Raw genomic sequence first — 50,896 nt, forward strand, 5'->3', positions numbered from 1 at the left:
GCAAAGTACTGGGGCTACTCTATTACCATTTGGTGAATAGATTCTGGACCATGCAGTAGCTTCTGGTGGGGCCTCTTGATTCCATACTAGTGGGTAATTGTTACGGCTTTACATTATCATGTGCTACAAAAAAACATTCCTGTCTTTTTCTCTCTTACTTTCACTCTCTGTCCTGCTCTAACCAAGTATGTCAACCTGTTCCACAAATCCCAAAACTTCAACATGAAATATCTCAAGAAAAAAAAAAACACGAATAAACCTAGAACCCCATCCTCCAACATAGATTCCTACTACCATATCTCCTTATCCAACATCAAGGGTCTACATTCCAACCTTCCAGAAGTTGAAACCCAATTACAGATGAAACCGGACATATTCTTCCTAAGCAAAACTGGCATAGGGCCGACCACTTCCCTAGACGAGTTCATAATTAAAGGATACTCTAACTTAACATCTAAATCTGACCCTCAAGATCACCATGGGCATGGTATATGTGCCTACATTAAAGATGGCTTTCCGTGTGGTAGGGATATCTCCAGAGAAGACCCAAATTTACCTTATAGGTGCTTCCGGGTTGCACTTGCTTATACCATCGCATTTATAGTTGCCTTCTATCGCCCCCACAACAGCGGAGTTACTATCTTTAAGAGTATATCTGAGAAAATTGACTACATCCTGTCTGCTCATCCTTCGGTTAACATCCACATTTGTGGTGACTTCAATGTCCACAATGTGGAATGGCTGACCCACTCAAACAAGTGATGATGAGGGGAGGTTCTGTCATGATTTCGCCATTGCCTATCACCTCACCCAGATTGTTCACGAACCCACCCGTGTGCCCGATACTTCCGGTCAGTACACAAGCCTTCTAGACCTTTTTCTCACAACTTCCCCTGAGCTGTGTTCATGTTCCATTCTGTCTCTTCTGGGATCTTCCAACCACTCAGTTGAATCAGTTAAGACAAAAATGAAATGTAATAAGTCTTCAGACGTACCTCTCCACGATACTGTATATCGATACTCTACGGTTGACTGGGATAGCTTCCATACATTTATATCTGATCTACCCCTGCATTCCATGTTTAAAAAGGATGTGTCCTCTATAGTATCAGATCCGACCGAATGGTTAATTGTAGGCATAGACCGATTCATACCATCCAAAAAATTCCAACAAAAACCTAACAGCCAGCCATGGTTCTCCCCAGAATGTGCTGCTGCCATCGCGCACAGAAATCACTTTTTCCATAGCTACCAACGTAATAGATGCCTTGAAACTAAAGCTGCTTTCCTGACTGCCAGCAACCACTGTAAAAGAGTAATAAAAAATGCAAGAGAGCTATATGCTCAGTCCATTAAATCCAAAGTAGCTGAGTAGCGGCTTGATTCCCACCAGTTTTGGCAAATAGCAAACAGGATCCTGAACAGGAGCGTGTTCTCTATCCCAACCATCATCAATGTACCTGAGGTCATATCGTCAGCATCAGACAAGGCCAAACTATTTGCCAAGAACTTTGCAGCTAATTCTACCCTATGCGACGAAGGCCATCAACTCCCTGTATTTCCTCCTATAACAGACAACACGCTATGCAACATACAAATATCTGTGCATGAGGTCGCCAAGCTAATCAAGAACCTTGATTCCAGTAAAGCAACTGGCCCTGATGGTATTCCAATTATAGTGTTGAAAAAGCTCCAACCAGAACTTGCCCCCATATTTACAAAACTGTTTAAGGAGAAGTGCTTCCCAACACCCTGGAAAACCTCATCAGCATGCCCTGTATTTAAGAATTCAGGTGATAAGTCATCTCCCTCTCAGTACAGACCAATAAGTCTCCTGTGTGTCATGAGTAAGTTGCTGGAATCCATATTAAATAGAGAAGTAGTCAACCACCTCAACAGAAATAACCTTCTTAGTGACATGCAATATGGTTTCCGTTCTGCTAAATCTACAGCAGATGTGCTAATGGTTATATCTCATAGGATTAGTGAATCTCTTGAAAAAGGCTTCCTTTCTAGGACAATTGCTGTTGACATATCGAAGTCCTTCAATAAGGTATGGCATAAGGGCCTACTTCATAAGATTTCCAGCTACGGTATAACTGGAAATGTTTTCTCAATCATTAAATCATTTCTCTCCGATAGGTTCATAAGAGTAGTGGTTGAGGGGCAGAAATCAGAAGCCCACAGTATTAATGCTGGAGTCCCTCAGAGGTCCATCCTGGGCCCAACTCTCTCCTGATCTACATCAATGATCTCCCAAAACACATACTTAAATCATTCGTTGACATTTATGCTGATGACACGATTATCTATGGCAAGTTCTCTCTGATTCTCTCTTCTCTGATCTTGAGTGCACGGTACAGGGGAGGGGGGGAAGAGGTGGCTGGTTACCTTTAATGCATCTAAGACCAAGCTCCTATCTTTACATTATTAATGCTCTGATCCCCATCTGGCATCAATTGAAATTGATGGCTCTTGTCTAGGGAAGGCTCCATGTTTTGATAAGCTTCTGGAGTTGACCTTTACTCCTGACCTGAAATGGAACACATACATCAAGTGAGTTTCCAAGGTTGCTGGAAAAATGGTAGGATCCTTCTACCACTCCAGAAGATATCTCACTGCTCATGCAATTCTCTATCTATATAAAAGCCAAGTACGTTCAAGGATGGAGTACTGCTACCACATATGGGCAGGAGCTGCTAAAAACAGCCTATCCTGCCTTCACAGAGTACAAAATAGACTTCGTGTCTTATTGGGGGGGGGCCTTTTCTCTTCCCTGCAACCTTTCTCCCACAGAAGAGACGTTGCGAGCCTGTCTTTGTTTTATCATTACTTCCATGGCAAGTGCTCGTCTGAACTCCAATCTCTGTCCCCCCTCGCCAATCTTTCACGATAAACACCCGTCTAGCTGAAACCACTGTCAAAAATTGTTCCCACCCTTTATCTGTGCCAAAACCAAAACGCAGATTCCATGAACATACTTGCCTTCACTTATGAATTAAATTCAAACAATAGTATTCCATTTCTTGACGTTCTCATAGACTCCAACAAAGATGAATTCATTACTTCTTCGTATAAAAAGACTATTGCAACCAATTCGTATATCTTAAACTTCAAAAGTGAATGTCCCTACCGATACAAGATCGCAATTATAAAAAAAATCTTATTAATCGAGGCAAATTGATCTCATCAAATAAAAAAATATTCTACAGCGAATTAAAGAATATCAAAAAGGTTTTGATTAATTACAAATTTCCCAACTAATAATTAGAAACTCAGACCAAACTAATAATAACCATCAATTAGCAATCCCCAACCATCAATATATTCTATCACAACCAACTACACCACAACTTTAAATCAGATGAAAAGATACTAAGGAATATAATACAGCGATATATATCCCCAGTCAATCATAATAAGATCCAATTTAACATCTACTAAAAGAAATTAACAACTGCCAACCTTATAATTAAAAACAACACTTCCCGGACAACAATATAGTCTATCAATTCAATGAAACCAATGTAGTCTATCAATTCAAATGCTCCTTGGGAGAATGCATCTCCAATACCAATAGTTACATTGGACACACGACTAATTCATTGTCCAGACGATTGATCCAACATCCGACACAAGCTCAATTTCCTACCACCTAAAACAACATGGCTGCCCACATTCTCAGTTTAGAAAGATTCGAGTGGAAAATACAAAAATCCTCCATATGGATTCAAGCGTTAACGATTAAAGATACTAGAAGCACTATATATAAAAAATAAAAATAAACTATATAAATTTTTAAAATACTAGAAACGTCTTGGTACGTAACTATCCAATATATATATATATATATATATATATATATATATATATATATATATATATATATATGTACACATGTAGTTACATATATATATATATATATGTATATATATATATATATATATACATGTAACTATATGTATGTATATATGTGTGTGTGTGTGTGTATCGTAATGTAAAGTTATAATTTAAAAACGTCTTATAAACCATTGTGGAGAATACAAACGTCCTCCATATGGATTCAAACATTAAAGATTAAAGATACTAGAAGCATTATTTATAAAAACTAAAAAGAAACTATGTAAATTTTTAAAATAGTAGTAACATTTTGAAGTTCTTTGGTACGTAACCAGCCAATATATATATATATATATATATATATATATATGTATATGTATATATGTGTATATGTATACACACATATAGTTCACGTATATCTATATATATGTATTGTAAAATTATAAATAATTAAAAAAATGTAAATTTTATACCATCTTGTAAATCACATTTTTAAAACCATTGTACATTTATTTTAGCCACGTTCTTAACACGTTAAAAACGTGTGCATATCTATCTATATATATATATATATATATATATATATATATATATATATATATATATATATATATATATGTAAGTGAAAGTGTCTGTGTATCTGTGTGTCTATGCATCTGTGTGTCTGTGTGTGTACATTTCCCTACGCAATAACTCTGTCAATTTTTAGTCTACAGGCTCGAAATTTGATATACAGGGTACTGAGATTTGGAAAAATCGATGTGACCGGTTTTCGGCCAGAAATTTGGCGATTAAGGAGTCAAAGTTCAACGATTTGACCTTTGAGAACTCTACCAAACTCCTCCGACAATTTTGGGTCTACGCACTTGAAATTTTAGATACAGGTTACTTGGACATGGATCTAACTTAATAACTTTATTTGAGCCCAAAACAATAAATTTTAAGGGGTCATAATAGGGGTCAAATTTTTAAAAAATTGACCTCTGCGGTCTCTTCCAAATAACTCAGACAATTTCTGGTCTAAATATTTGAAATTTTACATAAAGGGTATTCAGAGATAGGGCAAGCTTTTTCATTAGTTTGGGTCGAAAATTTTTAGTTACCAATATGTAAATGTATGTATGTATGTCTGTTTGCATATCTGCCTTAAACTTTCAATAGAGGTGACGGATTTTACCAAGATCAGTATCGTTTTAAAGTTCGACCTTTTATACGACAAATATCGAACAATTGGCCAAAAACATTAATATCTTACATTAATATATTACAGGAGGGGGGGGGTCACTTTTTTTCGCCGATATTTTTTTAAGTTATCCTCTGCTTTAGATTGTCTAGCCTTATTTTTAAAAATGTCGCTACCGGTTTGGCAGTGGTCGTAACAGCATAAATGTTAGGTTTTACCCCATTCTTTTCCTCCTTTGCGGTACGGGTTCGAGCCTGCCTTCCTACTACCACTTTTTTTTTTTTTGCTCAACATACACATCCAAACACCCGGGCAACGCCGGGCTGAAATGCTAGTATATCTATAATATAAAGCTGAACGTCTGTGTGTCTGGTCACGAATGGGTTCCTATATGGTTGACTATTATAGAAAACTGATTACATATAATGATAGATGATGTATCGAGAGACAGGAATGGGTATGTTTGATCTGGCATAATAATGATTCATTAAAATTGCGGGGTCTGTGTACGCGCCTGGTCCACAAATAAAAAATTTAAAAATTAAAAAAAAACGTTTACAAGTGTTTTTGGTATAGATATACATAATAATATTTGATAAGTATGTTTTAACTTAAGTTGTAGGGTCTTCGTTCGCGCCTGGCCTCCATAGAATGGAAATAGGCACAAACTTTAATAAAGACTTTTTATATCTATCTGTGTAAGTATACTTTGATAATTATGTTTCATTTTGAAGAAATATGGTATAATAAAATTATGGGGTGCTCATTCGTGCCTGACCTCCATAGAATGGAAATATGTCACAAAGTTTAACAAGGTTTTTTAATATAGATCCACAGAATATTGTGATAAGTGTTTCAGTGTGAACAGGTATGGTATGATAAATTATGGGGTTTATCTATTTTATTTTTACTTTCATCATATTTTGTTTTGGTTTTGATACCCCCAAATTCGAAGCTATCTCTTTACAACCCTTCCTTTTCATAATCTATCATACTTTCATAAATCAGAGTCCATTTTCTGTAGGCTGTTTTTGAACCCAGTCAATTTATACACGAGACGTTTCGCTAGTTCAAGAAATTTAAATATAATTTTAACTGAAGCATATACAAGCATCCAGATTTTAAATGAACAATAATCAAAACTGCTTGAAGACGACTGTTGAAAACTCAGTCAAGAGTACTTGCAAAGATCAACCAAAAAACAAATGGCCCAAGACAACTATGGAACTTTCTTACAAAGATTCAACTGAGAAATAAGAAAGACAATTAGAAAAATTAAAAAACTACAAAGAAGCGTCATTAAGCAAAATTTCTCCCTGCTATTTAACAATACTTGTCTGAATAAAAGCATGGTGCCTAAATACACAATATGTATATATAATTATTTTAATAATAAATAGTTAAATATTATCTACATATGTATACATTTCATATAGTTTTTATTATACGAGGGGCGTGCAATAAGTAATGCCCCTGACCCTCTTCCAGTTGTCTGATCTAGCTGAAATTTTGCATATGCAATGATTTATATCTCTACGGGTTATGTGGCAAATTACAGCTCTGAACTAATTGTGGTTTCTGTTTTAAAGGTTTTGTAACTGAGTCAGGTGTGAAATGGAGCCTGTTGAATGTCGAGCAGTGATCTGGTTTTTGTATTTGAAAGGACGCACACCACAGGAGACTTTTGATGAAATGAAAGAAACTTATGGTGATAATGCCCCATCATATGACCTTGTAAAATGCTGGCATCGTGAATTCAAACATGGCCAGAAGTCTGTGAAAACAGCTCCCAGACCTGGTTTCCCCCTTCTGTTATTGATGCAGCATCTGTCCGTCAAGTTGAGGCTGTCATTTTGGAAGATCGGTGCATTACTATTCGCCAAATAGCTCAAGATGTCAAGATTAGTACAGGGTCTGTGAAAACTATCATTCATGGCCATTAGCATATGCATAAAGTGTCTGCAGATGGATTCCCAGGTTGCTCACACCATTCCAGAAGCGAGAACGCATCGAGTGCTCGAGGATGAATTTGGAGATGTGCCAAGAAGATAAGTCAAAGTTTTTCAAAAGACTGATTACACAGGATGAAACCTGGATCCAACACTATGATCCAGTGGAAGCATTTGGACTCACCACCTCCAAAGAAGGCAAAAGTGCAGCCCTCCGCTGGCAAGGTCATGCTCACAGTCTTCTGGGACCAGGACGGAGTAGTGATGACAGATTTCCTAGCAAAGGGTACCACAATTACAGGAGTCTATTATGCTTCACTTTTGAGGAAATTAAGGGAAGCTATCAAAATCAAGAGGTGGGGCAAGATCAGCAAAGGTACCCTCCTTCTACAGGACAACGCTCTGGTCCACAACTCGCATGTTGCCAGATCAGAAGCACGGGCGTGTGGTTATGAAATCACCCCCATTCTCCCTACTCTCCTGACCTTGCACCGTCTGACTTTCACCTCTTCCCAGCCATGAAGTTGTTTTTGAAAGGAAAGTGTTTCCCAGATGATGCAGCCTTGATTTCTTAAGTCACATCGTGGTTGGAAGACCAACCCTTGGGTGTTCTACAAAAACGGTCTCCAGAGTTGCATCAAACGATGGGAGAAATGCATAACTCTGGATGGTTCCTATGTAGAGAAAGACTAATAACTGTGCCAAGTTTCGTTGCTCTACTGCTATGGGAAGTGGGTCAGGGGCATTTCTTATTGCATGCCCCTCGTACTCCTCCTATATCACAGAGATCAATTTAGTTCCCCCAAACTACCTCAATATTTTATTTCGCTCCTAATGTAACTATAGGCGTTGCATCCCTATTATGTTATCTAGCATCTTCTCTCCTCTTCTGATGAGAAGCATTAGGCTTCAAAGTACCATGGTATAAAGAGTTCTCACTTACCCGACACCCCATTTGATGTATCACCCTTATTGGATAAATGAATAAATCTATATATATTACTATATAGTTTTATATCATCATTTTCTTTCTTTATCAATATATGCATATATATATATATATATATATATATATATATATATATACACACACACACACACACACACACACACACACGTATACGAGGGACCCTCAATAAGTTTCTTGTTAATACAACACACAAAAGTCTTTTTTCCTTTCTTTCCTCAACTTGCAATAAATCCTCGTGTATTCGATATTATCTTCCACCGTTCATTCTCATTCCAAGCTGTCCAAGAAATAACTCAACTCAACCTTCATGCTTTTAACAGTTACCAATTGTGTACATATGCAAATTAATGGCATACGTTCACCAATGAGCGACCTACAAAATTATGCTTGTCTTTTCTTTTCTACACTTTCTGTTGGCATTTTACAAGCTAAACAAACACAAGGTCGTTTGTGCAAATGATGATTTCTATTACACCCCCTCCTGATAAAACTATTACATAAATAGCAGACGTGTACTTCTACCTCAAATTGGAGGTGTCACTTCCTTGTTCCCATCTTCCTCATCCCTACCATCATCGCCACTGGCACGTTCTACAATTCCTTCTTCTAGTTCCATAGGCAGCATTTCTGAGCTCATCTGAAGGGGCAGTAGAGGATCAGGATCATTCCTGAATTGTATGTTTTATTACTCATCGTCCTCCGAGGTAGAAGAAACATAACAGGGGCGGACATCTTTCACATGATGTGGGACACCATCGACCAACATAATCTGAGGACTTATTATTTTTTCTATTCGTCCACTGCCAAACCTTGTAGTACACCAAGCATTTGGTGGGTTTATTCAAACATGATCTCTCATTTGATACGGTGTGTCACCAACTGTAACCACTGATGGTGTGACATCTATCTCTTTTATATGCTGTTCATACCAGTAAATCCCATTTGCTGGCGCAGTTGATGGTGTTGCATCATTTTGGGGTGTCACATTATACCAGTACATAGCTTCTGTAATTGAACACTGCGTCCTGGCTGCAATTCTTTTGACAGTGCGGTGACACCACTCCGCTATGCCGTTAGCTTCAGGAAAATATGTACATCAATAACGCATTTGAACCCTCCATTCAGTTGTGAATTTCTGAAATTCTTGACATCAAAATGTAGAGGCATTATCAGTCAAGATTTCAAGCAGGGGACTACGTTAAAAAAAGATGGATCTTAATTGTCGCACAATGCTTGGTGTATCCTGTCATGTCAACAGACGCCATATCATGAAATGCGTCGGCCACAGTCTGTTAAGGTCAAGAAATGTTTGTCATCATAATGAGTTATATCCATACCTATCCAACACTAGTTTTCTTCCACCTCAAGCTTCCCTTTTTGCCATCAGGATGGTGCTGAATCGATTCACTGACACTCTTCACACGAATGTATTGCTGCCTTAGTCGATGCCTTCGTAGTTGCAGGGCACACTCTTTGGACAAAATATGTGGTTTGACGAATTCCAGGATGTCCACTCCTCTGATGTATTTCACGGATCTGATCAGGTGTTAATTGATCTATTAAGCCTGTGTATGTCAGTTGTGGAGGATTAGATGCTGCCTCATTATATCAATCCATCTCTTTGGCACTCAAGTCAGCTTATTAGCCAAATTCTGCTCCGATAGAACTAAGGTAATGTCATTTTATTATTGCTAGTCTCCTTCATATCAACATTTCACTTGTGCCTTTAGTCCTAACTCGTGCCTTTTCAGTTAAGATGTCAATCAACCGGTGGCAAACACACAATGAATTAGTGTGGAGGTGTACGACCTGAGTCTGCCACTTTTAGCGTGGCATTTTTCCACCAAATTGATATACAGGACATTATTTTTTGGACAAAGCCAGCTCACATCTTCTACAACATTACCCAATCGTTTCAACACTACACCTGTAGCCAAGAACTCGCATCAACTCATACATTCAGTTCATGTTCAGATACATGCCACTCTCCCCAGGCAGGGTCATTTCTACATACTTTAGTCAACGTTTCAGCCATTATTTACTGGAGAGAATCATCATTGTCTGTAATCGCATCCTTTTGTAACTTTTTAGTACTCCTGTTGCCTCATGGACTCATATCTGTAGGTAGGCTCCCTTCAAATCTAGCAGTGCTACATTACTCCCTTTTTGACGTCACTCTCATAGTTTAGCAGCACACACATCTGCATTCCCGGTAAAGACACATGGACATGAAACTAACTTACCACAAACAGAAAATATGATGTGCCATGTTAACACACTAGGTAACTCTAGAATCATGCTTACTTTTTTCTATCGTAAAGTATTACATTCCTCCTGGATCTCAAGGCCTAACACGAGCACCCCATCCTTTAAGTGCTTACGGTCCTTGCTTATTAAACTGAAAGATTCCAGTTTTATTTTAACCATATCTGCAAACATTATGTCTTTATTAACGTAGATGTCATCAATGTAAGCTGATTTTTTTTAATGTAAGACTAATTTTTTAAAACCTTTACCATAACATTTACTTTTTAATTAAAAAAAAAAGTAGTCATAACATATGTAAAAAACAGTTGACACAGCCTTTTTTTTTTTTTAAATGTTTTCATCTAATAAAAATATCATTGGTTTTAGCGTCGTAAATTATAATATGAAAACAGAAACGATTCTCTTAATAGTCGCGTAATGACTACATTTTGTATTATTAATGTTAACTTACATTAAAAAAAAATTGTCAGTTTTCTTTTTAATGTTTTGATTTAATAAATAAATATCGTCACATCGAGCGTCCTAAATTATATGAAAAACTGAACAAATCTCTTAATAAACGAGAGTTGTCTTCCTCTGCACAATGACAAATTGTAAAACATTGCCAGAAATTGTCCGTCATCAGTTTGCTCAAATGATGTGCCTAGAGAAACAGCAGGAGCAGTTGTCATATATAAGTTGCGCCTAAATTAGTTGTACATAAATAGTAACACTTAATTTGAGAGTGGAACCCAAAAAATCTATTCTGTTGTCAGTAAATTTATAGTTTTTAATTCTTTTTGAGTCACAGCTGGTGTTGCCTTGCAAATCATGAGGACCCTTATACCCTGTGATGTCTAATGGTGGTATTTGTGAGGTATAGGACGAATGTTTTAAAAAAAAAAAATAGATAAATAAAATATATATAATGTATACATGTATATGGTTGTATAAACCGACTATTAACATTCATTTTCCATTTTAAGTAAAGAAAAGAATTACTTCTTAGTCCAAAAAACTTCTAACTTTGAAAGAGGTCTGTAACATGTGTTAACCAATACTGTCTCTTTCAACAATGTGCCAAGGGGCATAACTCTACCATCAAAATCTCTTTAAGGCAAACGAAATCACCAAGTCAGAGAATGTTCTTCCCTTTTAATATGATCTCAAGATGAAAATCTGTTTCATCTAACACCTTGAACCTTTTTTACTAATATTTCTATTACAGATTTTCAAAAATTTCTATTTAGTTTCTATAATTTTTAATGTTCAACAAATTAAAATAAAGCGTATTTCCTTTTTATGGATGTCAAGCACGAACGCAGACCCCACACAATGTTTTGACAAAATATACTTATCCAAGTGCTCTGTAGCTTCAGAATATGTGTTTTGGGTATGAGGAACAATCTCGAAAATTCAGGAGGAAAACAGAGAGAACAACTTTATACAACTTTCACAAAATTTCATGTCATCTTTGTAATTTACCCGGGTGTTTGGAGGTGTGTGTTGAGCAAAAGAAAAGGCAGGTAGGCTCGAACCTGTATCGCGAAGGAGGAAAAGAATATGAAAAAAAACAAAAAACGTGGCGTCTTTGCCGTTGCATCCATCGCCAAACCGAAGTGCTGAAGGTTTAAATGAAGGCTAATCAATCGAAAAGAGGGGATGACTTTCGAAAATATCAGTGAAAAAAGCGACCCCTCTTTGTAGAAAAGTGTCCAGTTGAGGGTGAAGGAATTAATGTTTTTAGCTAATTTTTCGATATTTGTCATCTGAAGGCTCAAACTTCAAAATGATACTGATTTCGTGAAAATCAGTCGCCTCTGTCAAAAGTTTTAGGCAGATGTACAAACATACATACATATATTTAAATGGACAGGTGAGATTTATATTATAGATGATAAAGTCATTTAAAAAAAAATTTAATCTTTTTTTTCTCTCTAATAAGATAAATACTTTGTATTAAAATATCAATTTATAAATAATGAAAATTGAGATCAGAATTCTGATTTTTGGTAGATTTTTTTTTTTTTTTTGGTAATTGACAGCATTGTCTGCTCATTTTGAGTTCTGCTTACTGCAGAGCAGATCGTTGATGAGAATCAAAATAATGTCCTTTCTGATGTATATTTCTTTAATGTTTTCATTTTTTTTTTTATAAATAAAAAAAGTAAGGTTTTATTTTGTTTGTTTTTTAAGAAAATACTCAAACAAATTTGTTCTTTTAGAATTGTCTTATTGTTTTTAATAAAATATGTCATAATAATATAGTCTTTATTTTATAAATGAAAGGAAAATTTGGGAAAAAAAAACATTCAGCTGATTACAATTTATTGAGTATTTGTAAATTAGTTTTATATCATATCTATGGATAATATAGACGCATGGAAGCTTATTATTTAGTTATCAAATTTACATGTGTTTGTGGAGTGTATAGACACATATGTAAATTAGATGATAACGCCTTTGCATGAAAAAATGACACTCCTCTCTAAATGCTCACAGACATTAAGAAATATTATAGTGGTTGAATTAACATAGAGTGAGAGGTGTCAAGAGAATTACATAGCGAGTGAATAAACAATATTTTAAAACATTTTTTTTCATCTACACATATTTTTACATTTTTGTTTTGTTCCTTTTTCGGATAATGTTATGAATGCATTTGAAATTCGAAAAGAAATTAAAGCAGTGTGTGTGTGTGTGTGTGTGTGTGTGTGTGTGTGTGTGTGTGTGTGTGAAAGGAAGATTACCAACGAAGTTATCTCCTCTTCCATAAATCACCGTATTTATTATCTCCCTTTATTATGTTGAAATTTATATCAAATCTAATCTAAATTATAAAATATGTTCTTCACTAGTATGCAAACCCGGCGTTACTTCTAGTCTTCAATCCTATTTAACCACTTTTTTTTTATTTTTCAATTCTATAGAAAATAAATGCAATAAAACGTTGTTGTCATTGAAAATGAAACAAATTAAAAATAAGAATAAAAACGGTAATATGGAGCAGGACTATGCAGAAGTCGTCATTTGTTTCTTTGCAATGCCAGGATGCCAGCTAATATTATTATATATTACTAGATTTTTTAGTCTATTAAAAATGGGCAAAAGTTATAGACCGTTGACTTAGAACGAGTGCTTTGTGCCAAATGGTGTTAATATGGTTAAACCTGTGCTTATTTTTGCATTAAATATTAATCACTATTAATCTATATATTAATACGATAGCATATGTTATTTTCTGTATCACGTTTATATCCGGGTCGTTTAATTGTTATGTACTTACATTTCTTGTCATAAATAATTTTACCAAGAATTCTTTATAAGTTTTGGTTTCGATTTCGATTATAGCTGATAGCACTTAAAATTATTTATAAAAAAAATAGATGACTTATCAAGAATTCTTCATAAGTTTTGGTTTCGATTATGGCTGAAGGAACTCAAGTTATATATATATATATATTCATGTTTTTCTTTCGGTTTCGATTCAAGCTAATGCACCCAAGTCATATGGATATATTTTTTTATTTTTGAAATCAGTTTATAATATATAAAAATCAATAGAACATTAACTCTATAATAATATTTACGAAATTTGCAAGGATTAAAATATCATATTTAAGCGTATTTTACGACCGAGCTTTGCCAGACGTTCATGCTAGCTTAGATAAATACTTTTGCAGTTTTAACAAAAAAGCTACAATAATATCAGAGCGTCTCCATTTCCACTGAACATCTACCGAATACCAAGATCAATATATTACATATGAATGAGTCCCACTAGTCCTTATTAATTCCTAACTGTGCATCAAACAGATACCCTAATACTTGGTTTGCGATATCTTATCATAACAAAGGTCAATATAAATTTAAACCAGATCAGACCAATAGTTTCACAGAAGATTTCTAGAGTATATGTGGTATTGTGGTGACTAATCCCAATTAATTCCCAATTGTGCATCAAACGGATACTTTAATATTTACGTTGCTGCATCTAACCATAAACGTCCTTACCAAATTTTACTGAGATTGGTTCAGTATTTTCTGAGAAAAGGTGGAACAAACAGACAGACAAACAGGCAGGGAAACTAAGAGAAATCTAGATTATATTATATTAAAGCTTGGTTAATATTTTCCTAAGAATATTTTATATATATATATATATATATATATATATATATATATATATATATATATATATAGAGAGAGAGAGAGAGAGAGAGAGAGAGAGAGAGAGAGAAAATAAAAAAGGAACAAACCGTATTATGTGTTCACCAACGTTTCGTCTTTATTTCGAGACTTCCTCTGGGTGAATGAGATTAAGAAACCAAAAAAATATACCAGTACAAAATATTTGAAAAAGTTTCACGTGCACAGTGTGACGCAGTTCTATTTAAGAGAAACGGAAAAATTGATGTTGGAAATTCAAAAAGGAAGGGGGGGCTGGCGCTGTTAAAGAGAAGGAAATTTTAGTGACGTCAATTAGTCGTTAATTTAATTTTAAAACTATGAACGCAAGTTTATATTCTCATTGGGAAAAAGATATATCTGTTGAAATTTAAATATAAGTTTGTAACAGGAATGAAATGAGTGTTTTTTATGTAATTTATTGATTGAGATTATGTGTTAATTATTACAGGGGGTGTTTGAATGGTGTGAGAAAGTTAACCTGTGTCCACAGTTAAATAATGTTCTTTTAATAACAGTTTACTTATTAATGGCGCTATGTTATAGAAACCTCCACGTTGTTTAATAGTGCTTGAAATTGCGATAAGCGCAGATTCAAGGAGTCTCCGGCGCGGTTTATTTGAAATAAATTTAACTACTTTTGCTTGTTTAAAATCAAAGGTGTGGTTATGTTGTTACAAACTTATATTTAAATTTCAACAGATATATCTTTTTCCCAATGAGAATATAAACTTGCGTTCATAGTTTTAAAATTAAATTAACGACTAATTGACGTCACTAAAATTTCCTTCTCTTTAACAGCGCCAGCCCCCCTTCCTTTTTGAATTTCCAACATCAATTTTTCCGTTTCTCTTAAATAGAACTGCGTCACACTGTGCACGTGAAACTTTTTCAAATATTTTGTACTGGTATATTTTTTTGGTTTCTTAATCTCATTCACCCAGAGGAAGTCTCGAAATAAAGACGAAACGTTGACGAACACATAATACGGTTTGTTCCTTTTTTATTTTCTCTATTTTGTCGGAATACTATTTCCATTATTTTCATCATATATATATATACGCACATATACATATATATACACACATATACATATATCTTAATCATATAAAATACATAAAATATTCTTTAGTTTCGGGATTGAGTTATGCTTGAAAAAGATCATTCCATTTAAATTATTCTAATTAGCCGTAATCAACATTTAACTAATGAAGTAACCCTCTCTCACTGTATGCTGTGTGAGCCCTCTCCCATCCTCTCTTATTCTATAGAGTATCTACCATTCTCACCTTTCTCGTATTCATAGTCAAATGTAATAACAAAAAGATTGGAATAGTCCATTATAAACAAAAGGGAATAGCACCATATTTAACATTTAAAGAAAAGAAAAATACTACTTAAGCATGTTCACAGCAAAAACTCGTCCAGCTACAACCACTATACATAATTTTCCTTTCTTTCTCTGTATACCGAAACCCGAATAGTACTTCCATGAACAAAGTTTCCATTTGTAGAATACAATACTTTTCAGCTGACTATGACGTGATCATTTTCAAGTCTAACATGCTAACAAATTCTTGTTGAGTTCTCTTTTAAATAATCAATTATTGCCCATTCCACCAATAATCTCCAATCTTCTCAAGGTGTTGCCTCAGAATCCAACCGACAAGCTCATAAACCTTTATCCTCAAGTGGCCTTTGGGCCATAATAGATGGTGACTCATTAAAGAAAAAGGATATCCAGAAGAAAACTTCTTTTAAATAGAACGAGCTTATATATGGCATAATCACATTGACACACCTGTTCCCGTTAGATGTTTAAAATTAACTGATGTTAAACCTGACCAGTACAAAATGAGTGACCATTTAAAAATATTAGGCAGTGTATGTCATGTGATTTCTAACCCGGAGGAAAATAAGAGGGTTCAACATTTACTGTATATTTGATATCCATTTGTTTTTGATTTTCTAAAGTTATTCGGTTTGATATCTTTTTTTTTTTTTTTTTTTTTTACATAGGCATCACCACATTATCAAGGCCAAGAGGCCACTCAAGGATAAGGGTTAAAGAGTGTACAGTAGAAATTGGACAATATAGTAATCATTAGTAATGAAAATTCGGTAAATTTGATAACTTATATGGAACGGCTCATCAAGAACTTATTTACGTTAAACTTGAAGACAACCATATTGTAGTCAGCCGGAAAGCAGGAAAACGGAAGACAATTCCACAGGCGTGTAGTTCTAAGAAAGAAGCTTTGTTCATGGAATCTACGTTTAGGTTTAGACACAGATAAAGAGTGGGGGGAATTATTGATAGTGTTTACAGCTAGACGAGTGTTTCTTGTGAATGTTTGGCGAGGAGGGACCATAGATTGAAGCTCATTCGAACACTTTCCATGAAAATAACGATACATCAGAGACAAACTCGCAACATCTCTTCTGTGATATAGAAGTTGCAAGGAAGAGAAAAGGACATCTCCTACGAGGCTACGAAGTCTATTTTGAACTCTATCAAGGCAGGACAAGTCCTTTCTAGCAGCTCCTGCCCAGATGTAGCAACAGTATTCCATCCTTGGACGTACCTGGCTCTTATATAGATAGAGAATAGCATCAGCAGTGAGATATCTACCGGATCGATAGAAAGATCCCACCATTTTTCCAGCGGCCTTGGCAACAGATTTGATTTCCATTTAAGATCAGGAGTAATGGTCAAGCCAAGAAGCTTGTCAAAACTTGAGGCCTCCTGAAGACGAGAGCCATTCATTTCAATTGATGCCAGCTGTGGATCTGTCCAAATCATAGATTATATTTTAAAATATTACACAAAAAATTAAAACAAACAATTAAAAAAACAGTTACTCGAATTTCTACTTATAAAAAAAGGCACTTTGTGTGTGTGTGAGAGAGAGAGAGAGAGAGAGAGAGAGAGAGAGAGAGAGAGAGATTGATTCCCTATAGACTCCAAAATGTCTGGGCTGATTTTTTTTTTTAAATTTATTTAAATGTACTTAATGTGTCTGTTAGTGTTCTTAAATAAGTTTTGTATCAGAATGCCTCTGATAAGTATCAAAATTCGGTAATAAAAAAAATCCAATTAAAGAAGGAACAGTCTGATTTTGACTAAAGTTAACACTCTTCTACAGCCTAACATTACAAGTGCATTTGAAAAGTTTTATCACCACATAAGCAGAAAGATCTGGCATATAAAATCAAGAGTAGGTTCCTTGATAAAACAGGGAGCATTCAAAATGTTTCTATTTAGAGCACAATTGAACCATGATACTTGACTTTAGCATTTTCTACTTTAAGCCATTATATAAAAACAATTGTATAAAATCAGCAGTAAGTTCTCTACAATGCAATGTAGACTACAATGTATTGTGGACTAAGTCACTGCCGAGAGACATGGGAAGCTTCAACCCAATGCACCAAGGTGGATCCCCAACTAGAGCAGGCAATCAATCGATTTGATTAAAAAATGGGTAATTTCATTGATTTCGATGACATTAAAAGTATTAGAAGTGTGAAACATTCATTGATTATCATTCAATCCCGGGCAATGTCGAGTCTCCCTGCTAGTATATTATAATGAGCAGTTATTTAACCATTTCAATTAATCACTTTTATTTACTATTATTCACCCCAAACAAAGCATACTGTGATAGGAGCCAGATTTATGGAGGGCGAGTTAAACGTTACTGTATGTTGCTATGTTAGATCACCAAAGTTAAGCAGTGTTAAGCCTAGTCAGTACAAATTGGGGGACCATCTAAAAATGTTGTAATTTCCCCTAACCAAGACAGATATGCTGATACGTAAATTTGCATAAACTTCCATTTTCAGTGAAAGTCCAAATGCCCAATGCACAACAAAAAAATAAAATGAAACTACTGGTTATTTGATTAAAAGTAGTTTGAAATGGAAAGAAAGATAAAAAGAAAAAAACATTCAAAAGTTAATTTTTCTTTTGTTTTAATTTTTCTTATCACATTTTTTTTTTTTTTGCTTTGTTTTCTTTTTTTTTGTTATTATTGTTTGTTATTTGTTTTTGTTTTTTAAATTTTATTCGGGGAGGGGGGTGACTTTATTTTGGCAAATCAATGTCCTTTACTTGTGGCAGTTGTAAATTTGGTGCATCAGTGGAATTTCCATCCTTTTTCACAATTTCCAAACATTTTGATGCAAATTCACAGAATATTGGCTCCTGCATGGCTTTCTCAATGTCTTGACCAATTTGCGTTGAATTGTTCACTTGGACCAACATTTCGCGGAGATGTCTGTTAGCCAAAATGTTCTTCATCTCACTCGAAGATTCTGGAAGGAATGAAAAAAAAATCGGAGAAAGTTTTAGAAACGTTTGAAAACAGAAATAATTATCAAAATGTCTCTAAGCTCAACGCCACTCGATAATTGCAGATATTAAATTTCTTGAGAATAACATTTTTTTTTATTAAAAATAAAAAAAACATTTTACACATATTGGTTTAAAAATAACAAAATGCAATCAAATAAATAATCTACAACATCCTCTGCGTTATTTGGATTATTCAGACTATGGTTCTCATTTTGTGCGTTATTCTCACAATATTTCGGTCGATGTAACCTCTGACCTTCTTCAAGTGTATCTTTTACTTGTGAATCTTTCTGTGGAACTCGGGGAATTTGTATGGAATTTCAAACAGAACCCTTTATTCAATCCATGCTGGTAACATGCACTCATTCCATCAGCCATGACCGAATAGAAGTCTTAATTTACTGTTGTATTCTTAGTATTACCCACACTGAGGATTGAACCTTCAACCTCAAGAACAGCATCACTTGGAACTGAATTTTATCTAGTATTTTATTTGTTGAATCACAGGTCTATTCAAAATTTCATGCAAATTTCAGGATTTGACAGAAAGATTCAAAAGTCTAACAAGATACACCTGAAAAAGGTCAAAGGTTTTTTTTTTATTTTTACTTTTTTTTTATTGCATTTTCACCCCAAACAAGGCACATTGCCACTTTGTTACAGGGGGCTACTATCAGGGACATAAGCATCAGGGGTACTGTGTAGGAAGTTCGACAGCAAGATGTCAGTTCACATTACACAGAAGGGAATTCCAAAGTCTCGCGGTTCTGGGGAAGAAACTACTGGAGTAGAAGACTCTCTTGCATCTAGGGATTTCTTCTGTGAAGGGGTGGGATTTAGTTGCTTGTCGGGTTTGTCGAGGGTATTTACGTCGAGGGGGCACAAGTGCTTCCAGTTCATCAGAGCATTCACTGTTAATGTACTTGTAGAACAGGCAGAGGGATGCAACATTTCGTCGATGTGACAGAGGCTGAAGTTTAGCTGACAGTTCAGGACCTATCAGATCGGCAACTCTCTTTTGAACCTTGTCTAGGAGCGAGAGACTAGTGGCAGATGCACTAGCCCAAATATGGCAACAATACTCCATACATGGGCGAATGGTGGCCTTATAGAGGTATAGGATACTTTCAGGCGTTAATAGCTTTCTAGCACGGTAGAGAGAACCCACCTTCTTCGCAGTGGTCCAGGCAATGTTCTCAATGTAATTGTTCCAACTCATGTTTCCTGTGAACATTAGGCCGAGGAGTTTAAAAGATGTGCTTTCAGATAGATTTTGACCATTGTTATTGGTGGTAGAGAAGGTTTCTTGCAGTTATTGAAGGAAACAAGTTTAGTCTTGGCAGCATTGAAGGTAACCATCCATTTTTGTCCCCATTCCACTACGGATCAGGTCTTCCTCTAGTGTTTCTGCCATTTCTTTAGATATGTGTTCATTTGTTTTCCTGTCGTGTCTGTTATAGAGCGTGGTGTTGTCAGCATACATACCCATCTCACAGACAATTTTGTTAGGGAGGTCATTTATGAATATTAGGAATAACAGAGGTCCAAGGATAGACCCCTGAGGCACTCCCGCACTCATATTGTTTAGATGTGCGATCGTTAAGGACAACCTGGATTTTTCTCTTATCTAAGAAGGATCTAATTATGTTAAGTATTCTTCCAGTGATGCCGCATGATCTGATTTTCTTGAGAAGACCTTCATGCCATATCCTGTCAAAAGCCTTAGATATATCTAGAGCTACTGCTCTACCCTCCCCCGCTTTGTCCAGTGAATGGTATATACATTCTGAGATTACAGTTAGGATGTCTGCTGTGGAGCGGGCTTGCCTAAATCCATATTTTTGGTCAGTCAGAAGTTTAGCATCTGTAAGGTGATGGACTAGAGCTTTGGTCTCAAATATTTTGGCGAAAAGTGGGAGGAGGCTAATGGGGCGATAATTTACTGGGTCAGTTCTTTCGCCAGAATTCTTGAAAACTGGCACTACAGAAGCAGTTTTCCAGCAGGCAGGAAAGCAAGATTCATTAAGGCATTTGTTGTAAAGTTTGGAGAGAACTGGAGCTACTTCAGCAGCACACTTTTTTAATAGCACAGCCGGAATGAGATCAGGTCCACATGCTTTTGCAGTGTCAAGCTTTCTTATGATAGCATGCACCTGAGCAGGGGTGATTTTCAGATCGTCTAGTGTGGCGTCTGTCTGCAAAGGAAAGTCAGGGAGGGGGTGGTTAGCAGAGTCCAGTGTGGAGTTGGAGGCAAACCGTCTGGCAAGCATATTAGCCTTCTCAGTTGCAGAGCAAACAATCTCATGTTTGTTGGATAGTGGGAGAATTGTTGATTGCCTATTATTTTCTACACTGTTGTAGATTTTCCAGAAGTCTCGGGTCCCTAATTTCTATGCTTCGATGCATTTTTGGGTGGTTTCAGTAAATTCTCTCTTAGCTGTCGCTATTTCTTTCTTACAGTTATTTCTGGCTTCTATGTACTTCTGTCTGTTTGAACTGGACTTATGTCAGTTAAATTTGCGGTACGCATGCTGCCTTTGCGCTATGGCAGCTGCACAAGTTGAAGTGAACCATTGGGGAGAGTGGGGTTTGCTATAGAATGTGCTTCGATTGCCGCTTTGAACCATTCAGTGGTCTCATTTGCGCAATGTTCAACAGGAAGTGAAAAGATATTTTGCTATGGAGCATCCCTGATGGCTTCCCAATCAGCCTTTTTATATCTTGTTGTTTTCCCAGTCAGCCTTTTTATAATATCTTGTTTAGTTTAGGGCGATTTCAACCATTACCACTGCATGATCGGCGTTCCCAAGAGGGTTGTGGGCATTCGTTACAGTCATCGGGAACTGTGGTAAGAAACAGATCTAGAAGTGATGCATGTTGTTCTTGCTGGTCTGGGGAACAGGTTGGAAACGTAACCATCTGTGATAGGGAATGAGATATAGAGAAGTTACGTGTTGTGGTACCAGCTGCGTCTGTGTGAGTAGAAAATCCAAGCCAGTTGCTGTGGTGGACATTGAAGTCACCAAATACATGCATTTGTGCGCTAGTATCGAGGGAAAGTGCTGTATCTATGCTGTCAGAGACTTTGTTTATTAGGGTACAGTCCCGAGTCGAGGCAGAGCAGTAGAGAAAATAAAAGTAGCTAATGTTATGTTGCATGTTAAGTCTAAAGCACATAAAGGCTTGATCGTCCGATTCTAGTTTAGTTTCTCTAGTCAAGGGGAGGGTGTTTCGAATGTAGATTCCAAGCCCATACATATGTCTGTCAGAGTCCTTACGGCAGAGTGGGAGGTATCCATGCATATTAAGGTAGTTAGAGGGGATGGAGTAGTGTAGGTTAGTCTCACTTAGTGCTAAGATATCCGGGGTGTTTGTTAGGAGAAATTACAATTAATACTTATGAGAACAGCAGTCTGAATAATTCAAATTATCTTCATTTAAAAAATTGCAGAAAATTCAGAAACATTCATCAAGTTAAATCAAACATTTTTCTTACAGGATGGAATGATAAAATTATCGCCCTAGAAAAGACGACATGATCGGAGATGCGCCACTGTATAACTCATGCTCTCTACTGATCCAACTTATGACAACAGAACCATTTCCAACACCTTCAAAATGCAAATTCGAATGGTTCAACACTTGCCAGCTCAGCTCAACAAAGTTTCCAGCCACAGTTATGGTTTTTGGTGTGGTTTCAAGTGAGGGCCATATCATGCTATCTCACATCTTCAAAGTCGGCTTGAAAGTCAATACCAAAGTGTACCTGGATGTGCTGAAGAGCGTGGTGATTCCCTTGGTGAAATCTGCTGACAGACGCTGGATGTAGCAGCAAGACTTGGCACCATCCCACAAGTCCAAAGAGACACCGACTTGGTTTAAGGAGGAACGCTACGACTTTGTACTCTTCTCTTACTGGCCTCCTCTCCCAACCTGAACCCGCTGGACTACTTCATTATGTCATATGTCGAAAATATCAACAACATGACCTCCCACAACACTGCCATCCGCTGAGTATTCGCTGAGGTTCTGCCGGCAACCCGTATCGAGGCTAAAGGTTGCTACATTATGTCAGCTCTACTACATAATCAAGTTACTTGAATTGATTTTTTTCAATAAAAATTTTAAAATAAAGCTGTAGTGTTGTTTTCTTTAGGGAGACACTTATCGTTCTACCCTGTACTGATTCTATTGGCATCCTTCATCTTCATCAAGTCATGCTAAGCTCATGGCTCTTCTTGACTCACACTATCTCACGATATTCTTTATCGCGCAAATTCTTCATAGGTATATTGAGAGTTATTTCTCTATCAGATTCTTCTGTGTTACAAAGTTGATCTGGTTCCTTCTTCATTATTGTAAAGAAATTCAAAAATTGAAATATTGAATTTCAAGTGAAGCCAATGGTATCTACTGAATTGTTATGTCACAGTAATGAACATATCCAAGAATTACGACAAACAATAAGGTAAAAAATTAATTATTAATGAAAATAGTTTTTTTAAAGACAATTACCACGTATTGAGTGAGTTTTTCAAAATTGGCCAAAGATTTTCAATTTTCAGAAAATATTTACCTCCCTTTAGTTACAACTAGCGGGGGGGGGGGGGTACGGTACCCGGCGTTGCCCGAGTGTTTGGAGGTGTGTGTGGTCGGACTGGGGTGGGGGGTGTTAATGAAAACCTAAGAATAAGCGAAATAAAAATAGAAAACAGAAAAACAAACGTTAAAACTTATCTGAAAAATAAAGTGGGGGATACCCAGGTGGTGGGGGTGGGGGGTGTAATCAAAACATAAGAATAAGTGAAGTAAAAAACACAAAAAAAACTAACGTAAGGCAAACGAATGATGTTAAATGTAAAAATCTGAAAAACAAAAACAAAAAAGAAAACAGAAAAATGAAAATTAAAACTTCTGAAAAATAACCCCCCCCCCAAAAAAAAAACACATGAAAAATGACTTAAATAAGCCTGTTTCAATATTAAAATTTAAAAAATCGGTGGGTACCTGGGTGTTTTTGGGTGTGTGTGGTCAGTCGAGGGTGGGTGGTATTAATGAAAACTTAAGAATAAGCGAAATAAAAAAAAAAAACAGAAAAATGATCGTTATGTGAAAAATGGCTTAAATAACCCTGCTTCAATATTAAAATTTTAAAAAATCGAAAAAAAAAAAAAAAAAGACATCTAACACCACGATTCGAACCCAAAAAGTTTAGATAATGACCCAACGCTCTAACCAACTGAGCTAACATGACGTACATGAAATTGTGTCAGTTCTTCAAATATTTAAACTAAATCAGGTTATGACGTCATCTGACGCATGCGTACAACCGATCTCGTCATGAGAGGACAGTTTTTGTTGACCCCCCCCTGTAGAAAAGTGTTGATTTCAGGGTGAAAAAATTAACGTTTTTGGCCAATTTTTCGATATTGTCGAGCGAAGGATGGAGCTTTCATATAAGACCAAGTTTGTGAATTTTTATTCAGTCTGTCAAAAGTTTTTAGCAGACACACAAACATACACACATACATTTTCGCTTTTATATATATATATAGATTAGAACTCTCCGGTTTCTGTTTTATTTTGCAAACTCAATTTTTGCTAATTGCCTTCGAAAACTATTTTCAATAATAATTAATTTCCTACCTTATTTTTTTGTAAGTTTTGGATATGTTCATTACTGTGACATGACAATTCTGTGGATACAATTGATTTTACTTGAAATTCAATATTTCATTTTTCGAATTTCACTACAATAACAAAGAAGAACCATTGATCCTTTATAACAATCATCAATCAACGGATCCATGATTGGATGAAAGAGTGGCAAAACATTTTTCATCATCATCTCTTTAATATCTGTTTTATATGCCAGCATGCATTGGATGGATTTATGAAGTCGCCTTCCGAAATAACTTTTGAATTGGAAGCCATCTTTAATTTCAAAAGTTTTCAGTGAGTAGTTGATCTGTATGTCTTGGACTTTAAAATTTTGCAAGCAAAGAGCAAAGATCTTTCTCGTGTTAACATGAAAATTATGTACTGGAATTCTAAAACATCCAACATTTTTATGGAGCAATTCTGGTTTCAGATTGGTCGCTAGCAGAACATGGCTCAACATGATTGGTCAGTTTCTATCGCCAGTGTCTATAAATAGAACCTTCCAAGTTTCTTTAATTATACATTCAGTTTATATAAAAAATATTGCAATAATAACCTACCTCTGGCCAGGTCGTTATTTATTCAAAATCCATCTTTGTTACTTCCTCCCATGTTTTTCTTGGCCTTCCTTCTGTGAACTGGACCTACTACCTTAACTGTTTTACATCTACTGATCCAAGATCTCTGACCCATTCTTTCAACATGGTCTCCTGTTCTCCACACATCCCCCAATACCATCCACATTTAATGGTCCTCTGAGGCTATACCATTCATAGATGTATTGGGAGTCCTCTTGATGTACGTTCTGTGAAGTCTATCCGTCTCTAGGCACGTACAAAAGAACATTGCTGACAATTCCATTCGGAGCTCTCCAGCATTGACCAGCAATTTTGGTTCTCCTCTTTTTGATCAGAGCTGAAAAAGGTATCTATAGAGTTGCTTCCCTGTTAGAAGATGTTAAAAGCAGTTCTTAGCATTCTTGCATACATACTATCAAGTTTCTTTTCCAATCTTTTGGTAAAAGTCCAGATTTATCAATGGCTGTCACATTTCATCTTGATAAAAAGATTTGACTTCCAGTAAAGCAGATATTAAACTTCTTTTTATATGCTAACTAGCAGGACCTATGTACCAGCGTTGTCCAGTATTAAATGTAGCGTTAAATTGCTTTAAAAAAAAAAAAAAATGAAAAACAAAGAAACAAAGACCTGTGCATGCGAGTATTATGTTTTTCTAAAACATTCACCAGCTGAGCTGAGATCGAAACCTAAATCTAAAGACAGTGAGTCAATTACGATAAGCAGCACCACGGTATTGTATTCCATAGATAGCCAGTTCTAAGAAAGAAACTTTGCTCATGGAAATTTTGTTTAGTTTTAGACAGAAAGAGAAACTATTGATAGTGGGTTTAGACAAGTTTTTTGTGAATGTTTACATGGGGGAAACCATAGATTGGAGCTCAGTCGAGCGAATGCCATAAAAATAACAATAGAGTAGAGAAAGACTAGCAATGTTTCTTCTGTGAGCTAGACGCTGTTTCGAGATCAGTTTTGTACTCTGTCAAGGTAGGAAATAGTGCTGTGATTGTAGACTCCTTAGCAGTGGCAACAATACTCCATCGTAAGACGTACGAGAACAGATGTAACAATGATTGCAAAGAAGTCCCATTTCATCTTGATGATAAAATTTAAGTTCCAGTAAAGCAGATATTAAACTTCTTTTTATATACTAATAAGTCACTGCTTATCAAGATCTGATGAACACTCGAAGATAAGGGTTAGGGCGAGTAACCCATACCTAGCCAGGTCTTCCTCTAATGCCATACCAAAGAAGCATTGAGAGTCGCTTGTTAGTTGCTTGGGAGTTCTATGCAGACTCCCCACTGAATTATATCCCTGTTTTCGACATCCCCAAAAGAACATCACTGACAATTTCATCTCTCAATTTTAGCCCTTCACAATTGACCAGCAATTCTGGTTCTTCTCTCTCTGATTAAAGCTGAGATCTGAGGAAGGTGTTCATAGAATTGCTCCTCTGTGGAATACTGTCTCCAAATTCCTGCAGCATATCAATCTTCTTTTAGTTACTTAATTTAGAAACATAATACCAATAAACAATTCATTTGATATGATTAATTGAACACAAGTTGCTATTTTCATCCAGTGTTAGAGGGAAGAGGAGGTTACATTAGTGTTTAAATGATAACAGACGTGATAATATTTGATCTCTGTATTTTACTTTTACACTTTTTCACTCCCCAAACAAGATGTATTGCCACTTATGTGTAAGGGGTTACTATTTAGAATCATATCTAACAGAGGATTATAGGGAGTTGAGTAGCGAGATGTCTGTTCACATTACATTTAAACTTCTGCATGTCAGTACTGTCAGGAAAGCAGGAAACAGAGGAAATTCCAAAGTTTTGAGAGAGAGCAAATACTATGAGTTCATCAGAGCACATTCCATTAAGGTGCTTATAAAACGGACAAAGGGCTGGGACTGACCTTTACTCCTGATCTGAAATGGAACACGTGCATCAAATCTGTTGCCAAGGTCGCTGGAAAAATGGTGGGATCCTTCTACCGCTCCAGTAGATATCTCTATGCTGATGCAATTCTCTATCTATATAAAAGCCAAGTACGTCCAAGGATGGAGTACTGCTGCCACATCTAGGCAGGAGCTGCTAAAAACAGCCTAGCCTGCCTTGACAGAGTACAAAATAGACTTCGTAGCTTAGTGGGGGATGCCCTTTTCTCTTCCCTGCAGCCTCTCTCCCACAGAAGAGACACTGCAGGCCTGTCTTTGCTTTATCGTTATTTCTAAATCGCTAATCTTTCACGATAAACACCCGTTTAGCTGAAACCACTGTCAATAATTTTCCCCACTCTTTATCTGTGCCAAAATCTAAACATAGATTCCATGAACAAAGCTTCTTTCTTAGAAGTGCACGCCTGTGGAACACTCTTCCATTTGCCTGTTTCCCACCTGACTACAACTTGGATGTCTTCAAGTCCAACATAAACAAATTCCTGATAAACCACCCCCTTAAGTAAGACACTTTATCAAATCTCCATTACTAACAATTACTACAATATTATCACATAGATTACTGTACATGCAATAACCCTTATCCCCAAGTGGTCTCCGGGCCTTGATAAGTGGTGACTACCATGTCAAAAAAAAAAAAAAAAAAAAAAAAAGGGACAGAGGTTGAAACTTGTCTGCTAATGCAGGACCTATTAGATTTGAGACTTTTTGGGGGGGGCCTTGTCTAAGAGGAAGAGACTAATAGAAGATGCACCAGCTCAGATGTGGTAACAATACTCCATGCATGAGTGAATGATGACTTTGTGGAGGTATAGAATATTCTCAGTTGGGAGTAATTTTCAAGCATGGTAGAGAAACCCTACTTTGCAGCAGCCTTTGCGATGTCCTCAATGTATTTGTGCTATGTATTATGCCGGGGCAATGCTGGGTAACCTTGCTAAGAGTCAACATATAAATCAACGATTAAAAGTTAACTTGTGCAACAAAGAAATATTTGTGTTATGTTGATTAAAGGTCGCAAGTTGAAGCGACCGAAACGTTGTGTTAATAACACTCAAGATGAGAATAATAATCCGATTAATCAACATAACACAAGCAATCACATCTCATCTCAAAAATTCAGAATTTTATTAAAGAAATATTTGTTATTAAAAAATGGAATGTAGGAAGGAGAATAGGGCAAAGAGATCCTGGAATTTGGTCTTGATGGGAATGTAGCTTTCCAAACAGCAGACTCGGCATGAAGTTGTTCAACGTGACTAAATCAGGTATCGGAAAACGTGTTTAGAAGTCACGTGTTTAGAAGTCACGTGTCAGGTCATGGAAGTAAATGAGGTAATAGGATCTGTTCTATAGAAAAAGTCCGGGACAGAAGTTCAAGGGAGAAGTCGAGGAGAGACAGTCCAAACCTGTGAGACAGCTGAGTCCCTAGCGACAGGCCTTTTGGTCTGGGCGTAAAGGGAGTAGAATAGACAAGCGTATAATCTTCCAACAAGGAAACAAAGTGAAATAAACGGTATCTGAAATATAACTGAAGACTCCTGGTCATTTCTTTGGAAGAAATTTTCATTTCAGCTTTTGGCAGCTTCATCAACCAAGATCCGAATGAACAAAGGTATGTTTTCTTTATTGACAAGATGCATAACCACCCAGAACTGTGTTCCATCCCCTTTGTGTTATTTGTATTGTAAATGTCCTGTACCTTATGCTACACACACATATCCACAAAGATTTATGAACACTAGACACAAAGAAACTTCACTATATACACAAATCTTATATTCAACGCAATTTATATACAGTGCCTTACATATATATATAGACCTTATACCTTGCCACAACGTAATATTTGTTTCAACTCGTGTTGCCTGTGAATGTTAAGCTAAACAGTTTGAATGATGAGAGTTCAGCTAGGGTGTCATTTATCATGATAATCAGTGATCAATAAGTTTTTTTGTAATTGTTAAAAGAAAAAGCTTTGCCGCAAAAGTATTAAATGTTACTGTCCAATATACCGGTATAACCAATTTCATAGCCTGTTCTTGCACTTTCCCAGATTACATTTTTTAAAAATAATTTATGATCAAAATTTTATGGCCACATGTCCAGATATATTTACACAGCACCCTGATTGCAAAAAGGTCAAGGTTTAGTCATCCATGACAGATCTTACAACTAATGAGTACTTCTTTCCTCGGATTTCATTGTACTAAAGAGCAGAAATACAAGTGAGTAATAAGGAAGCTGTGGTCAAGTTTTGCAGCTGTCTGAGGTATGAAAAAAATATGCCCAAATGATCCACCCCCACTTTAAAAAATGACCTTGTGCTATGTGGTGTCCTTGTGAAGAAACAAGGAAATACATTCTTCTTCATCATTCAACATAAATTTATGATAGAAACTGTAACCTGTTAAGAAATAAGAAAAATCTTTTTAAAAAAAGCAAAGAGGAAGAAACAGAACTCACCTAAATTCTGAAGTTGAGCTGGCAATATTTGGTCTTCTGTCATTTCAATTTCTTCAAAAGCATTTTCTGAAAGATTAAAAAAAAAAAAAAAAATTAAAATTGAAAAACATTAAATGGAAAATTAAAAGATTAAATAAAAAATCAAAAGGAAAAAAGTCATAATAAAAAAAAATTCAAAGCAAAATAAATTCAAAATGGAAACATAAAAATGTGGAAGGAAAGATAGTCATATCTTTTCTAAGTGTATTAGCGCAAGCGATACAATTGCTGTTACAGAAATCAAACACAAAGTATATAGCAGAAAAACATTTTTTTTTATATCTTTCATATAGCAAATACTAAACGTACATTTATATATTAAATAAATGTGTTTATGTAATGTCTGTCTGCTAATTGACTGATAACGTACAGTGTGGTTTAATCCTGCCCTCCTTTTCTTTATCTATATATAGAAAAGGCAAAATGTGTGTGTGTGTGTGTTTGTATGTCTTGCAAAAAACTTTTGACAGAGGCAACGGATCTTGACAAGATCAGTATCATTTTGAAGCTCAACCCTTTGGACGACAAATAACGAAAAATTGGCCTAAAACATTAAATCCTTCACCCTCAACTGGGCAATTTTCTGCAGTGAGAGGTCGGAATTTCTGACACCATTTCTCCAAGTCATCTTTTCTACTACATTTTTTCTTCGACCGGGATTCCTTACTACACCACCTACACACACTCGGGCAACGCCGGGTACACCCCCTGCTACTACAACTTTTTTTTAATACCTCTCTTCACCCGGATTCCTACTGTTATTTTAAAACCCCCCCCCCCTACATACAAACCTCTCCACACCTGGGCAATGCCGGGTACCCCTTCTAGTATAAATGAATAGAAAGAATATTGTTTTTCTTTTTTAAATATAATAATATGTAAGAGAACATTTATTTACTAATGCCTATATATATATATATATATATATATATATATGTATCTACTATTATATAAAAATCACTGTGTGTGTGTGAGTGAGAGAGAGTTCCTTTCTCATAGATTCTGAAATGGCTGAGCCTATCTTTTTGCAAATTCTACACAAATTTTTGTGCAGAAATTCATCCGATAGGTGAAAAACGACAAACGGACGTCTACTCACTGATTCTCTGCTCCAACAACAACAACATGGCAAAAAAAAGAATAAAAAGAAATACCGAGGATGAAGTTTGATTTCAAAATATATTTATAAATTTCAAACAAAAATAAATCTGTTTATTTTCATAATAATGCATCGTTTTGGCTTTAAACATATTTAATACGGATTTTATTTTATCCAAACTCAATCAACGCTTCTATCAAGGAACACACACCCCTAACGTCATCTGATAAGTATCGAAAATCGAAAATATCCGAACCTAAAAAGAGTTTTTTTCTTATAGATATGTACAGCGATATTTCAGAAGAACTTTTACATGAGAATTTTTATATGTTACACCGGCAAGGAAGATAATAAAATCTTACCAAATCATTTCTTAAAAAAAAAAAAAAACAGAATTATTGACATCTAGATATTTGACTACAGATGCAATGGTCGCTTGTTCAAGCCCGGGTATACTTTGCCATTTTATTTTAACTTTTTTCTTCTTAGATTGGTGTAAAAAGTAATGTCATTTTTTTCATGTTCAACTTCAAAAGATTATAACTCCTTTCATAAACTTTATTAATCAAAATAAAAACCATCAGAATCGACACATTTTTGCCAACAAGAAACAAGTTTATTTATCCCACTAGCATAGAAATCCAGAGTTCTGGAAGCGGTGAAGTCATTGAAAGCCAATTTGACATCATCTCAGCTTTTGAAGCATTTTTGCGCAGGAAGTTGTCGAGATGCTTGAAAAAATGATAATCAGTGGGGAGATGAAGCCCAATTTGTTCTGCAGGGTCAATTGAGCAACATGCAAGCGAGCATTATCATTTTTGGTTCCTTTATATTGACTAATCTTGGGCACATACATTGGAGCTTCTGGTGCATTTCATCAATTTGTTGGCAGTACTTCTCTGCTGTAATCGTTTTGCCCGGATTCAAGAAACTGTGATGGATAAGACCGGCCACAGACCACCAAACAGTCACCATAACATTTTTTTATGCAATTTCAGCTTCAGGAAGTGTTGTGGAGCTTCTCCGGCATCCAACCATGAATGTCGCCGGTTGTCGTAAAGGATCTACAATCTGCTCAAGAAATGTCGTAAAGGATCTACAATCTGCTCAAGAAATGGGTCATTTTTGTTGTGCAGAAGGAGCATACAAGACACCTCAAAACGATTATCATTCAATTAATACAGCATCCAGTTATCCAACTTTTATGACTTTCTTATTTGCTTTAAATGGCGAACGACTGTTGAGTGGTCGACCTTGAGTTCAACAGTAACTTCTCGTGTGGTTTTGCAAGGATCGGCTTCAATTAAAGCTTTCAAATGTTTGTTATCAACCGCAGTCGGTCAGCCGCGACTATCTTCATCTTCGAGATTCTTGTCACCATTGCAAACCACTGCTGTGCCACACGTTCGTTAGTGATTCCTAGGCTAAATGAATCATTGATATCACAAGTTGTCAGCAGTTTTTCGGCCTAATTTGAACTGGAACAAGAAAATCATGTGGATTTGAATTTTTTCCATGCTGTCGAAAAGCCTACAAAAAAATGAAGAGATTGAGAACAGTAACGAATAACAATTCAATAGAGCCAAAAACGTGCTTCGAAATGATATATAACATGGCTATATATATCGATGATTTAATGCAGAAATCATATATAAAAGTAACATATGTGAGAAAATGATATTGTTTTTGTACCAACCTAATAAGAGCTCCAATGTACATACCAATCTTTATGGCATAATGGTTAAAGTATTCATTAATGAGCCGGGAGATCATAGCAAAGATCAAAAAAAAATTTTTGGATTTCCAATAGTATTAAATATCTGTTAAATATTCGTCTGTATAATGTAAAGATCAAAGAAAAGGAGTGGCACTCTCCCCTACATCTTGGTGTAATAGCGAATGAGAACGTGAATCTTTCAGTCACTCTCAACTATAGATAATCAATTTATTATATTATTAATATACATCCAGGATCTGAAGGCGATATACAAAAAAGAATGGAAGAAAATATCAAGTAAAATTTTAAAATCCTTAGCCGAGAACTACAAGAAGTTGGTCGCTTTAGAAGTGAATAATGACAACTTTACAGAGTATCAAATATTACATTTCTTTTATTGTATTTTTTAAATATTTTTTATTTTAAATATTAACAAGTAAAATATGCATGGTTCCCCATGAGTGCACAGTGAACGAGGCATAAAAAAAAATGACTAAGTTCAGCATTGGTTCCCCCCACCCCACCCTCCATTTAGCCCCAAAAGTCTCCAGGGGACGTCAAATCCTGGTAAAAATGAACAAACAATGCAGTTTTAGGCCTTAACATATGTAAATTTGAGTTCTGCACCATGCAAAAAAAGAAATGACGAAGTCCATCATTTACCCCCGCCCCTGCCTCAAAAGTCCTCTAGGCCTTAGCATATTTAAATTTGAGTTCAGAACCATGCAAAACTGCTAAATAGAATGAAAACCACTATACAGACATACATATAAAGTTTTTGAGAAATATGTAAAAAAGAGATCCAGAAAGGGTTGTTTTTTAGTTTTAAAAGTTCCCGAGGGATGCGAAGCAGAATTTTTCCAGGGTCAGCGATACTGAATTTATATGAAAAAAAATTGCCTTCACATTTTCGCTAAGTTTCAGAAAAATCTAATGGATGGGGCAAAAGTTATGAGGTAAAAAAGTGTCATTTTTTGCAATTTTGTGCCAATTGTAACCCCTTTTGAGCTCCTGGGAATGCTGAATCCCAGTGAAAATAGACAAACAGTGCAGTTTCATACCTTAAGACATATATATCTGAATTCAGCAACATGAAAAACTGCTATATAGACATACAGATCAAATTTTGGAGGAATATGAAAAAAGAGCTCAATAAAGGCATGTTTTTTTAACCTTAAAAGTCCCAGAGAGATGCGAACCAGAATTTTGCCAGGGCATCCATACTGAATTTATATTAAGAACAATGGCTTCCACATTTTGACCAAGTTAAATAAGGTTTGGAAGATGTGAAAGTCAAAAGGTGCAAGTTCTAGAAAGACGTCAGCAACCTGGGAATCCATTTGCTAGTCACCTAATGATAGTTTCCACAGACCCTGTTATTTCTTGACTTCTTGGCGAATTGGTTGACTCTCCAAAATGGCAGCCTCAACTTGACTCATCAATGGTAGAAAGTCTGGTAGCTGTTTCCACAGATTTCCAGACATTTTTGAATTCGCAAAGCCACCGTTTTACCAGGTCATATAATGGCGCATTATTATTATAAGCTGTTTTCATGTCATCAAAAATCCCCTGTAGTGTGCATTTTTTCAAATACACAAAACGGATCACTGTGCGATATAAGTCCTATTTCCATGGGATATTTTCTTATTTTTTTCTTTTCTTTCCGTTTCCCATATAAATTTATTCATTTTGTTTTCTTGTTACTGTTTATTTTTTTTTAAATCTTCAGTTTGAAACATTTTCTTTCTTTCTTATTTCTTTCTTTTTCTTTTATAATTTAATAAATTCAGGCATCTATAAATACAAAAGCGAAAATGTGTGTTTGTGTGTGTGTGTATTATTCTGTATGTCCGCAAAAGGCTTTTTTCGTCGGCCTTCTCAGTCGGCTCGCTCCTTCTTAAAACTTTTTATATCACGTCTAAATCATAATATCTACAAATTAACGGGGGGGGGTCGCCTGTCTATTTAATTTGCCCAACTTTGAAAAGCTAAATATTCTACATTTTTGGATTGCCATGTGTTGTTTTCATTTTTAAGTATAAAAAAAAGCGAAACTCGATTCGAATAGACACCTCCCCGGCCCATGGCCGGTGGCCTCCAGAAAGCGATATAAACGTTTGGTCCATGTCGGCTTGTCATATCAGACAGTTGCTTTCATTTCGAGACACTCCCCTAATAAACGGGGGAGCTGCTTTTCGTTCCCCCAAAGTTCGGTAAAAGCTGTCCCGCACAAAATCTTAACTGCTGAACAGCCATTGCTTACGTTATGTTTCAAGGTCAAACATCACGCGACTTAACTTCCTCGCATCTTTCAATTTCAATTTATCAACGGTAACTTAACACGCTTATCAATTCCTCTCCCTTCATGGCCGAGATGGTTAGGTGTCTGGCTTTTTTTCCATTTCGTTTCCACCTTCACATCAAGGTTTCGGGGTTCAAGCCTACCTTCCAACTAAAACTTTTTTCTTTTACACCTCCAAGCACCCGGCCATGTTTTGATCCAACACACCCCCAAACACCCAAGCAACGCCGGGTAACCCCCACTAGTCTATATATATATATATATATATATATATATATAAAAGCGAAAATGTGTGTGTGTGTGTGTGTGTGTGTGTGTGTTTTTCTGTATGACCGCAGAGGGCTTTTTTCGTCAGCCTTCTCGGTCGCCTTGCTCCTCCTTAAAACTTTTTATATCATGCCTAAATCGTAATATCTACAACTTAAGAACAGGGATTGCAGCTATCTTTAATTTGTCCGACTTTTACCAGCTATTTTCGAGATATTTTTCCATCGCCGCGTCTTCGAAAAGCGAATGATGGGGCGGGGTAAACAGTAACTGGCTTACAGCACAAAACTAGGTCAAACATCACACTACTTAACTTCCTCGCACCTGTATATTTCATCCCCCCCCAACATATACACACACACACACCTTCAAATACCCAGGCAATGCCGGGTACCCCCTGCTAGTCTATATATATAAAAGCGAAAATGTGTGTATGTATGTTCGCTTTTTGTGTATGTCCTAGAAAGGCTTTTTTCAGAGAAGCAGTCGGTCGGCTCGCAACTTCTTAAGACTTTTTATATCACATATAAATCGTAATATCTCTGAGTTAACAACGGAGCTCGCCTGTCTATTTAATTTGCTCGACTTTGGGAAGATAAATATTCAACATTTGTCGCTCGCCGCATGTGGATTAGTCTTTGTAGTATAATAAAAGTAACAATCAGTCTGGCTGTATTTTCCAGCTATCGCCGGAAATGTCCGAAAGCAATCAGCTTTGATCAATGTGGAAATATTTTCCTTACATCAGACAATTGCTATTCAATTTGGACAAGGGGAGCTGGTCCTCCCCCCCTCCCCAACATTTTGGGAAAATAAAAAAAAAAGCATTCTCACAGTAAATGAAATACCCCGCAGTCAAAGTTGACCTCATTAAGTCATTAAAACGTGCACCTGCCAAATCTAAATAATTAAATAAATTCAAACGTGTTTCCGTTAGTATCTCGCGGTGGTGCAATGGTTAACGTCACACTTTTTTTTTTTTCACACTTTAATTTCCAACTTCGCCTCAAGGGTTCGAGTTCGATCCTCATACTCACCTACCAAAACTTTTTTTTTTTATTTTAACCACCCCACAGAGTTTTGATTTACCTCCAAACACCCGGGCAACGCCGGGTACCCCCCCCCTCCGCTAGTCTAGGGCAAAAATCTGTTTAAATGTATGTATGCAAAAACTTTCAACAGAGGCGACGGATTTTCACAAGATCGGTAGCATTTTGAAGCTCGACCCTTCAGACAACAAATATCAAAAAATTGGCTAAAAATATTAACTCCTTCACCCTCAACTTTTCTACAAGGAGGGGTAGCAAAAAATCGTTCCTTCATGACAATTTAGCCATACATGCATGCACAAAAAACGTTCTTTTTTGAATTTAAATATTGTTATCTGAAAATTGCACATTTGAACCGAGATGTCAGATACTTTTTGTTCGATTTTTAAAGTTTTTATATTGAAACAGGGTTATTTATACAATTTTTGTTTGTTTATTTTTTTTTTCCATCATGTTTGTTGTTTTTGTTTTTCCGATTTTTTCAAGAAGTTTTAACATCGTTCACTCATTCTTTATTTTGCATCATGGGCATTGTTTTATTGTTTTTTTGTTTTTTTTAACATCATTCGCTTATTCTGTATTTTGCATCAGAGGCATTGTTTTTTTGTTTTTTTTTGTTTTTTAACATCATTTGCTTATTCTGTATTTTGCATCATGGGCATTGTTTTATTGTTTTTTTTTTGTTTTTTAACATCATTCGCTTATTCTTTATTTTGCATTTTGTTTTGAGTTACCGCCCCACACCCGGCGAACGCCGGGTACCCTCGCTAGTTATTTTATAAAATATAAATTTTAGTGCAAACACTGGCAAAGTATAATTGGTTTTCATAATTCTTTTCACAGAAGGTGTATACATATTTAAAATAAAATCTTGAGACCAAGTAAAATTGTTAAAAAGAAAAAGGCAATTTATAATACCGTTCCCAGTTCTGTTTTCCGTTGATTTTGTCGGTTCAATTTCAGGAACATTTCTTTTCCTGTGTAATTTGCACGTCTCTGACAAAGGAAGAAAAAAGAATAAAAAGAAAATTAGACCATGACAAAGCAAAATCTAACATATAAACTTATCTTGCAAGATTTTAAAAGTTGGACATAAATAGCATTTAAGCTGACATATCAAACTGATTGATTAGCCAATTTTTATTTATTATTGGTGTACTATGTTATCAACACTATAAATTTAATGCTTATTAAAAAGTTGGTATCTATCCAATCTAATAGTGCTCAATATTAAAATTATTAGGTTGAAATGTTGGCACTGTAATGTTGACAAAATATATAAGTGAAGAGAATTTGTGCAGCATTGTCCACACTTTCTCACTTGGAAAACAATCTGGATCCAATGGCAAGATATAGTCAGGACGACTGAAGATTGTTCCAAGTGCAGGAGTTGCTAGAAACTTGCCAGAGTTTGGTCAAAGTAACTACTTACAGGACTCTACTCCAAATTTTCTTTCAGGGTTATTTCCCTTAGATTAGACTGCCTTTCAGTCCAAAATGATCCAAAAGGCAGAGTTCCTTGGAAAAAAAAGCGCAAATGGAATGAATTCCAAATCATTAAAAGGAAAAGCACTGGAGAGAATATTTAAAACACGTCCTTCAAGGCTGGAGGAATCAAGTAAATTAAGGTTTTAAAAAAAAAATTTTTTTAAATTTAAAAAAAAAAAAAAAAAAAAAACGAAAAGCGGTGAAAGTTTAAATTTGAAAAGCAAGGTCAAACTGACCCAGACAAAAAGCGCAAAAATTAGCGTTAATAATTAGATCAACTTAGATATGCACGTGAAAGTCCCAGAATTAAATTAAGAAAACTGGTCAGAAGAACAAATAAATGACTAAGTTTATGAAATGGAGCGTCTATTATATTAAAAAATTTGGAATTTACCCATTGGATTGGAAATTTTAAATTCGACCGTTTTGGATTTTACCATTCTTGGATTTTTTACCCTTCACCGGACTATCCATTCATGTGAAATCTTTTTATCATTCTTCTTTTACCTCCTATTCCCCTTACCTCACCCTTTTTTTTTTTTAACCAAGTAAGATCTGTGACTTACTTGTAGTTTCATTAAATACTTTTATATGCAAAATCCGATCCTGCATTTTGCTAATTCCTACCCTCTGATGAGAAGGAGAGTATTTCTTCGAAACTCCGCGGATTAAGGACTATCCACTTATCTTGTGCTTCCTTTTTTAAAATTAAATATGTTTTTAACTCTTTTTCCAGATGTCTTTTAACATCTTTTATTAATCATTTGTTCATACATATATATATATATATATATATATATATATACACATAAATATATTGAAACCTTCTTCAGTCCTGACAGACTATGGATACCCACTTTAAGAGTTTCTATGCACAGAATTTTTGTGACAAATGTTGCGCAATCTCCAACCGCATTTCTCCTGAAGCAGCGTTGTTAAATATTAGTGGCATGTGGAAGTTCAGGATAACTGGAAACAAATGCCGAGATGTGGAGAGCACATACAGCACATAAAATTCCCAAATGGTCACCCATCTGGTACTAGCCAGGCTCAACATTGCTTAATTTTGGTGATCTGGCGAGAACCAGTGTGTCAACGTGATTATGCCATACATACAAATATACACATGTATACATATGATTATGCTGTAGCTGTACATATACACACACACACATATATATATATATATATATATATATATATATATATATATATATATATATATATATATATATATATATATATATATATATATACTAGTTAGTGTTGGGACAATTAATCGAAATCAGAATCGGAAATCGGAAAAATCAGAAGATTTGAAGGTATCGGAATCGGTATCGGAAAAATTTGTACCGATTTTCCAATGCTAAAGCGATTCTTTTGTCTTTTTTATTTGATTTTGTTTAAAGCAAAAATCTTCCACTGCTGGTAATAATGATAAAATAAATATTTATTGATTTTAAACGACCAGTGAAGCTGAAATTGATAGATTGTCCCCTACAAATATATTTTTACTTTTAAGAAAATATCTGCACATTTAACAAGTGTGTTTTCGTGGTAATCGAAGAAAAAACACAACTATATAGCTAAATATTTAGAGATTTATAAAGAATTGGAATCGGTAATTGTATCGGAATCGAGAATTTAGTACAGAATCATAATTGTATCGGAATCTGGAAAAATATTGGAATCGTCCCATCACTAATATATACATATATATATTTGCATATTGCTTAATTTTTTGTTTGTTTTTATTTTAATAAATATGTAAAAATTGTTTTCAAATTATACACAAAAAAAAAAACAAATTTTATTCCTTGAAATCCATGATAAACTGCAATAATTATCTTTTAAGACAGATAACACAACTTTTTTAATTTGTTTTTCTGTTTTTTTAATTAATATTGAATAAAGTTAAATTTAAGTATAAATTGTGTTTTAGTCTTCTTTTTTTCAATATATTTAAAAAGTTTTTCCATCCTTCTTTCAAAAAGCTGCCATTCATTATCGACAGTCTTACTGCTTGACTGCTTGCTTTGCCTATTATGCATGACATCATTTTGCAATTACCAGGCTTTGTCTCTGGGTGGTGGTGGTCGTTTAGCCAGCATTCATATGAGCAAACACAGGCCACTTTCGCAAATCCAGAACTAAGTTATGATATGACTAGTCAATCCCAATCGCACAGAGGAAGACACATTTTGACTAATCCAACCTTTTAACTATGCCAGACAGTGTGTTCCTAAATGATTCGAAGTACACCAGCATGAAAACTAACCATTATTTAAAACTAGTTGACACAACCAACATTCAATATCTAACACAATTATTTGGTGACATTACTTAGATTTTGAATAAATGAAATGGATCTACATTGATTTTTTGTATCGTTTCATTTCTTAAAGTCATTATTTTTCTTTTTACTCATAACAGTTGCTACTAAGACGTAACAGGCTACTGTGAATTAGGGACCATGCCTATAGGGAGACTCTAAATAGGGAGTTGACCAGCGAGATGTCTGTTCACTTTACACTTAAATTTTTGCATATTAGTACAGTGAAGCAGGATACAGGGAAGGAATTCCAAAGTCTAGCAATTCAAAGGAAGAAACTTTCAGGGTAGGCTCTCTGACATCCAGGGCAGGGACATCGATAGTGAAGGTGTGGGATTTTGCTGCTATTCAGGTTCGTCATTGAGGAAGCACTATAAATTTAATGGAGCACATCCTATTAAAGTATCCATAAAACAAGCACAGGGATGCAACATTGCAGTGATGGAACACAGGTTGGAGCTTGGTTGACAGTGCGGTGCCTATCAGTTTGGAAACTTTTTTCAGACCTTGTCCAATAGAGAGAGTAGTGGTTGATGCAGCAGTCTATATTTGGCGATAATGCATGGGTGAATGGTGGCTTTGTAAAGATATAGGACATTGTCAGGTGTGAATATTTGTCTAGCAAAGATATCCCACTTTCTTGGCAATATCTTCTATGTATTTGTTCCAATTCATGTTACGTGTGAGTGTCAGGCTGAGAAGATTGACAAAGCAAAAATTATATAAAGGGGGGAAAAAAATCTAAAGAAATAGTTTTACCTGGATCAGAAGAATGTGTTTTGTAGCAGGCCACTGAACAACTGAAAAATTAATAAGTATATATAAAAATTAATAAGTATATATAAAAATTAATAAGTATATATAAAATTAGAACAGTAGATAAAGACATTAATCAAACTTATTCCTTAATATAAAAAAATGTCTTATTTTTATGTTTCTGAAGTTTTGAGAGGAGGATTGATTATTCATATTATTTGGATTCTTCTAACTATTGTTCTCATCTTTCATGTAAAAATTCAGTTGTAAGTTACATTCTTCCGGAGGTTGAAGATTCAATCCTCAGTGCGGACGACACTCAAAATACAATTGTGAAATTACTTAGGATTTCTAGTCATGGCTGACAAACGAGAGCATACTACCCCCGTAGATTAAATAAACGGTTCCATTCAAAGTTCTGTGCAGCTATCAGAGAATGATTCCCGAGTTCAACAAGATACATATGAGGAAGGTTGGAGGTTACATCGGCCGAAACGTTGTGAAAAATAACACTACAAAAGAGAACAGTAGTCCGAAGAATCCAAATAATATGAATTATGTAATTTTATTTTTTAATAAAGAGTTAGCAATTAAAAATAATTGTTAGTTTTTTCTTTCTGACAATTTTTTTCAGGTTTTTGCCATATAATCACCTAAAAAATTACAATTTCCTTTTTTTTTTGGGGGGGGGCTACTGTGTGTCATATGTTGACCACATGACTTATTTACTGTAAGTACAGTTTTATGTCTATTATAGTCTCGATTCCAGACATTTTTTTTTCAATTAAGTCGGTACTCATAGCCTTTCAAAATCTCAAACCTATAAAACTTCAAATGTTTCATGTTAACCAATAGTTTTCCTATTATCTTCCGAGACAAAGAAAGCTTGGCACAGCAGCAAGTCCTGCCATAAAGAACAGTTGGAAATAAGTCATACACCATCCACTAGTACTATGCAACCTCTACAGCTACGTACCTAGACAACAGTCATAAAACCTAACAGTGATATGGGACAAGAAGGAAGAAGCAACCTTAGTAGTAGTGTCTCCAATGATGCTGGGTTAAACAGAGCTGAGAATGAAAAGATAACGAAATGCCAAGGTTTTATGTATGACATGAAAAGAAATTGGAATCTTAGGAAGATCTCTAGCATTCTAGTTATTATAGGAACAACCGAATCATGAAAAAGAATTTCAAAAACTGCCTGGCAAATATACCCGGTAAACCAAGTGCAAGATATTTGAACAATTGCACTTAAAGGAATAGTAAGAATCTTAAAAAGATCTATCGGTTGGAATATCTGAGTTAGCGGGTGAATGCTTGGCATTCGGTAGGATGCCCCATCCCCAAATTGAACAAACTGATGAGAAAATTAAAATTTTAAAAAAAAAAAAAAAAAAGAGAGAGACAACCGGAAGTTGTTTGGATCAGTAAATATGCCAAATCATTCCAAAATGTAAAAGCTAAATATAAAGTATGCATAGCAAAAGTAACAGAGAGAAGAAATATCATTTTTTTTTTTTGTAAAGGTCCAGAATAGTTAACAGTCTAGAACTCTTAAACAAAAAATAAAAACAACAAAGTTATAGCAAATGCAGTAGAATTAAATTTTCTGCTGCCTTGTATACTTGATATGAATATCACACGAAAAGCAAAATGGTAGTTTGGTGGTGACGTTCTTTTAACTTCAGTTAACATTATGCTGGAAAAGATAGTAAAAAACATATTTGTAATTAGTTATCCTACCACTAAATCTAAGTTTGAGAGCCACCCCCCCCCCAAACAAAATTAAAGTAAAACCACATATAATCGCTTAAGTTAAACGACTCATCTCCATTCTCACCTTGTTTTTTGTGTACTGACAAGATGGCATTTTTTAAATAAAAATTTATACAATTTCTGCACATTAAAAGTACACAGATTAGTAGTGAAATTAATTCTTCTGCATTTGCTTTAAATTATTTGTTGTTTTTATTTATTATCTTTTTTTAGCATACGAATACTACTGTTAACTATTCTGTACTTCACCCCATTTTGTTTTCAAACGATAAAATAAATTTTTTTTAAAAACTTACTACTTGATCAAACATTTTGGACATTTATATTTGCTGATTTCCTCTGAGCATATTTCACATTTCACTGGATCTCTCATTTTTAGATGATACCTTTAAAAAAAAAAAATGAAAGTAAAAATCATTTTTTTTTAAATATTTTATACAAACACTTGAAAAGATTTAATTTTGTGATATAAAAAGATTTTTTTTTTTTAATATTTATCTAAGGGAGACAACTCAGGTGGAATGAGAATGAATTGTTTCCCTTTGATAAATAATAATTTTAAAAGACTAAACCAGTCATTCCCAATGTGGGGCGCGGCAATATTTTGGTGGGGCATGGGCAGGACGTGCACCTTGGGTTTACTATACCAAAGACTCTAGGGCAATTTGAGAACGAGTTATTTTTTTTTTATTATTAAAAAAAAAAAAAAAAAAAAATATAATAATAATAATAATAATAAATTATTATTATTATTATTATTATTATTATTATTATTATTAACAACAACAACAACAACAACAGTGAATTGTTCCATAGTGAATCTTTGTATTAAGGGGAGCGTCCGGCCGTGTATGTGTGTGCGATATATATATATATATATATATATATATATATATATATATATATAATGTAAGTAGTAGAAATAGTAGTAGTAGTAGTTCTGCTACTACTACAGCTGCTGCTGCTTCTGTATGCATGTGTGTGTATGTGTATATATATATATATATATATACATATGCACGTAGTAGTAGTAGTAGGGGAGGCATCAGGATTTTAGAAATGCCTAGGTGGGGCATGGCCCAAAATAGGTTGGGAACCACTGGACTAAACCTAATTCATGGCTTGGAAAATTGCCAATGTAATGTTTGAGCTTCTGTAGGCACATTTTTTCAAACACGGTGAATTTTTACGGAACTTCAATTATTTTTTTTATTCATTGGTGGTAGATTGTTTTCGTTCTGTCAGTCATGAATTGGTTTTGAAGTAATTTTTATTTTATTCTTAGTATGGCCTCCAGATATGTCAGAACTGATCGTTATGGTCAACATCATGAACTTTGGAATATAGACTTTTGTCATTCATTCACTATATATATATTTGTTGCCTACATAACACCCGAAGTTAAGCAACGATGAGACTGACCAGTACCAGACGGGTGATATTTTGGGAATGCTAAGCGTCATATGTGTTAAAAACAACTCTTGCATCTAGTATCATGCTTGGTCCACCCACCATAGGTAAATAAACAAGAAATTATCGAAAGAAATTATCATATTTTTAGCAAAATGTGCAATTCTTTATCAATTTTTTTCTTTTTTGGTATTGATTCTTCAAAACATTTCCTATTTAATGGTATATTAGCAATATTGGGCTCACTAAAAGAAAATTATTTATTTATTTTTCAAAGATTTAAAAGTAATGTTTTTCGCAAAAATAATGAAAATATAATTTTTTTTTTTTTTTTTTGCTAATCTGAAAGATAATTATTATTGACATATTTAACGAATTTCACACTTCAAAACACAAAAGATGAATAAAACATTCAAAATTTGGATTTTCAACCTTAAAATCTGATACATGCTCAGTTTTTTTTTTGTTTTTGTATTTTTTTTTTTCTTTTATCTCCAATCCTCACCCTCTCCACAATATTTTGCTCCATTTTGACTAATTATTTTAAGCATATTTGTACCCACAAATAAAGAAGGGAGGGGGGGTTGTAGGCAAATATCGATTATGAAAAAACAGTACACCATTATCAAGTTCATTCTTCACTTAATAATTGGTGAAAATTTCGTATTGATTGGATAATTACCTGATTTTTGGTAAACCTTTACAGAGAGACTTCATCAAAAAGATACTTACTTTGTCCTTTCGTTTTGGCCGTGCCTAGATAAGCCTCTTTTAAGAAGCACAGGAGTTTGGTTTTTTTTTCAGTTATTTTTGCCCGTCACTATAATTGGCATTTCTGTTTTATGATGGATTAATCTGAGGGAGATAACTCTCATTGACTATAAAAAAAAAAAAAGCATATTTTGCAATAAATAATTTGGGACGCTAAACTGTTAGTACCGGAAATTGCAGAAACAGTTTATGAAAATTAAACACATTAATTAATAAACTTTAACAAAAACGAATACAAATGAAAAATATTAATACACTAGGAACTAAATATATACAAATATACGGCACAATCACGTTGACACACCGGTTCTTGCCAGATCACCAAAGTTAAGCAACCTGAGCCTGGTCAGTACGAGATGGGTGATCATTTGGGAAGGCAAGGCGCTGCATGTACTGCAAGATACCAGGTTGAGAAAATGGCACAGTCTATCCTTCTCTCGAGGATAGATGGGATTCTCTTAAGTCGTAGTAGGCACCCCATCTAGTGATGGCGTCACGATAAAAAATACCCTTGATAGCCCTGGCGAAGCATCAAGTATTCAGCTACCGACAAGATTTGAATTAGACTACAAACTCGTGTAGTGAGTTCAATCTCAGCTGCTGCCATGCTGGATGGATGAAGGAACTAAACGTCCGCTTTAAACTTTTAATTTCTAGTGTAAACATTTATTATAAATTTTTTTTTCATGTAGTTGTTTGTTGGATTCTTTGCCTGAAATTCAATTAGTGAATTGAAAAGTTATTGATCTTTTGAAAACAAAAACGTTAGAACTATATATTATGCTGACTGATGGTTCCGCTTAAGGTCTTTCGAAAACTACAAAGAAAACAATCATTTTGCTATCTGTTAAATAAATGCGGTAAATGTATTTTTTTTTAGAAATTTACATTTCATTAAAATATTCTGTGAATGAAGCAATTAAACATTTCTTTTGGAACTTCTTTGCACAACAAAAACAAACAAAAAAATGTGAAAAATTTATTAAAAAAGCAAAAAAGTTTAACTTTTTTTTTTTTAATCCTTTGAACCCTAACTTTACAAACTAACTAGTCACTCAGATCCATTCAACTAAAGGACTATAGGGGCTTGGTCGACATTCACCGATGCCTGCTATCACAGTCATAATGTAAGCATAGATAAATTTTTCCCAACCCCTAATAAAATACATAAAAAGGTTATCAGAAACAGCATTAAAGTGGAGGTGATTTCGAAAGTTCAATAAATGACTTTTATTTAACAATAGAAATAAACAATTACCAAAAATTTACTTTTTTATATCAAAATAAAAAGATAAATAAAGACATTAAATAAAAATAAACGGTGCTTTTTTTTTTTTTTTTTTTTTTTTACACGGTGGACACCACTTATCAAGGCCCGGAAGCCACTCAGGGATAAGGGTTATTGCAAGTACAGTATGCTAGTGTGGAGATTTGATGAAGTGTTTACTTAAGGGGGCGGTTCATTAAGAATTTGTTAACATTGGACTTGAATAAATCCAAGTTGTAGTCAGGTGGGAAGCAGGCAGACGGAACAGAGTTCCACAGGCGTGCAGTTCTAATGCAGTTACTGATCCACGCTATTTTTTTAAATCATATTTCCAAGTTTAATTAATGTTTTATATGTTTTTTTTATTCAATTGTAAGGTTAAAGTACAGAATAGGTACAAAACACCCTCCCCTCCCCATGTTAAGAATGGCTTTTTAAATAATAACATTATTTCAGCACGGATCAATAAGTGCATCAGTACCAAATAAACATTAAAGGACGATAAGTATAAAATTATATAATAAAAATAAATATAGAAATAAACCAATTTATTTAGATTTAAAAAATAACATTATTGTTAAAAATATTTTTTAAAAAGTCAAATAAATAAATAGGAATAATTTGAGACAATTGAATATAAAAGGCTAAAAATTTAATCAAAGATTTATTTATTTTTAAATTTCATTAAAAGTGGAATAAAAATCAGTTAGCGATTGAAGCTGCCAAAAAAAAAAATGTTAAAGTTTAAAGAGTTATCGAAAATAAAGAGAAAATAAGTGGAGTGCCTCAATGGTCTATCCTTGGACCTCTATTATTCCTAATATTCATAAATAACCTCCCTGATAAAATTGTCTGTGAGATGGGTATATATGCTGATGACACCACGCTCTATGATAGATATGACAGGAAAACAAATGAATTCATATCTAAAGAAATGGCAGAAACACTAGAGGATGACCTCCAATCTGTAGTGGAATGGGGACAAAAATGGGTGGTCACATTCAATGCTGCCAAGACTAAATTTGTTTCCTTCAAGAAGGCTTCTCTACGACCAATAGCAATGGCCAAAAACTTTATCTGAAAGTACATCCTTTAAACTTCTCGGCCTAACGTTCACAGGAAACATGAGTTGGAACAAGTATTGCCAGGACCGCTGCGAAGAAGGTAAGTTCTCTCTACCGTGCTAGAAAGCTACAAACACCCAAAAGTATCCTGTACCTCTAAGGCCACCATTCACCCATGTATGGAGTATTGTTGTCATATTTGGGCTAGTGCATCTGCTACTAGTCTCTCGCTCCTAGACAAGGTTCAAAAGAGAGTCGCCAATCTGATAGGTCCTGAACTGTCTTCTAAACTTCAGCCTCTGTCCCATCGACAAAATGTTTATCCCTCTACCTGTTCTACAAGTACTTTAATGGTGCTTGCTCTGACAAACTGCAAGCACTTGTAACCCCTTGACGTAAATAACCCCGACAAGCAGCTAAATCCCACCCCTTCACAGTAGAGATCCCTAGATGTAAAATAGCCTTCCACTCCAGTAGTTTCTTCCCCAGAACCGCTAGACTTTGGAATTCCCTTCCGGGTCCCTGCTTCCCCAATTGTACTGACATGTAGAAGTTCAAGTGTTACGTGAACCGACATCTTGCTGCCCAACTCCCTACATAGTACCCCTGTAGCTTATATCCCTGATAGTATCCCCCTACATCAAAGTGGCAACGTGCCTTGTTTGGGGTGAAAATGTAATTTAAAAAAAAATTAAAAATAAAACAAAAAAATGAATATCAAAAGATAAACAAAACATGTTATTCCCCTTGAAATTTGATGTTATTGTATTTTTGTTGAATTAATCATGACTTACTTTTTCTTTATATTTTTTAATATATAAAATAACTCCTGAAATTGATTGTTATTAATTTCATGGTGCATGTTTAATTCATGGTTAAAATATTTGTTTTGACTTTTGTCTTCAATGAAAGAAATTTTACAAAAAAAATCAAATCGTTTTCGAATTGTATTTCACCTTTTTCGCTACACAAAAACTTTTGATTATATAATGGTATATTTCAAAACAACAATTCCACAAGAATCAGAATCGAAATTTAGGAATCGTCCCAACACTAGTTGAAAGTAAAGAAAAATTTACTGTTTTCTTATCAACTTTTTGGCCAATGTGTGCTAGAATACCAACTAAAGACCTTTAAAACGTTGATTTATTTTGTTTTTTTAATGCGCACGCCGCACGCGTGAAACAAACATGGCAACTAGTTAAAACAACAAGGAATACATTGGATAATAAATGTCGATATATCATAAAAACTACTTGTCGATGCCAATTTTAAATGTGATATTCGTTCAAACCAGACCTGAATATTTCTAAAAATCAACTTTTTAAAGGTTGGTCTTTAGTTGGTTCACAAGCGCATTTTAACCATTTATTCCCCCCCCCCCAGCGCATTTTAACCATTTATCCCCCCCCTCCCAGTTAATGACTAAATCAAAATTTCGGCTTTGTTCAAGTTTCATATCTGTTTACTTCCGTTTTGTGCTGGCTGTTCTGCGGTAATGTCTCCAAATCGGGTTTGTTGATGATAAAAGCAAAATAAGACATTAAAATGTTTCTTATCGTAAGAAGATATTATTACATGAGGAGTCATTTTGAATAAAAAGTTTTATTTTACTCATCTAAATAGAGAAATGCACGACTAAAACCTGTAAACAATTTAATCGTAAGAATCAAGATGGATCCCATCAGCAATTTCATAAGTTTGAAGCAGCTTTGACCTTGCGATAAAAAAAAAAAAAAAGATCGGTTTCACGGTGAATGGCCTGAAAATGTCCCTTATGATTAATAGGCACTTGTACAGTTTAATCAAGACATTAAAAAAATGAAAATATCGAGGAAAACAAAAGGTTAGGGTTTGTATTACTGTACACAGATTCGAAAAAGTTGTCAAAAAACAAATATATAACAAATAAATGTTATCAAAGGCAAGATAAGTTACTTTTCTACCAAACTGGATATATTTTTCGTGTTTTTATTCAATGTAACATGTTTATTCAGCTCGAAAAGCATACAGTGTTTACCGATGTATTGGAACATTCAAGATGGCGTCTGATTCTCTCTTTAACATGGTAAGTTTGGGAAAAGGTGTTATAAATAAAAAACCGGATAAAATACTGTTAAAAACTCGCTCAATATATGTTACCGTGACATAGGTTGACATATATTCGGCGGGTTTTTAATAGTATTTTGTATATATTTTTTATTTATAACACTTTTTCCCAAACTTATGGTGTTAAAGAGGGAGTGAGGCGCCATCTTGAATTTTCCAATACATCAGTAAACACTGTATGTTATTCGAGCCGAATAAACATGTTACATTGAATAAAAACACAAAAAATATATCCAGTTTGGCAAAAAAGTAACTTATCTTGCCTTTGGTAACATTTATTTGTTATATATTTGTTTTTTTGACAACTTTTTCGAATCTATGTGTACAGTAATACAAACCCGTTTTTTTTTTTTTTTTTACAGCGGAAAAACAGCACGCTGAAAGTAGACATCTTTTAATATTTTTAAATTTTGGTTTGGATTTTTAGAAACGCCATGAACCTCATGGCCCATGAGGTGTGAAAATAAAAAGGGGGGGGTTAATGATTGCTCAAGAGAGGGGAAGCGGTGTGCACTTACCTTGCTTACTAACCAAAAGAGATTGCCTTGCCTTCTCAAAGTTCCCCCCCCCCAGGTCAGGTGACAGTTAATCACATAACCTTTTGGTTATTTAAAAGGAGATTCTCTCCAGTGGTTAAGTTTTTGTATGTGTGTGTGTGTGTGTGTTTTTTTAGATGCATTTGTGGCTGGTGCCGGAAAGCTACTCTTTGATTACCTCCGCTTTCTTTGCTGCCTTGAGATTGTTAACAGACTGTCACGTCGCAAAGGGGGGGGGCAATTCTTCCGCAACTTAAGGTAGGTGCACATTGATTGCTTCCTTTTCTCGACTGAGTAGTCATTGGATTTTAAGGGAAAATTAATTTTTTTTTTTTTACACAGGGGAGATAACTCAATTTAAAGCGCCGAGACTCTCTCCCCATCCTTAATACGAGCTTTTCTTCCCAAAAAATCGAACCTTTTGCTTGGTATCATAAATTGTGTTTTTTTTTTGGGGGGGGGGGTCACAGCAAAATAAAAAAAAAAATTCAAAATTAAAAACTACTTGATGAAATTGAGTGAATTTTTTTTTTTTTCGGAGAACTTTCACTCCATAACGGATGCGTACAATTTAAACTTTCTTCGATATTTTCATTTTTTTAATGTCTTGATTAAACTGTACAAGTACCGATTAAACTTGCCAATTGGAAAATAATAAGCAAACAAACTTGGCTGCTTTCAGAATAACACAGTTTTTTACTCTCTCAGAAGAGACTTTTTCAGGGAATTCATCGTCAAGCAGACATAAACAAACGTGCAGAACTTGAACAAACCCCGAGTTTGTTAAATAAAACAAACAATAACAAACAAAAAAAACTGATGTTTATGAATATTTGTTATATATAATATTTGTTATATAAGATAATTTGACAACTACAATACAATTAATTGTAATAGAATTTACATAGAATTTGGGACGCTAAAACCGTACATCAACGAACCCCTTGCATTAGTTTTCAGAACGAGCATATAAAACAATAACACAAGCCTTAAAAGAAACAAATGTGGCCGAAATATTCCACAATTCTTTTAACAGCTTCATGAATATGATTATAAGTTGACTAACCTCAAAATAGCACGTGTTTATATTTCGTTATCTAAACCGGAAACGGAAGTACGTTTCAATTTCGCACTTCAATAAATGAAAATCATGAGCAGTGTTGTCAATTTAGCGGTTTCCCCGCTAGATCTGGAGATTTCGTTTGTAATCTAGCGGGGAAGATTTTGATCTAGCGGCTAGCGGTTATTTTATAGAAAATCTGGAGATATTTGACACCTACTCACCCGCAATTTTAGATTAAAAAGTAATGAAAAGCTTTTGAAATTCTTTAAAATGTAAACAAAACTCATTCATGTAGGTAGAAAAGCAGTATTTATTGCTTTGGTAATAGTTATTTATTGACTATTTTTGTTTTTTACCATTTTTTCCCGCTACGCATTCTTAAAATCGATTTTTCCAAGTACATTTTGAGGGAGGGAGGGGCATTCCAGTCTCTGTTATTT

General features: G+C 34.9%; 1 protein-coding gene across 5 annotated transcripts; it reads right to left on the reverse strand.

The window, feature by feature from the left end:
* Positions 1–18,327: 18,327 nt before the first annotated feature.
* Positions 18,328–50,610, reverse strand: LOC145297039 (zinc finger HIT domain-containing protein 3-like). 5 transcript variants are annotated; one of them, XM_080143280.1, is made up of 7 exons: positions 50,460–50,597; positions 44,379–44,524; positions 42,533–42,622; positions 40,461–40,501; positions 36,800–36,877; positions 29,409–29,474; positions 18,328–18,694 (listed from the first exon to the last, which is right to left on the reverse strand). In XM_080143280.1, exons 3-7 carry the CDS (start codon positions 42,607–42,609, stop codon positions 18,465–18,467), a joined length of 492 nt encoding a protein of 163 aa, XP_079999406.1. In that variant the 5' UTR covers positions 42,610–42,622; positions 44,379–44,524; positions 50,460–50,597; the 3' UTR covers positions 18,328–18,464. The 5 variants fall into 5 exon arrangements, with proteins under 5 accessions (XP_079999406.1, XP_079999395.1, XP_079999393.1 ...); XM_080143269.1 differs by lacking the exon at positions 44,379–44,524 and having other exon boundaries at positions 50,460–50,610; XM_080143267.1 differs by lacking the exons at positions 44,379–44,524; positions 50,460–50,597 and adding an exon at positions 50,325–50,416.
* Positions 50,611–50,896: the final 286 nt, after the last annotated feature.

The sequence above is a fragment of the Euprymna scolopes genome, chromosome 2 (genome assembly GCF_053919585.1).
Source record: "Euprymna scolopes isolate OS-2025 chromosome 2, ASM5391958v1, whole genome shotgun sequence".
Lineage (NCBI taxonomy): Eukaryota > Metazoa > Mollusca > Cephalopoda > Sepiida > Sepiolidae > Euprymna > Euprymna scolopes.

What these genes read in the sequence shown, in the direction of transcription:
- LOC145297039 (XM_080143264.1), bottom strand. Translation starts at nt 50,362, where the DNA reads ATGCTCGTTCTGAAAACTAATGCAAGGGGTTCGTTGATGTACGGTTTT. An exon ending in CCAAAATGTTTGATCAAGTA is followed by an intron (nt 40,502 to 42,532) that starts GTAAGTTTTTAA and finishes TTAATTTTTCAG; the next exon opens with TTGTTCAGTGGCCTGCTACA. An exon ending in GGAAAACAGAACTGGGAACG is followed by an intron (nt 29,475 to 36,799) that starts GTATTATAAATT and finishes TTAATCTTTCAG; the next exon opens with AAAATGCTTTTGAAGAAATT.